The following is a 61,740-nucleotide window of genomic DNA, read 5'->3' on the forward strand; positions in this document are numbered from 1 at the left end:
CGGGCGGACGAACCCCTCCCTCCACCCGGGCCGGGCCGTGCTGCTCGCCGGCCCTTTATGGCAAAGGGAGAAAAAAAAATTTATTTGAATTAAGGAGCAAATTCGGAACAGGCGCACGGGCCCCAGCCGCACGTGTCTGCGCCCCCCGAGCACTTTGTGCCCCCGCGGCTCGGCTGCTTTCCCTCAAAACCACCCTAAAATACCCTCAAATAACCTTTTTTTCCCCCGTTGTCCCCGTTCCCCCGCACGCCTCACCCCGGTTCCCACCCCCAAGGGCTGCTGCGGTTCTCTCTCCCCGCGCCTCCGTGGCTGCGGAGAGAGAGTTTGCCATATTTGCATATATGGTAATGAGCTCCTAATTGCCAGGCTTGCTGCGCTTTGCTGATCGATTTCGAGCAATCCAGAGGTTAAGGAAGCTTGGAAATAGCGCGGCTCTCAGCTCCCCCCTACCCCCGGAGCCCCCCCGGCAGCCCCCCCGCGCGATGGAGCTGGCCCCGCATTTGCATCCCAACTTTTTTTAACTCTCACACGTACACTTTACGTATCGGCTACGTGGAGGCTCCTCGGCCGCTCCTATATATCCTTACGCCGGGCACGGCCCCCGCTCCTCCGGCGGCGGCTCCGGGCTCGGGGCCACCGCCGAGACCCGCGGGCGGCGGGGCCGGAGCGAGCCGGGCAGGTGAGGGCAGGGCAGGTGAGGGCAGGGCAGGTGAGGGCAGGCAGGGAGGGCAGGTGAGCAGAGCCGTGCGGACAGCTTGGCAGGAAGGCAGGGCAGCGAAGGGAGGGCAGCGGTCCGGGCTGGCGAGCAGCGAGGGAGGCCAGCGCGGGCAGGAGCCACCGGCCATCGGGCGCACCCCCGGCCGCCCCCAGGTGGGTGAAGAAGCCGGGAGAAGGAAGGGAGGCCCGGGGCTGCTCCCCCGGCCGAACCATCGCCCACCCACCCCCGCCCCGCGCTGGCGGCCGGGCCGGGGCGCGGAGCCCCCGCGGAGCCCCCCGCAGCCTCCTGAGCCGCGCGGGGCCGGCCCCGCACAGCCGGACAAACAATGTGAGACTTGGCGGAACAAAAGCGGCGGGGCTTGGGTTGCTGAACACGTCTGAGGCCAGACGAGCCGCGCGATTTATTGGACTCGGTGAGAAAACCATAATAAAAAAAAAAAAAAACAAAACTAGGGGGGGGGGGACGGGGGGTGGAGGGGGGAGAGGGCTCTCAAAGCGTCTCTATTATGGGCTGGGGGCCGCAGCGCTGCGGGGCCGGGGGGAAGATGCCCCGGGAGCGGGTCCAGCTCCTGCCTGGGGCCGGGGGTGCGGGTCCCACCAGGGCCGGCTGCGGGGTCGGAGTTTCTCGCAAAGCCCCGGGGGCAGGGGGAGCTTCCTTCCCTTTTCCCTTTCCTCCCGTCCCGCGGCATTCCGGCATCCGAGCTAAGAAAGTTTGGGGAGGGCCGAGCGCGTCCGCCCCACGCCCCCGCGCTTTTCTCTCGGGCCGCGGGTGACCCAGAGCCGCTTTGGGTGAGGGATTCGTTCCTTTCACCTTGTGCCGGCTCGGGAATCCAGATTTGGGGTGCGGACGTCTCCCTGCAGTCCCCCACTACGCCTCGGGCAGGGGTTGGGAGCGGCCTGGCCGTTCCAGGGTCTCGTTCCCGTTCCACGCGTGGCCTCCCCGCCGACCCACGGGGCTTTGTGCTCTGCTCCAGGGGATGCTCGCGGAGTCTCCCGTGGGGGAGGCACCCCCAAATCCTCGCTCCTGCAAGCGCCTTCCCCGCGGGGGTGGCCGGGGGTGCTCCGGGGGTCGGGCCGAGCCGCGGGGCGTGGGCGGGGGTGGGGGGTGGGACACGGACACCCGGGTGACCGGGAAGGGAAGCGCCCGGGTTCCCCCCTCCCCCCATCACTGGGCAGGATTTTGGGAGGGGTGGGATGCGCAGAGCTGGACCCCAAATTTGGAATAAGCAAACGGCAGCGGATGAAACGCGCGTGGAAATAGATCCAGAGCAAAGGTTCTGCACATGCACAGGACGCGGGCGGGTGCGGAGCGAACGGGGAGAGATTCCTCCCCACCTCGCCAACTTCTCCCCGTGCGGCATTCCTTAAATTTCTCCCCGCACCACAACAAGGTGGGAGCCGCTCCGTTAATACCCCCAAACCCCGAGAATTCCTGCCCCGCTGCAGTGGAGAGGCCCCGCTGAGGCTCCCCTTCATCAGGCCGCGCAGGGCACTCAAATTAAATGGATTTAGGGTTTTTTTTGGAAGTTATTTGAAGCCAAACGTGATGCCCCGGCCAAAATCCACCTCTCGGTTGCAGCGGGCCCGGGTGTTCCAATCCTGCCGCCGATGGAAAATCCCACATGGGTTTTTTTGGGGGCTTTTTTTGGTGGGTTTTTTTTTTCTTTTTTTCGGGCAAAGGAAGCTTTAATCTTCATTTTAATTTTAATTTTTATTTTAACTTATATATTAATTCTTATTGTCATTTTTTTGTTGTTGTTGCTGTTTTGGTTTTTGATCTTTAAAAGCCTCATCCCTGCAGTCTGTTCTTGATTCTTTCCTCAGCGAGGGGAAGAAGCTGCGCTCAAAGAGTGCGTGGGTAAAAATCAACCTGGGCTTATTTTGGGTTATTTTTCGGGTCGAACGTGGACTCCCGGCTCTGCAAAAAAACCACATGGTACCCACCGGGTCAGGTCCTGCCCAGCTCGGCTCCGTTTTAAGCCCTCGGAAATTAAGTTTTTCTATACGCACTGGTGTGCGTGGAAGTTTTTGGAAATCCTCAAATCTGCCGTTCAAAGGGAGATCCCGCGATCGCCGCGGCGGCTCCTTCTGCTTCCTTGCGGTTTGGATTTTTTTTTTTTCCCCCCAGAAAGACAGCGAAGCACGGAGCAGGTTTTTATTTGTCAAGACACTCAAAACACACCCGAGCATTTTCTGCAAATCGCTCGTGCCCTTCCCTAAATCCTCCCAGATCGGGCTGCTTCTAACGCGATGTTAAATAAAATTAGAAATAAAAATGCACTGTCATCGGGATAATCCCAGGGTGAATCCAAATTTGAAAGCGAAATCCCTGTCTTTGCAGCCTTTTTCAGGATAAATCGCAAAATTCGCCGTGTTTCTTCTTTGAGCAGGTTAAAAAAATACATATAATTTCTGGAGGGGCCTGAAATAGAAATTAAGAACAAAAAAAAAAAAAATGTACGCGAATTTAATAAAGAGGGGAATCAAAAGAGGGGCAGGCGTGCGGTTGTGTCCCTAAAATCCCATTTCAGTGGCGGTGGGGAATGGTTAAAGCCGGCCCTGCCGGGACCCCACAGAGCTGCTCCACGGGCGCGGGGGCTGCGTGGGCAGCTCGGGCGCTGCTGCCTCTTTAACCCACCCCTCTCGGCCTTCTCTTGCAGGAGAGCCCCGGCTCCGGCCCCGCTCTGCCCACAGAGGAGAAGCCGCTGGCCCAGGTGGGTGATGGGGAAGCACGGAGGGAGAAATCAGGGGCAGCGCCCACCGCGGGGTGCGAGCGGCCCCGGGAGGGGGTCGGGGCGGGCCCCTGTCCTGAAAGAAGTTGGAGGCTGTCATTTGGAAGGGGGTGCAGGTGGGAGGACCCCTGGGTGCCTCCAATGGGTGCTGCGGCCCCTCATTCCCCCCGTGAGCACCCACAGAGTCTACCCAAAATCTGCGTTTCCCCCCCCCCAGCCAAGCCTGGAAGTGGACGAAGGGAAAGGAGAAAGGTGCAGCACAGCACCCCCCAAACATTTTTGTGCAGGGGGGGGCTCGGAGAGAACCGCGCAGGAGGCCACGGGGAGGGGCTGTCGGCGGAACAGCGACAGTCCTGAGGAGAAGAGCCCCAGGGCTATTTTGGGGCTGTTTCCACATCCCCCTTTCCCCACACCAGTTCTAGGCCTGATGGGGGCCAGACCAGTGGGTTCCCCTTTTCCCAGTGGGGGCAGCTGGGAGAGGGGGCCCTGGCAGGTTGGACTTGCTGCACTGGCGGTGGCAGCGGGAGAATCCAGCTCCAGAAAGAGACAAAAGCCATGAGTAACTTCCCAGCCCAAACTCACAGACCCAAAAGCAGCTGGCTTTCCACTAGGAAAAAAAAAATAATTCCAAGGTAAAGAAACCTTTAAGAGAAAATGAAAAAAAAAAAAAAAAACCACCAAAAAAACAGAACCGCCCCCCCAGTCCTCTGTTCTTGTTCAAGGAAAAATCATGGTGGTTTTTATTTTTATTTTTTTAATGGGATCTGTATTATAGCAGGAAAATGAAAGGGCAATTAATGGTGGGGTTAAAACTACCGAAGTAAAGCAGCGTTTGATTCCATCCGGGATCTGCACAGCGCGGCCAGGCCCTGGCACTGGCACCGGGCGATGTTCCCCTTCCCCGAGAAGGGGAAGCCAAGGAGGCTGAGCCGGGGGGCACAGAGCTGGGGACAGCGGGGCTGGGAGGGTGGTCACGGCTGCTGGAGGAGACACTGCGTGCTGGCCAGGGCCGGTGGCCACGAGCGGTGGCCGGTGGCGCTGGGGGTGGTGGCGATGGCCACGGCAACGAGGAGCGCTGTGCTGAGCCCGGTGAAGTCCAGGCGATGAGGGTGGCGATGATGATGATGATGATGGTGATGAGGGTGATGGTGGAGGCGCTGATGGCGGTGGCGCCGGGGCGGCAGAGACCAGACCGGCGGCGGCGGTGGCGGCGATGGGGCAGGCGGGGGTGCCGGACGGAGCCGGGGGGCGATGGCGGGGCCGGGGGTGACAGGTGGGGGGGGGGGTGCCGGGGGGGCGGCGGCGGCGCGCGTGTGCGCGCGGCCCCTCCCCGGTCCCATTGATGAACCGCGAGCGCTGCAGAGGGGTGGGAACGGCCCGGGTGACGTCAGGCGGGCCCGGGCCAATGAGCGGCGGCGGCGAGGGCCGGGAGTGTGAAAGCATGAATGAAAAGTGCCGCGCGCCGCTCCCCCCGGCGCAGAGGCTGCGGGCAGCGGCTGCGGGCAGCAGGTACGAGCCGAGCCGAGCCGGGCCAAGCCGGGCCGAGCCGAGCCGAGCCGAGCCGAGCCGAGCCGAGCCGAGCCGCCGCGAGGGCCCCCGGCCCCGGCCCGCCGCGCTGCCGGCGCTCCGCTCCGCGGGAGAGGCGCGGGCGGCGGCGGAGGAGCCGCGGTGTCTCGGCGGAGCGAGGGCTCCGCGCCTCCCCGCAGCGCCAAGGGTGAAAGAGGGATGCAGGTGAAAGAGGGATGGAGCGGAGAGGGGAGGACGCGGCGGTGGAAGCGGGCGGGAGGGATGCGGGGTGCCACGGGGAAGGAGAGGGACGCGGGCTGCTTCCCTGAGGAATGGAGGGATGCGGGCTGCCCAGGAGCGGAGGAACGGCGGCGGGGATGGATGTGCGTTCCTCGCCAGAGGAAGGAAAGGGTGGAGGGACGCAGGTCACTCTGGAGAAGGAGAACGAGGGTTTCCCCCCGCCCCCGGAGAAAGGAAGGATGGAGGGAAGCAGAGCCCCCGAAGCAAGGACGGAGGGATGCGTGTTCCCCGCGAAAGAAGAAAGGACGGAGGGATACGGGGAGAGGGACGCGAGGGATGCGGTTCCCTCCCGGGGGGAAAGCTGCGCTCTCCCCCTGAACGAACGGAGGGATACGGGTCGCGGTCCCTGCCCGAGATGCGCGGTCCTTGCTCAGGGCCGGGGTCCTGAGCCGCGAGCAGGAGTCGCTCCCTTCCTTCTTTCCTCCCTTCCATCCCTTTCATCATTTCCTCTGTGTTTTCTGTGTTTATTCATCGCTATTCCCCCAGATCTTGGCTGAATCCAAAGCATCACAAGTTACTATTTATATTAACCGGCAGGTCTTTCTCGCAGTCATTTTGTTTAGAGAGCGTTAAACGCATTTGTGGGTGGGGAAATGTCCTTTTGGTCTTTTATGCATATTTTAAGTTGTGGGCGCAAATTATATTTGCTTTGATTATTACCAGTTTGAATGCATTAATTTGGTAGTTATTAAAAATAATGTGGGCTTAATTCTCGGCACCTGCAGAATATCATTTGGTTTGCAAATGAAACAAATTGAAACTCGGCAGAAAATAGGCAGCCCTTGCGTGGTTATCCTGTAATTCTGCTCCAAATTGTGTTTCCTAGGGGCCTGATCCCGCCTGTCCCAGCGATGCTCAGGACTCTGTGCCCTGCGCTGCTCGGGCTGCAGGAACAGGGCCAGGGCTGTAGCAATGTGGAGATATTATGGATCTGGCTGCTAATATTTGCATCTCTTTTTATTCGTTTTCCTCCCTCGTTCCTTCCTTAAAAGCCACGTGCCCCCGCGCCCCTGGAGAAGAGGAGGTTGGCTTTTTCCTGCTGATGCTGTAGACTCCAGGGGTTGGTTGTTATCTTTGGTTATCTAGCTGTATGAGTGGTGTCGATTCTTCATAAAGCTAGATAACCGAAAGTAAAAATAACCCCATTACACGCCTGAGGAGGATGTGGAGAAGAAAGGAAATTCATCAAAAGGAAGAGGAGGAAAAGAAAAATATTAAAAAAAAAAAAAAAAAAAAGAAAAAAAAAAAAAAAAAAAAAAAGAAGAGAAAGGAAATGAGAGGCGGAAAAAATGGGGGAAAAGAAAGACAACTTTCAGAGACTGGAATTAAAACCCGAGGTAGGATTTTTTTTTTTTTTTTTTTTTTTTTTTTTTTTTACGAACCTATTTGCCTCCTGTGATTTTAAGAGTTTACTGATTCTGGGCATGTGAAGAAACCGTCTGTGTTGAGAAAGACAAAGATGTTGCCGCTCTCTCCTCGGCCGTTAACTGTAATTGAATTAACAAAGTAAAACTTCCAATCAGATTATGAATTAGTTAAGTCCAGGACCCAGACTACAGATCAAGGATGAACTTTCATTGCATAACCAGTCGTAGAGCATCAGAGAATCCATAAATCAATACAGATTACTGTGTTGGATTATCTGTTTAATAAAGCAGCAACAGAGCAATGTTTATTAATGGTTGTTTTGCAAATACGAGTGCTGGATTCTTTTTCCTTTTTTCCTACCTTCCCTCCCCCCTCTTCCCTATCTGTTATACAGATACATAAATTTTCCTCCCTGACAGCTATAACTTGATATCAGTATTAGAAAGAAGGATATGGTGATTTGTAAAATGGTTTCTTGCAGTTTTCTTTGTTTTTCTTCCCTTGTGTCTCTATCCAAATGCTTTCTTTCTTCTTTTAACCCTTTGTTTATGAATGTTTCTTTGAATGGACTCAAGATTCTAATTCGGGGATTTACGAGGGAGATTTTATATATATATATATATATATATAAACTTGTGTGTGGAATCACATGAGACTAATTGGGGAACTTGATTTTGCTTAATTTATCTTCTCTGCAAATTGATGTTGGTTCTTATCCCTCTTTAATGGATTTTGCGTCAACCTCTTCCTTATGGGAACTGGGATTTTTAAAATCTGATCTACCGTAGATGGGAATTTTGAGTCAAAGAGGTGAACTGGGTGCTTCCCACTTGCTTTTTATAATCAGACAGGGTGCCTGAGATGCCACCTACAAAACACAGCAAGCTATTTGAAAAAGTGTCTTGATCTTGCTTAGAAGAACACAATGATCTCATGGTGGATTAAGATAAAATAATATCAGAACGGTGATTCCAAGGAGGGAAAAAAAAAAAAACCCAAGCCAAAAAAGACTTTATAATAATAAAGAGCTAATGTGGGTGATGGCACCTGAACTAATTTTGGAAAGGAGCAATTATAGCTTTGTGACTTTATGAAAACCCTCTTGTGAGAGATGTAGAAATGAGCTGACTTTTGACCTGTGCTGGACCCGCTCGTTTCGCTCCTGCGCTCATTGGGATCTTTAAAAAGCCAAAAGGGCAGAAGGAACTGTCCCTGGCACTTCCTTCAGGGAAGGGCTGTAGTGCTGGGTGTGACGTGAAAGATTTATCCTGCTTGAAGTTAATAAACAAGATATTATTGCCCCTCACCCATGGCCCTGTAATTGAGAATAATTTGGTACATGTGCTAACTGGGAGTTCTGTGCCGATCTGCTTGGGGAAAGCTTAGGGAGAACCTTCTCTCCTTCTTCCCTTGAGGTGCTGCCATTGTCCCTGGCGCTGTTCCTGCAGCCCGTGTTGACAGTGGCAGGGATGTAGGGAAGTTTTTTCAGGCTCTTCTTTGATTCCCTGCTCTCTGTTGCCATCCTGCTGCTCCTGCCCGGGGCGAGTGAAGTGCTGTTCTCCTGGCCAGGCGGTTTGTCCCCAGCCAGAGAGGGACGTTGCAGAGGAACTGGGCAACAGGGAACCAGCTCCAGGAGCTTTGCTCCATGGACAGGGAGAGCACCCTCCAAGGAAGGGGAGACACCCTCCATGGATGCTCACACCCTGAGCAGCTCAGGGTGAAGTTGGACGCCCTTGGCTTTGGTGACAAAGCGGTGACAAAGCTCTCCGCACGGAGCTCTCCTCATTTGTCCTTCCCAGGCAGACCGAGCCAGGAGAACTTCTGCTGGTCCAGCTGGCTGGTTGCCACTCCAGCCAGGCTGGTGGTCCAGGATGTGTCTGTGGGCCGATGTGGGCACCGAGCGGTGGCCCAAGGCCCGGGTGTGAAGGGGCGCGGTGGCTCCACGGGGGACGAGGTGAGCACGGGGAAGCTGCCATGTGCCATCCACCATTGGCCCGTGGCTTCCCTCAAGGAGGGGGAAAATGCCTTTTCTCCAATCAGGGGCTGGGAGCGGTGCTATGTGAGCATCTTTTGGTGTTCCTGGGTGACCAATCCTGGGCTCTGCGGCGCTGCCATAGGCTGCTTTTGATGGTGTCACTTCTTGGCTGTAACAAAGGCATGAGCAGGAGTGGGGGGATGCAAACTGGGACAAGGATGAAACTCCTCCAAGAATTTAGCAAACCATGTGTGGAGGGCCTGGAGCCAGGGGCAGGAGGTGCCTGTGCTGGTTGGTGATGGAGAGGGTGGGTTTAAAGCCCACCAGGCCCAAGCTGGCTCTCTGGAGCTTTTGCACCTCATTCCCAGCTGCAAAAAGCTCCCTTTAAAATGCTTGTGACCCCCACTGCCATGCAGGGCCGTGGTGACACCGTGGGGCTGAAGCACCTCCACGCTCATCACCCGTCCCTTTGTGCTCCCAGCCTGGGAGGGAAATGGGAACCAGTTCCAGCCCCCTCATTGTCCCTCAGCCCTTGGATGGGTCCCTGGGGGTTCCTGGTGCCACAAGCTTTGCTTGGGTCCCTGGGTGCTCTCGGAGCGTGTCACTTTTCGGCCGGGTAGAATTTCTTTTTCATTTGAGTTTTTGTTGTGGGGGATAACCATGTCCAGTGGCGGGAGTATCTGTGCGACTGTGAGCTGGGCTCTCTCCAAGGGCTTTGGAATAATCTTGCAAATAGCTGATTTTTAATTTTTTTTCCCCTCCTTTTCTCCCTGATTTACTCCTGGAGTGCACTAGCAGTAAGCCCCGTGTGTTTGCGTGACATTGATCCAAATTGCAGTTTACATGTGGCCGTTTAAGCTTGCTTGGACACTATGATTTGACTGGTTAACACTCAGCACTGTCTACTCTGCTCTCCCTTCTGGCCACATAACTGCTGGAGACATTAATAGGAGACACTCTCGTTCAGGAGCGAGGTATCAGCTCCCACCTCGTTCTCTTGCTTAGCAGCAGTTTAGAATCAGGGAGAAAAAAAAAGGGGAGAAAATGCAATACTAATTTTTCCGCGATCCAGCGAGCTGTTGAGGAGAATGAGCCTATACAAACATAATTGTTGGAAATTATTAATTTCTCTCAGTGGATCCCCTTTAGCTTCTGTCTTTAATGCTTATGTTGGCAGTGCAGAGATGCAGCAGAGCAGTTTGTTGCTGAGGCCGAAGCTCTTTTGCGCCGTTCTCGTCGTACGAGCGATGCGGGTTGGGGCACTGGCAAGAGGGCAGAAATACTTGTGCTAGTTGGTGCTGCCAGTGGAGATGAACTTTTACTTTGTGGTGGATAAAATATGTCTATTTTTTACATTTCGTGTTTGAAAATTCTCAGCCTGGAATGATGAAAAGTAGCTAAAAAAATTTTTTTTTTTTTAAATCATGGTTTTATAGTGTTCTAGGAAAACAGACATTTCCCCATGGAGGGAATTTTTTTGCTGGCCTTTTACAGTTTTAAACTGGAAACAAAAGGAGGCCCTGATGGCTCCAGCCCTTTGAGGTCTCCCTAGTACATGAAGTGTCCCTTGTCCTCCCAGCACAGTCCCAGGCACGCTGGCATGGGCAGGTGTGGAATAGCACTGCAGTGCCACCACAAAGAAATCACACCAGTACGACAGAAATTTGCATGTATGTGTTTCCTTTCGAAATGCACAGATATAATTCCTTCCCACAAGCAGTCGCAGCTGGATTTGGAGGGAGAGGGGATGGTTTTTAGAGATGCTCTCACAGCAGGGCTGGCAGCCAGCGGTGACTTGTCCCCAGCACCAATCCTCAAAGCTCTGCTCTTTTTGGGGTGCCGCGGGGCCCAGCTGGTCGAGCTGGGTTTGGGGGGCATCTCTGTGCCAAGGAAAGCGTGAGGGCTCCTGCCACGGGCACCTACAGGGTCAGAAATGCTGATGGGAAGCCTCCAGCTGCCGGTCCGGGGCTGAGAGGGGAGCACAGCTTTGTGCTGAGAACAGAGTCTTTCCTCTTCAAACAATCAGGGCTTCAAACCCCTGAGCGTTTTCAAGGGAGCGATTTTTATGTCGGGATTATGATAAACCGGCTGAGTGGGCGCGCTAAGCCGCCATAGGAATCAGATCAGGCCCTGCTTTAATTTCAGCAAGTGGCGGTGTGTGGGAACGGAGGCAGGGCCGATGCTCGGAATTAACCGTCTGGGCTCTGGGCCGCGCTGCCCCCGTCTCGGGGCACAGCCTGCAGGACGGTGGGGCAGGATCGTGCTGTCCTTGTCCCCGCCGTGGCTTTGCCGAGCGGCTCCGGCCGCTGATGCACGGCACTCGCTCTGCAGCGCCCTGGGCTGATTTTGGGGTGGCCGGTGCCGACCTCTGTATGGCAGGAAAGGGGATTTCTTGAATTACGCCGGGTTGCAAACGCGGTGCTGGATGCCCAGCGAACTGGGGGTGGCTCTCCCGCGCCCTGCCCGGGGGAAGCGGGTGACAGTGCCCCGAGGGGGGTACAGCTAGAAGGAAAATGATGAGCTCTGTGGTCCTCGGGCTGCTGGGAGGAGACGGGCGCCAGCGGGCAGGTCGCTCAGATGCCGCCGGTGTGATTGGATGTGAAAGCGGAGCCGCGGCTCTCGCCGCCCGCGCTGGCAGCTCCGCTCTCCCATCGCCGCGGCGGCGGGAGGTTCTGCTGGCCCAGGTTTTGTGGGAGGTTTTGTGCTGCCAGCATGCCGGGGGGGCGGGGGGGCCCTAAATATAGTGCTGGGGCCGCATTCCGGATCGCCCGGCGCGATTTTCAGGGACAGATATAGAAAGGGAAAGGCGTGTGAGTGCCGACCCCTCTCTCTGGCCGAGCTGGGGAAGGGGTGGCGGCCGCGGGCAGGACCCGCTGCGGGCGAGGCAGTGATGGCCCTGGCTGGTTTTGCAGGAAAAGAGACGGGAAAGTTTGTTTTAGGGGCCCGTGAGAGGGATGCCCCGAATCCTGGGATTGTGGCTGCGGGTGTCCGTGTGTCTGCGAGGTCTTGGACCGACACTCTGCTGAATCTGGTTATCAGTGGATCACAGTCTCCTGCTCACTGTGTAACTCCAGGATTTATCCTGCCACAGCCGAGAGCAGACTCGGGCCTGGCAGCTGTAACTGTACAGCTAAAGCTGTGTAATCCTCACCCAGCATCGACGGCCATGGCCTGAGCTTCGACTTTGACAGCCCAGGCTAGGTGTAAAAATAATTGTAATTCCACTTCCAGGGGTTTGAATATTGCTGGAGCAGGGACAAAAGGAGCAGTGCCAGGATGCTGGTGCAGGAGGAGGGAGCATCCATGTTGGGTGCATCTGCTGGCTTTAACTGCTCGCTCCCGTGTGATGCGTTTTTACAGGCAAGCAGAGGACATGAGGTGGAGCTTGCTCTGGGATAGGGAGAAAATGCAGAAAATCTCAGAAAGGGGAAAAAGTGCTGATTAATAAGTGTCAGGAATGAAAAAGACTGGATACTCATTGGTGGTGGACTGGCCTGGTTTCCAGCCCTGTGTGGCTCCAGGGGTGGTTGGCTCATCTTGTGGCCTTGCATTGTTTAGGTCACGGCAGGTAAATCAGGTTTAATTTGACCTTCAGCAGGTTCCTGCCTGCTGGAAGCTCATCTTTTATTGGAAAAAACAAAACAAAACAAAACAAAACAAAACCAGAAACCAAACCAAACAAAGCAACAGCAACAAACTCAAAAAAAAAAAAAAAAAAAAAAAAAAAAAAAAAAAAAAAAAAAAACACCAAAAAAAAAAAAAAAAATCCCAACGAAAGCTTTTCTGGATCACTGTGTGAGCTCTGGGAAAGGGGAAGGGAGTCCTTCAGATCATCTTCACCCTTTTGGAGGCACAGAATGCTCTTTGGGAAGGAGGAAGGGTTCTCCCTAAGGAATCTGCTTTGTTTCATCTACCTTTCCCCCTCCGTCTTTTGGTAAATTTCTGCTTGGTTGAGTGAAATTATTTTGGTTGAGTGAAATGTCCTGCTTTTACAGTATTTCACAGGAGTGGATTGTTTTTGGGATTCCCGGGCTGAACCAGGCAGGAATGTGTCTGAGCTGAACAACCTTCCTCTGGCATCAGCAGGCACCAGCTGCTTGGGAGGAAAGTGCTTGAAACCCTACAATTATGGGATAATGTATTCCAAGAGACTTTCTTGGCTTTCCATTCCTGGGCTGGAGAGTTTATATTCCTTCCCTGATCCTTGTCAAATGTTGCTGAACTTGGATGTTCTTGTCACCTGCTCCTCGATGGTGTGGGGACAATCCCACAGCAGCAATTGGCTCTGGGCAGGAGGGAAAAAAACCAAATTTCCTGGCATTTGCTTTGAACTTGCCAATGTGACTCTGCTTGTGGCAGAGGAATCTTATCCTTGAAAAGATCTGGAGGAGCAGAGCCACGCGTGGAGTCAATGGAAAAGCGATGGGAATTAGGAATATAACCTGGGTTGTTCAAGGGAATTGGGCACGGAATTCACTCAGGAGCTCTGGTTAATCCTGCAGGGCACTGTCAGTACCCAGAGGAGTTTTCTTCCCGCTGGGGCCTGGCCAGAAGGTGCAAAAATTGATCCCTCTGGCTGAGGGGAGGTTTGAGGGCTCGGGACTGGAGGGGGACCATGGAGGACGGGTGGCCCTGGGCCACTGCCCCACTCCACAATTTTGCAGACAAACTCCAGTCCTTGAAGATTTTTTTTTTTCTCTCTTGTTTTCCTTTGTTTTGCCTTAAAAAAAAAAAAAAAAAAAAAAAAAAAAAAAAACAAACACACACACATATTTTTCTTCTTTTTCATGGAAAAAAAAAAAGGTCTTTTCAACATTAAACCCACCCATGTGCAGGAGCAGGGCTGGCTGCTTCTGGAGGGAGAGCTTTCCCACGGATCTGGGCATCCCCTGGACGCTCTTTGCTGTAGAAAATCCTGATTTTTGGAGGCGAGCGAGCCTGTCCAGCCCCTCTGCCCAGCTCAGCTGAGGCTCTGACAGCATCGGGACAAGCTGGCAGAGATTCCGGAGTGAAAGCAAGCTGCCTCCCTCCTCTGGTGCGAGGGATGGCCACGGAGCAGGTTGCCATGGAGAACCGGGATTATTCTGCGCGTGTGTGTACAGGCTTGGGGAGGGGAGAGGAGGGGGGGGGGGGGGGGGAGAATATCGTAATTTTTTCTTTTTTTTTTTTTTTAAACATTTCTGCTGGAGTGTGATGCCGTCAGCGGCCGTGCTCACCCGACCTTGGGAGCTGCAACCTCCAACCCCATCCCCGTCCCCTCCTCCCGTCCTGCTGCAGCCCCAGCCCCTCCATCGGACTCTTATCTCCAATAATCCCCCCGTAAGAGGGGCTTTCTGCTTGTTATGACACCCAGTGAAAGCGTGGGAGAAAGATCCTTTCTTCGCCCTTGTCCTCCACAGCCAGCCACTAGCCTGAATGGGAGGCTTTTTTGTGTCTCTGTGTGCCTGACTAATTGAGCTGAAGGACTTGCGTCTGGAAGGGCTTGAAAGGGACTTTTGTTGCCACTGCGGAGTTTGTGGAAGGCGAATGAGCCCTGCTTTCTTAGGGAACGCGGGTCCTGGGCAAATTTGACTCTCGAGTGCTCACGCCTCCCAGTTCTTTGGGAAAATAAGGGAAAAAAAAAAAAAAAGTGGTGGGATTGGATTTTTTGTGTGGTGTGTGGGTTTTTTTTGGGTGATTTTTTTTTTTTTTTTTTTTTTTTTTTAGCACTATTGGCAGCCCCAGGCGCTGGAGAATTGAATCTGGCAAAAAAAAAAAAAAAAAAAAAAAAAAAAAAAAAAAAAAAAAAACCAAAACCAAAACCAAAACAAAAAAAAAAACCCAACCCCCCCCCCAAAAAAAAAAAAAAAAAAAAAAAAAAAAAAAAAAAAAAAACCAACCACCCTGGCCCAGGAAGGTTGATGAGCTGGCTGTGAGAAAAAAAGGCCTTTTTGGTGAGATGAGTTAAAACTGGCTAAAAATAACAGTATCAGAAGCCCTCCAAAAATAACAGTATCGAGAGCCTGCGCCTTTTAAGGCCTGATAATCCAAACCCAAATCTTCTCCATGGGAAATTCCTTTGTGGTCCAAGGATGCTCGCACATCCCACTGCACCCTGAGAGGAGATGGGCACCAGCCAGCACAAGCCAGTTCAAGTGGCTGCTGCAAAAATTTCTCTTTTCCTCTCGGCCTTAACAGGAGCGCTGAAAAGTTGGGATTCTCCTTTAAAATGTTTTAATTGGCGTCAGGAGATTCCCCGGGTGGCTCCTGGCAGCACCAGTGGCAGCGTGGGCATGCAGGAAGGAATTTTCCTTCCACCTGTGACAGCCCCAACCCCACATCTTCCCTAAAGCACCCAACATCCTGCTTTGGAGGAAAATCAAGAGGTTTTGCCGTAGCAAAGTGAGAATTTAAAGGCTCTTTTCCATTGGGAAGTTTGGTTTGGGTCATCCCTGTTGGTATCTTCTGCTGCACTTTTGTTCCCACCACGAGAATGTGGCTTTTCCATGCGTCCAGGATGTTTTCTTTGCTGTCTTTGCTAATTTTTAATTAATTCAAAGACCTCCTCCAGCTTGTCTTTTTCCCCACGGTGTGGCTGTGCAAAACCTACGAGGTGTCTCTCCTGGAAAACACCCTCTGGCAAGGAGGGAACGTGGGCTTTGGGGGGAAAGCAGGGCTTTTGAGGCAGAAAATGTCTTGGCAATCTGGCAAAGACGGTGGGAGAAACGGGGAAGAAAGTGCCTGTATGGGGTCACTTTGTTCCCGTTGCTTATTTCCCATGGGATTTATTTTCCCTGCACCTCGTTGAGAAGCCACTTGAAATTATTGTCCAAAATATATTTCCAATAAATATATTTATATTTTTTTTTTCAATAAATATATTTATATATTTTTTTTTTCAATAAATATATTCCCTCCTCCCACCTCTTCTTCCTTCATCCCAGAGATCTTGCAGGTACTTCCACACAAGAAATTACTGTGGAAGCTGCCAGGGTCCATTCCTGTGTGTGTGGCTAAACCCTCACAGGCTGTGCTATTGATTTCTAATGGCAAGGGATTCAAATGTATTGAAAGTTGTTTTTTTTTAAGGGGGTGATGTAGAGGCTGCAAATGCCCACGCCACCTCTTTTCCCACCCTGCACCCAAAGGCTGCAGTTGGGTGCCTTCAGGAGTTTCCCAGGGCCAAAGAGGATGGGGGGAAAAACCAGAACAAATGGGTTTGGAACAGATGTAGACATGAGTGGTGAAATTTGATAGAGAGGGAAGGTGAAGGCAAAGAGAGCTGAATGAACAGGAGGCCTTCTGAATAATAATAATTTTTTAAAAATCTCAAAAATTTAAAAATCACTTTTTTTTTTTTTCACACGACTCCGCTTGGAGTTTTTAAATCCAGCACTTTCTGCCACCGCTGTGCTAAACTCAACCTTGGTTTTGTGTCCTGCAGCCCGAGGCCTGGCCCGCCGCAGCTCCGGGGATGCCCACGGCACCAGGTAATTGTCCAAGCATCCTGCTCCTTTCTGTGCCAGGAAATGACAATTTCGGGGTGTTTGCCTGAGGAATCTGAGGAGTTTGTCCTGTCAGCCCCATGCCAGGACAATGCACTTGTGTATTGTTTGTGATGAGCAGCTCCTGGCCTATATATATATATATTTTTTTTTTTTTTGTGTGTGTGTCTTTGTTTGTTTGTTATTTTTTTTTTAATATTTGCTTCCCAATAACCAATTAAAAAAGAGAAAAAATCACCAAATTCCAGTTTTGGAATTATGTGTGAACTTGGAAATTGGGGCTTGGAGTCAAAATAAGATGAGGGGAGCAGAGCAAGGCTCCTGCTCCAATGGGCTGGAGGCCAGAAGATGTAAAGAAACCCAAATTACTGGAGCCTTCTTTTTTTTTTTAATCTTTTTCTCTTTTTTCTTTTCCTTTTCATTTCTCTTTTTTCTTTTTCTTTTTCTTTTTCTTTTTCTTTTTCTTTTTCTTTTTCTTTTTCTTTTTCCTTTTTCTTTTTTTTTTAAGTAGAGAAAGGGGCTTGCCAAAGTGCAGACCTCAAGTATATTTTACCCTCTGCAGAGGCCTTATTATGCTGGAACTAGCTTAATTAAATAAAAGGGTTTATTTTTTTTATAACTGACCAGTAGTTCTGGGCTCGTGCATTTCAGAGCACAGCAGAGTGACTCTAAACCAATAATTTTTGTGGTATCTCAAACCAAACCCCTAAAATTTGGGAAATTCTTGTCCTTGCACAGATTATTGCTGCTGCACTTAACACCTTACAGCTCAAATAACAAGAGATTTTGAGCAGATTGGGAGAAAAAGATCAAATGTAAAAGGAGGCATAGAAAATAACAGAAAATCAGGAGGGTTTGGAGCAGATAAGGAATAATTCTCGGGCAAAACACAGCAATAATCCTAAATTGCTTTATTATTTTGAATCAACACAATGTTGCTATAAAATATTTAGAATTCTGCCGTGCATCTATTTCTCTGTAACATTCGTAATTCCTGTAATCCCAACATTCAGTGGGCACGAGGTCACTGCCTGGAATTTCCAGTTCCCAGCACTGGGGCCTTCCCGTCTCTGGGGCAGGGATGAGGATTCAGGATTTTTCCAAAGGTCTGGAGGAGCGGGGCACTGATGCCACGCACGTTTTGAAGGCACTCTGGACGTGCCAGGATGCCAGGCAGGGCACGGGGATGTGGATTGGGACCCCAGTGCCACCACTGCCACCCTCTGCTCCTCCCTCCCTCTCTCCCCGGAGGACCACGGGCTCACCCAGCACTGGGGGAAAATGTAATTTAATTTTTTTTTTCCTCAATGAAAACACTGGCGGGAAAAAAAAAAAAAAAAAGAAAAGAAAAAAGAAGAAGAATGGAATCGTGGTGCGTTTTGTGACTTTGTTCCCAGCAGAAGAAGAGCCAGGGCCAGCCCAGTGAGCGGGCTCGAGCGAGCAGCCAAACCCTTGTGGCTGCCAGGACCCTTCACTGCTGCACCACCGGAGGCTTTCACCTTCTGCCAAGAGCGGCCTGCTCCTCTTCCTTCTCTTCCCTTCCCTTCCCTTCCCTTCCTTTTCTTTTCTATCCTTTCCTTTATCTTCTTACCTAATCTTTATTTAATCTTATTTTTTTGCTCTAATTTTTGAATTTTCCTTTTTCTTTATTTCCCTTTTTATTTCCCTTTTTATTTCCCTTTTTATTTTCCCTTTTATTTCCCTTTTTAGTGTTGCATTTCCTTTTCATTTCATTTCCCCCCCCTTTTTTTTTTTGTTGTTGTTGTCCTTGTTGTTGCTTTCCTATTTTTTTTTCCCCCCCTTTGTTTTCTTTTCCCATTTTAATTTCCATCTTTCCCCCCAGTTTCACGCTTAAGCCTGCTTTGTCTTGTCTCCTGCCGGAACGTTTAACGAAGGGGCAGCCGCTCCCACGCCAGTGGGGTTTTTATTGTTGTTGTTGGTATTTTCCTGATGCTTTGTTCCACCCTCCCCACCTCGGTGCCCATCGAGGGGTGCGGGTCGGGGTGCCCGCCACGGATGGGGAAGCACAAAGCCCCAAGGAAGACACGAGGGCTCTTGTTATCCGGGCCGCGCAGGAAAGAGTTAACCCATTAGAAATTCCGAGCCCTTCTTCCGATAGTTAAACCTGATTTGCATGCATTTGCATAATGAATGTCATTTGCATTCTTGGAGGTTGGCTACTTCTGTGGGAAAAGTCAAAGCGGGATTGCGGGGAGGGTGAAGGGGGGTCGGTGAAGAAAGAAGGGAAGATTTTTTTTTTCCCCCCGCGCCCCCGCGCATCCCTGCCCCTCGCCGTCCTCACCCAAACGCTCTTCTCCTTCCCCTCTTTCCCCCCATTTTTTCCCCCCTCGAGGCCTTCTCCCTTCCGCAGGACGCACAAAGCCGGCCATCGCCCGGCTAGGCCGTGCCGAGGCCCGGCGCATCCTCTCCCCCTTCCCCTCCTTTAATTTCTGCCTCTAATTCCATCTTGGCTCCCGTTCCCGGCGCCCTCGCGAGCGGGGGGCCGCGGCCCCGGCCCTCCCCTCCCGGCGGGTGCATGCGTGCTGAGGGGAAGGCAAGGTGGGAGCCACCATTTTAGGCAGCTGCAGTGTAAAATGGCCGATTCCCCTTGGCCGGGCCCAGCCACGCGGGCGGGAGCGTTCCGGCGCCTTCCGCCGCGTTCCGGCGCCTTCCGCGGGCCGCGACGGAGCCGCTGGCGGCGCTTGGGGCGCCTCGAGGCCTCGCCGCGGGGCCTTCGGCCTCGAGGGGCTCATGCCGGCCTCGCCGGGATTTGGGATTTCCCTTTTCCCGCCCTCGCCGGGGCGTCGCGGCCGCCAAACCCCCCCCAGCCAACCCACACCCCAAAATCAGCCTCTTTTCGCCTCATCCCCAGCTTTTGCACCACCAAAGGCAGCTTTATCATCTTTTTGTGCCGTATTTTTTTTTTAATTATTGTTCAAAGTACCCTGCGTGCCTCCTGTGGGGCTTGAGGCTCGGCTGCAGAATTTTTTCCTAGATGCACTAGATGACGTTCCATTCTTTGTGTACTGCGATAACATTAGCGAAACAGCTGTTTAATTCTTTTTTTTTTTACCCCTCCTCCTTCTTTTGGACTAGAAAAATTCAGCAGCCTCATTTTTTTCTGTTGCTGGAACCATTTCATGGCAGTTTAAGAAAGGGGGGAAGAAGCAATGCGAAACAAGAGCGACTCCATCCCCTCCTGTGAGCGATGGGCTGAGGCATGGTCCAAGTGATCTGTGGGCACAAAGTTATTGTGCTCAGGTTAATCTGAGAGAGGGGGAAAAAAAAATCTCTTCACACAACCAGTGGGGTGGGAAGTGATTAATTTTGCTACAGCACCTGAACTATATCGGGGTGTTTTATCTGAAGACCCGTTGCAAGAGGTTTGTGGTTTAGGTGAAAATCTTGGTGTTCCATGAGGCCGCGTTTGTTGTTCTTTTTAATTTCTCCCCATCCCTCTGTTGCCATGAGACCTGGGAACTTAAAAGCCTAAATATGCTAAGTGAGTTTAACCCTGGTGTGACGGGAATTTTGAGAGCAGATTAAAACCAACTCTAAATTTATCCCTAGAAGAAATATAAATCACATTTTTTGCTCGCGGGCCGATGCCAGAGGCCCAGACACACCTGGCTGGGGGCAGCCCCGTGGGGAACGCGGCCGGGCTTGGCCCTAGCCTGGTCCCTGGTGGGGTCTGGGAGGTGGGAAGGGGCTGGGGAAGGGGTGGCTGTCACTGCTGGAGCTGGGAAGGGCGTGCGGCCACGCGCTGCGCTCTGCCTGCCAAACGTGCTTAGTCAGGAATGGCAAATACTTCCCTAAAACTGGCAAAAATGCGCTAAGGCTCTTAGCTCTTGGGCTAAGCTGCACCTACTTAGTCCATTTCTCACTGCTTTTATTTATAAACTTCAGGCTGTGCTGGGGGATTTTTTTTTTTTTTTTACCCTTCTTTTTTTTTCTGGTTCTTTCCCCGGGATGGGGCACAGGAATGTGTCGGGAGCGGAGGTGGAAGGAGAGGATGGGTCTGGGCAGTGCTGCTCTGCTCCCACCACTGCCACTCACTGGCTTGGCACCCGTCAAGAAAAGCCTCAAACGTCTGAATTTTCACAGGATCAGACTGTCTCTGATTTCTGTAGTGTTAGAGGTGATTTATGGGACTAATGGCCAGCAGAACAAATTCTTTCTCTGCCCTTCCTCAGTTAAGCCCCGTTCTGCCCTGGGTATCTAAATCCAGGAGTAGCCTGTGAGTAGCCACAGCTGGAGACAGAGAAATCTTAAATTAGCAAACCAAAACCACTACACCGAGTTTATACACATGGAAAGTACATAAGGTGAATATTAATGTACTATTAAAATATGGAACAATTCTGTAAGGATACTCCAAAGCATCCAGAGGGTCAGGGCTGCTCACTTGTGGCATTTTCAAGCAGGGGTGAGCAGCGTTGGAGCTTTGCCACTTGGTTCCTGCTGCACTGAGGGTGGCATCCTCCTTTGAGAGGCTCCTCCTTTGATCCAGGACTCTCCCCTCAGTGAGGCTTTGGCTGGGGATGGCTCTCCCTGTGCTTGGCCACACCAAAGTGCTCAGGACAGCCAGGATAAACCCCCCCAGCCTCGGGGGGCTCTGGGCTTGGCTTTGGGCCTTGGTGGAGCACTCAGTGCCCTGGGCAGGGAGGGAGACCTGGAGAGCACAGCTCCCCAGAAGACAAAGAAAGAATAAAGGTGGTTTTTTTTTTTTGACTTAGATTTAGAGGTTTTGGTCCTGCTTGTAGCTTTTGAGCACTCGGAGTTGGTTTTGCTACACAACTGCAGTTAGATGCTGGCTGGCACCACAGCTGGCAGGGACAGGGAATGGGGCAACGAGAAATTTCAAATTTCATGTAATTTCAAATTTCATTTCATTTCAAACAGCCATTTCAAATTGTCCCAGAGCAGACCCCAGCTCCTTTTGCTCCCTACAAGGCTAAGGCCCCACAGAGGCATCTCAAGTCAGGAAACCAGCCCAGTTTCAAAGATGTTGAGAGTTCTCCAGACGAATTCTCTCTTCCTCATTCCCCTTTCGTGTCAAAAGTGTGGCTGTAATCTCCCTATCCTGGTGTAATCCAGCCAAAGAACACGGGTCTGACATTTAACATCCTCTTTTCTCTCTCTTGCCAGGCTGGACATGGGTTCACTCTACCTGCTGCTCATTTTCTGGCTGATGAATTGCAGCTCTCTGGCCCTGAGAGTTCACTGGGAATATCCTGGTAAGGGAATTTTTTTTAATTTTGGATTTTTTAAAAAGAGTTTCCCTAAACTTACACTGGGTCTGGCACCAGCAGGCTGCCAGGATGGGCTGAGTGTCTCCATGTGTAGGGACTGGTGAGAGCTCATGGTGACCACGTGGGGGGGAAACAGAGAAGCCAAAATCTCCATGGTCACCAGCACCTTCCTTGCTGACCACTTGGCCCAAAGTCTCAAACATCTGGATTTTTTTCTGTGTTTAGCATCTTTTTTTGTGGGTTTGTTAACTCATAATGCCCAAGCCCTGGGAGAGGTGTCTGCCTCATCCACTGGAACAAACAAAAACGGGGGAGAGGGGGTTCCCTGCTAAATGGGAAGGAGATAATAAAGGTGTTTCTGTTGTGTTTGGTTTTAGCTCAGATTGGCTCATCGTGATGTGAATCAGGAGTGGGTTTATATGGAAAACCCCACCCTCCAAAAGCCATGAGCAGCTGCCAGCAGGACCTTGAGGGACCCTCAGCAGAAGCCCCTCACCACGGCTGATCCCACCTCATCTTCCTCACCTCTCCCTGCCCTGCTGGCAGACCCTGGCCTGGAGCATGACGTGGATCCTGATTTACACCAGTGCCTGTCCAGGCTGCCCAGGGCTGCTGAGCAGCACCGGGGGACACAGCACAGGCACAGTCAGGGTGCAGAGGACACCAGGACATGCCCATCCTGCCCACTGCGCCGTGGGCCACTCGCTGGTGAGCCTGGGGATGTGGTGCCGCTGTGCTGGGTCCCACTGGGGCGTGGGGCAGCTCTGTCCCTCGAGGGATGGGGATGGGTGGCAGGTAGAGCCCACACCGGTGGGCAGCTGGCCCCAGGAGGAGGTGATGGGCAGGGGAGAGGTGCTGGGAAGGGACAGTGCATTTATTATCGAGGCGCAGCTGAAGCGGGTGCTTTGCCAGTGGTCAAGTCTGAATCACAAACTCTGCATTGTTTCCGAGTGTGCTCAGCACATTTCCCTTCTCCCCCTCCCTTTCCCTTTCCTCTCCTCTCGCCCTTGCACAAAGCTGTCATTGTGCAGGGGACTTGGTGATGGCAGCGTTGTTATTTGGTCAGAAAAAAAAAAAAAAAAAAGGAAAAAAAAAAAAGAAAAAAAAAAAAAGAAAAGAAAGAAGTGGGGAGGGGGGACCCAACAAGGTGAAGAGGTTTAAATCAGCTTAGCCCAAATGCCAATTAAAAACCAAAGAGGATTAGGCTTGTGATCAGCAGAATAGACAGTCATTGTACCCGGGAGGAGGTTCCCCCTCCCCAGGCCCGACGCGGCGGTGCCGCAGGTTTGGCTGGGATCGGCACCGCTCCCTCGGAGCAGGGCAGGGGCTGCCCTGAGCCCGGGGCTGGGCTGGGCACGCACCAAAGCAGGGCAGGCACAGGTTCCCGGTGCAAAGACCTTTTCTCGCATTTTTTAAGGACTCTTGTCCCGCCTTGAGTTCAGCTGAGCAAGGAGAGGTTTCAGCCTCTCTGCCAAGGGGGGGGTCTGCCCTGAAATCGGCTCTTGGGCTGGAGCATCCTTTGGCCGGGGGTTGGTGCAGCCTCCCCGGGGTGAGCTCCTGTCTGGGGGTCTGAGCAGACACTGTCCCCATGTTTCCAGACCCCCACGTGCCTCTCAGGTGCTTGTGCTGGCCGAGGGCTCTCTGCAGCTGTAGGACCCTTGGCCAGACCTTCACTCCCAAGCAGCTGGTGCATCACCCTCGGCCCCAGGCTGCGGTGACCATCACACGAGTTCTCCTCCAGTGACCATGCAGAGGAGACAAGTTCTCTGTTGCATGGCTTGGAGGTGTGATGTCAGTGCTTTCTGCCTGGTTTAGTCCTCTGCACTGCCCACTAACTTGCTGCTTCCATGGTTTGAAGTGTAAGGTAGCCAGAGTCGTGGTCCTTGTGGCCCCCTCACCTGTGAGAGGAACCCAGGCTGGGTGAGGTGTGTCTGGGTGACTGCTGGGACTCAGAGTCACGTGGCTCACCCAGTTCTCTCCCAGTATGCTGGCAAACTGGTAAAACTCCAGGAACAGGAAGATGCTCTGCACCATCACAGTAACCTGGATCAGTCTGTGGATGTGGTCCTGGCTCTGCTGACAGGGCAGTGAAGGCAAATCCCCCGCAGCCAGAACGGCTACACTGGTGTGAAAAGGGTGTTGCCAGAGCAGGAGTGTCCTGATGCCACCCTGGCTGCTTAAAATGTGTCCTCACTTAGGTCGAAAATGTAATTCCAGACTAACTTTGAGGTTTTGGAAAGGAAAGGTACCAAGTGTGGGTGGGAGCTGGGCCAAGCAGGGAGAGGTTTAAGGGACATCAGCACCAAGCTCAGGTGGAGCTTGAGCCCCTCCAGGTCTGAGTGGGGCTGAGCAGCCTGAGCCCCCCCTCTTTTACCCTGGGGGGTGCAAAGAGACCCCCTGCACTCCTGTGCTGCCTCTTCTCAGTGTCCCTGCTAGGTGGATCCTTTCTGCTGGTGGGGGCCATCTCCTGGCTGAGGTGGCCTTGAAGCCTGGTGGTTCCCAGAGTCCTGCTTTGCACGGGAGCCCAGGGATGGTCCAGCTCCAGCCATCTCCTGGAAGACGCTGAGCTGAGACCTTGCTGCTGTCGCCTCTAGATGCAAAACGCTCCCAGCCTTGAGACAGGGAGAATCAAAAGGGAGTGAAAGGGCCTTTTCCCTCGAGAGCAGAAGAAGGAGAAACCCTCCTGCTTCTGGACCAGGAGCTGCTTCTCCCCAGTCCTGGGCACGGCCAGCACTGGCTCAAGGACCAGAGCCGTGGTGCAACAGGCAGAGAGAGGCGGGGGAGGCAGAAAGCAGAAAAGCTGTGGAGCAAAGGGAATGTGCTTTGAGGGGACAGGGAAGGGGTGAAGGGGATGCTGTGGGCTGGGAGGAGGTGCAATGCCTCCACCTCCCCTCCGGAAAGCCCTCGCGCTGTCCCCACGCCCGGGGCTGCCCAGCGGCGTGCAGCGAGCGCCCGGGCTGTGGGAGCGGGGGAAGAGGGCAGGATCCGCTGCTTTTTTTTTGTTGCTGCCGTGTAATTTATGATATGAGAGAGAGCCATTGTCTGGACCCATCCTGTATTTTTCCGAGGGCTTTGCCTCTCTTCCCAGACCCCCGCTGTGCTCCCGCTACTGTACGGTTGCTATGGGGCTGCTCCCCGTGCCGCGGCTATGCGGGGCAGTGCCGGGGAGGGCTGCCCGCCGCGGCCGGACCCATCTGGAGCCCCGAGCCCGCTGCCGCAGCCCAGCCGCCCGGCGGCCCCGCTGACGTGCCGAGGGCCTGGGAATGGGGCTTTCGGCCCATCCAAGTTCACGGCCACCGGAGGCATTCAGCTGCCGGAGGGGCGGGAGGGGGTGGGGGGGGCGGGCAGCGGGATCTGGGGCGTTTGGCTCCATTCTCCCTTCCCTTTCAGCGCCGGCAATGTCCTCGGTGCATACAGATCCCCCGTCCCTTTCTCCTCCTGACAAGTGCGCACATAAATAAATTACCCCACCGGGCGAGTGTGGAACAATCTGTCCCCTAAATTCTATTCATCGCCAGACAGGACTCATTATTCCCCCGATTAAAGCCGCTGGAGTAGCTTGCAAGGGTTACAGTTACTCTGTCAAACTGTAAATAAGACACTAAAAATAAAGGGCGCTGGCGAGAGAAGGGGGAAAGGGAAGCCAGACTAATGCCTGCTGCTAGGGAAACCGAATGAATCCCTAATGACGCCTGTGTACAAACTGCAAATAATGAAGGAAAAGTGACAAACAGACCTCAGCCAGGCTGTGGCGAGGTCTTCGCTCTGTGATGGCAGTGGGGACCAGCTCACCCCTTCCTCCAGGGACAGGCAGGAGAGCCGGACCCCCTTGCACACCTCTCTGAGCAGAGCATTTGAGCCCTTGTGCAGGAAGCTTTTGCTCTTTTGGGTGTGTTTATTTTTCAGGCCCTGAGCCCACGATTTGAGGTTGTAGAGAAAGAAGTCCATTGCCTGTGCTGCCAGAGCAGCAGCCCCCAAAGTTTGGTTTGTGCTCTGCTCCTAGAACAGCTCGGAGCTCTGTCCTAGGACAGGGCTAGGACCAGGGGGGTTAAATCCATCCTTCTGCCCAGAGCCCTGGGGGATGCAGCCCAGGCTCCTTCCCACCTGCAGCAGGTCATCACTGTCGTGGCTGAGATGGAGATGCAGGGCTGAGTCCCAGGTCTGAGCAGTGTGTGTCTGCTCCTCCCTGCTGCCTGTGCCGTGATAGATCACAGGGGAGGCTGTGTCCAGCCCTAGAAAGCCTCTTTGGATAAAATACAGCTCCTTCCTGGCTGGTCTCTTGCCAGCCAGCAAAGATATTTGCCTTGCAGCAGATCCTTTTTCTCCTTTGATATCTTAGAGCTGAAGAAATGAGGCAAAAAAAAAAAAAAAAAAAAAAAAAAAAAACCCAAATCAGCTATAGGCTTGTTGTGGGTGTTTCTCAGTTCCAGAGGGACTGGAATGTGAGAGTTTTATTTCAGGTCCTGCTTGAACTATTCCCACCACCTGCAGTGGGTGAAATGCTGGAATTCTCCGTGTTGCTTGGGGAAATATTTTGATTCACGCCCCCCAAGCATGTAAAAGACAGAGAAAAGACAGCTCTGAGCTACGTCCCTCCAGGTGGATTCTTGCTCTCCAAAGGAGAGCACCGAGCAGGGAAGGTCCTGGTAGGGCCGTGCAGTCCTTGGGACGCAGAGCAGACCAGGCTGGCCACTGAGCCCTCATCCCCCAGCTCTGTGTGGGTGCCTCAGTGCACTCCCACCCTCCCACAGAGCCCAGCAGTGCTGGGGCCTCTCTGGAGCCTGATCTCCACCAAGGAAGGGCACAGCCAAGAGCAGGGGGAGCAGCAGGTGCTGATGCCCCCTGCCCTGTGGGTGCTGTTCAGCACGGCACCCACCTGTTCTCCCAGCAGCAGCAGAATTGCAAGGGGCCTCATGCAGGCAGAGGGTTTTTTAGAGACACTTTATGCTTCTACAAGGCTCAGACATCTTAAAAGGGATTTTTCAGGCCAGCCGAGCTAGTCTGGAGCCCAGTTGCATTTCCCAGTCAGGTCAAGCCAAGGCTTAGCAGATTTCTTTCCCTTCTGTCTTAGGGGAAACAAACCCTTTTCACCCACAATTCCTGGCTGTGAGGCCTCATGGCTCCAAAGCAGCATTCCTGGGTCATTCCTGATGCCATGGTATGTGCAGAATTTCAAATGGAGGCTCATGGCTCCACATCTCCATGTGCTTTCCCTGCTGGACTCAGTGACTTGGAAGAAGCTCCAGGATGGAGCAGGAGATTCGTTATTGCCATTGGTAATAATTGGTGTTGCCATTGCCAGTGGTGGTGCCTGTGCAGCTCCTACAGCCTCAGGTGGGGGTGTGCAGGTGCTGATGAAGGAAGAGCTGTCCTCCTCTCCCTCCCCTGCCACATTTACCAGCTTAGCTGGAAAAAGAGCAATTTGGAAAAAGTCTCATAACCAGCCAGACCTGAGCAAGTCAAACCCATACCTGGGTTTTCCTGGTGCTCCTCAGCCACGGAAATTGGGCAGCTCTTCACCTTAACTGCTCCCTGGAGTTTGCCTTTAGAAGAGTTTTGGGCTTAGGGAACCTCATGGTTTCCTGGGAGAGAGCTTTGGGGTTTTGCTCCCTTATCAGGGAAGTCTTTGCTTGCAGACTCAGGTGCTGGGAGCAGCATCGGGGCCAGGGATGCAATTGGGAGTACTCAGATCTGCTTGAGACCACACCAGGAATGGCAAAGAGGAGCTTACTTGCCTTTTGCTGCCTGAACCTCTTGGGTCACATTTCCCAAGGTTTCTCTCGACCTGTAAAAATAGGATTATCACTACTTTTTAATGGAATCTGTGATTCCCTTCCATGTGAATCACCCAGTGCCAGAAACTCAAGCTTTACCATGGTGTTTGAGGAGACTGGGGGTTGCTGGCCCTTGGGCAAAGCCCACCCAGCCAGATTTGTCCTGGCAGTCCTCCATTTCAGATATCTTCATAGCAGTTCTGAGAAGATCTCGTGCCTCCTTTCGTTTCCTCAAGACACCTGACTGTGCTTTTTCGCCCTTCCATGGGTGTCATCTGGATGTGTCCACGAAGCAGAAGCTGGCAGCTCGCTCTTGGGCCTTCAAAGCTGGCTCAGCAAGGTCCGAAGGGCCGTGTTTCAGTCACACCCCGTCAGTTCCCTTTCCTTTTCAAGGATTAGGATGAGGCAAATGCCTTCAGTCTGGTTTAATCCTCAGTACCAGATTCTGCAGGAGTCTGCGTAGCACACTCACATCTCAGTAGCAGCCAGGTGACTCGCAGGGCTAAACCACTCCGGGTTTTTTTTTTCATTACAACCTCCTTTTAAAGCACATTTAAATGCTTCCCCGCAGGCTCATGTGAGGGCTGTTAAGGGCTTCATTTGAATAAATAAGGGCATAGGTAGAGGAGGAACATCACCACAGCCCCCTGGAAACCCAGCGCCAGCCATGGCAGCAGTGGGCTGGCGATGGCGAAGGGCCTCGATGTTATATATTCCATAAAGTAGAGTAATTAAGTATTACTAGTTTTGATGACTTCAAACAGAGTGACTCCAGGAAATAAGCCCCTTCTTTATAATTAGTGGGATTTCCTCTGCATCAAACGGAGAGATTGATTCTTTAATCTGCTCACATGCTTTTGATTTGGTCTTTCAGCTGCTTGTACCAACTGCTTCTACTCCCTGCTCTTGCCGATAAAACCTTGCAAAGGAGATTTTAGGAAGGCATGACCTGAGTTGAGGTCCAGGATTTTCTTTGTGTGTGGCTGTTTTGTGAATTCCTAATTTGCCGGAGATGATGATCACGATGATAACAATAATAAAAAAATAACACAAATAATGGCTTTTAAGCATCCACCTATGTTTAGGTCAAATAAGTGTGGTTTGAGGTTTTGTTTATTGTCTTCTCAGCACACCTCTTAGCTCTGGCTCACCTGAAAAGGTAATTTTGGCTTCCTGTCCAGGTTGGGCTCGCTGCACAATGTTGCTCTTGTAAGAGCACACACCTAACACCAGGTCTGTTGGCGTTCCAAGGGCTCCACTGAAGTTAGGGCTGGACCTGTGCAGAGGTCTTTGGAGGTGTTGGACCTGATTTAGTACTAAACACAGGGGCTTGGGAAGCTCTGCCTGAAATGAGACAGATTGTGGCTGCCCCATCCCTGGAAGTGTCCGTGGCCAGGCTGGACATGGCAGAGGGTAGAATGAGATGAGCTTTAAGGTCCCTTCCAATCCAAACCATTCCACAGTTCTCTGAAAACCCTTGCAAATGTTGCTGTTTTCCAAATGAAGAGTTGAGGAGGGAGTGGGAACTTGGCCCCTGCAAGTGCAGGAAGCTGCTGGTGAGCAAGAAGCTCCTTCTGGGCATCTCCATGGGGTCAGTGGCGCCACATCAGTCATGTTGGAAATGTGGGCTGGGGTCTGTGCTGGTTCCAGGCGTGGCCTAAACCTCCCATGTGCTTCTCCCACCTCCAAAGCAGCTCAGACCTTGAATCATCTCAGCCCCTGGCTGGGTTTTCTTCCAGCATGTGAGGTTCTTCTGAGACTGCTGAGGTGATAAAAAAGGGGGGAAACCGGGACTATGCTGCTTTCCATCCACCTTTTCATGCTGTTGGAAATGCGCAGGATGAGCAAGAGGAGGCTTGTGGGGCCTCATGCGCATCCCAGAGGATGAAAATGAGAGGATGAAAGTGAGAGGACAAAGTTGTGGCAGCTGTAGGGCAGGGACTGGCACCGCTCTCCGTGTGCCACCCACAAGCAAGGCGGGAAGGGCAAACGGGGCCGTGGCCAGCCCTGGCCGGTGGCTCCAGCCTGCAGGGAGGACCGTGGGGAGGGGATGGATCCTCCTGGGCTCACCTGGAGCCGGAGCAGGAGCAGGAATGCTGCGAGCAGTGCTTGGTATGCCCTGCACAAGCCTCCCCGCGTCTGGAGCGGTGTCGAACACAGATCGGATAATTAGGGAGCCAGTGAATACGTAACTGTACATTATGCAAATAGTGATCAAAATCACTGTTTTCAGCAGAAATGCCTGAAGATCAAGACAGAAGCTTCATGCAACCTTAATTTAATCTGGTCCTGCAGGAGTGGGGAGGTCTGATGGATGACCCAACCTTGTGCCTGCCCGTGTTTAGCAAGGCTGGGATGGGAGAGGGGGGAGGAGTGCTGGAGCATGCTAAGCGAGGGGGAAATGGCACTGAAATCATGTTAGCAAACAGGGGAAAAGGGCAGAATGGGCTGATGTTTACAGTAATTTTCTTCTGCTTTTAATTTCAGGTGAAGAACATAAGGCTGGAAGAATAGGAAAAAAATTTTAAAAAAAGAAGAAAAGAAAGAAAAAGTGTCTCCAACCCCACGAAATCTGTGTTAATTGCTTATGAATGTCTCTGTCTAAAAAATTATCAAATTGATGTTGTCGTGCTTTTTTTTGACAGCCTGTCTGTTACATTTTTTTAAAATATTCATGCACCGAAATCTAATTACTAGGCAAATTTAATGATAATGAAATGAAGGCACTTTAGCAGAAAGCATAGGGCCTTGTTAATGTTTTCTCAGCCTCTGTCTTGTTCATATTTTTAAAATTATTTTTTTTACAACTGTCTTTCTTGCACATGAAAAAAAAAAAAAAAAAAGATTGCTGAAAATAAAGCTCAGATTGCCGATAATGTTTGTGGTGGTTCTGTTTGCAATGATGGGGAATTTGCAAGGTGATTAAAGGTGTTTTGCAAAAATCAAATGAGCCTAACCTAATCAGATAAGGCAGATGAAATATTATTATTAGAGGGGTAACATTAAGAGCATGCCTGGAGGCATTAGCAAAGATGAAGTGTCTCGTGCAGGACCAGCAACAGCCTTGCCATCCTCTGGGCCCCTCCAGCTGCTTTGCAGGGCACAGGACTTGTCTGTGCTCTCCCTAGGCCAGGCCTGGATGGTTGGGGGATGGATGTGATGGTTGGGGGATGGATGTGATGGTTGGAGGATGGATGTGATGGTTGGAGGATGCACACGATGGTTGGAGGATTGTTGTGATGGCTGGAGGATGCCCATGATGATTTGAGGTTGGTTGTGATGGTTGGAGGATGGATGTGATGGCTGGGGGATGGATGTGATGGTTGGAGGATGCACACGATGGTTGGGGGATGGATGTGATGGTTGGAGGATACCAATGATGGTTGGAAGATGGATGTGATGGTTGGAGGTTGGTTGTGATGGTTGGAGGATGCACATGATGATTTGAAGATGGATGTGATGGTTGGGGGATGGATGTGATGGCTGGGGGATGGATGTGATGGTTGCAGGATGCACACGATGGTTGGGGGATGGATGTGATGGTTGGAGGATGCACACGATGGTTGGAGGATGCCCATGATGATTTGAGGATGGATGTGATGGTTGGAGGAGGATGCACACGATGGTTGGAGGATGCACACGATGGTTGGAGGATGCCCATGATGGTTGAAGGATGCCCATGATGGTTGGAGGATGCCCATGATGGTTGAAGGATGCACATGATGATTTGAGGATGGATGTGATGGTTGGAGGAGGATGCACACGATGGTTGGAGGATGCCCATGATGGTTGGAGGATGGATGTGATGGTTGGAGGAGGATGCACACGATGGTTGGAGGATGCCCATGATGGTTGCAGGATGCCCATGATGGTTGGAGGAGGATGCCCATGATGGTTGGAGGAGGATGCCCATGATGGTTGGAGGAGGATGCCCATGATGGTTGGAGGAGGATGCCCATGATGGTTGGAGGATGCCCATGATGGTTGGAGGATGCCCATGATGGTTGCAGGATGCCCATGATGGTTGGAACGTGCCTCGACACAGCTGGATTTTCCTCCCCAGAAATGCTGCTCTGCGTCCTGGGCTCACCAGGGGCAGCTCAGTGGGTTTGAACACCTGTGGCAGCTCTTAAGGGAGGACCAGTCCAGGGCAGGACGTATTTTGGACCTCTTCTGATTCTCAAACTCCCTGCTCCCTCAGCAAGGGCAAGGGTTCCTGCTCAGCCCTCCTGCACCGCAGCCCAGATTTCTCCAGTGTGGCAGATCTCTTGGAAGTAGCTCCCGGACCACGTTAATCCCCTTAATCCTTCCTGCAGCCCTTCCCTGCTGCTGCTCAGGCACTGAAAGGCTTCCTGACACATCCCTGAACTGCTGCAGCTGGCTGAAGAGGGATCCCAGCTCCTCAGAGCCAGGGACCAGCACTGCCTCCCTCTGTGCCTCCCTTTCCACACCTCCTGCTGCCAGGACTTGGGCACGTGTAGGCCTGAGTAGGACAGGGAGAGATTCCTGAGTGCTCCCGAACCTGCCACACAGATCTGGGGTCTGGATTTGCAGGCTTGCAGCGAGGAATTCTCCCTCTGCACTCAAGCCCTTTGCAGAAGATTTGGCTGTGCTTCCACCCGCCCCGAGGAGATGGCAGGAGGAGTTCAGTGACATGGGAAGGGGTTGCAGACTCTGCCGCAGGGATCTCCAGCCCCAGGACCCCACAAGTGCTTTTGCATCCCTTTGCTGTGCTTCTCCACCTTGTGTCTCCTAAAGTGCTTCATGTGGTTTTTCTCTGGCCTTCAGCTCATCCCGTGGGGGAGAGGAGCAATCCCTGAGTTGACTACATGGAATCATGGAACGGTGTGGGTTGGAAGGTGCCTTAAAACCCATCTCATTCTTCCACTATCCCAAGCTGCTCCAAGCCCCGTCCAAGCAAGCCTTGGACACTTCCAGAGGTGGGACAGCCTTCTCTGGGCGACCTGTGCCAGGGCCTCCCCACCCTCATTGTAAAAACCTCCTTCCTTATATCAAATATAAAGTTCTTCTGGCACAGGGGAGGCTGTTTCATGCTCAGCTGTCCTGAAAAAAAAAGCCCCGTTCTGAGTGGACTCAGGAGTGCTCCCAGGCTTTTACACACACACACACACAAACACACACACACACACACACACACAGAGCTCCTGAGCTGTATTTATCCTCCAAAGTGACAGTTTTCTATTAGAGAGCTGCAGCCCAGCACGATGATTATAATTGTCACTAATTTCTTTCTTTAGCAATCAGGTTTGTACCTTGACACCGTGGCATAAAATGAGGCAGATTCCCCCCATTCGAGGCGAGGTTGGCTCTCGAAATGTTTGCAGTCCCCTGATTTCTTTCAGGGAAGCTGCTGCTGATGCCAAGTTTTGGTTGATGGTGGGAGAGGGACAATGTTAATAACACTGTGGGAATGCCTCATGCAAACCCCTCCTGCAGGGGCAGTCACCCTCATGAGCAGACAAATCCCAAACCCACCTAGAGAAGGCTGGATTCAGGAATGGAAGGCTCTTCCCTGCCTTTGGTTTGGGCTGGAGCATCCCAGGAGCAGCAAGGCTCTGTGCAGGTGCTGGGGCAGACCCTCACGCTGGAGCCCTTGGCAAGAGGAGCCTTCAGGCTTTTCCCACTAAAGTCACTAAAAGAGAGCAAATGGGATGGGATGGGATGGGATGGGATGGGATGGGATGGGATGGGATGGGATGGGATGGGATGGCAGGAGGGCAAGGTGGGATGAGTGAAAAGTGGCTGTGAAGCTCGTGAGGGTTCAGAGAGGGGGGGTGAGATGTGCTCCTGCATTGCTCCTGCGTTTCTGTCGGGGTCACGAGAGGAGAATTTGGCCCTCTTAATTATTTATTTTTTAGCTTAAGCCTCTGAAGACAGTGCTGCAGAGATTCCCAGGGGGTATTGGCTGGCAGAGGTCCCATGATACCCTCAAAAATATCCCCCCCAAACAGAAATAACTCAGTAAAACAAAGCAACGGATTGTTCAGCCAACTAAAATTACCAGCATGTCAAATAAAATATGTACAGCATTAAAATAAAATTTGCATTGCAATAATGCTTTATTAAGCACATTAGGAGATTAAAAGAATCAACCCATTTGTTCCCATTCATGTTGCGTCAGGATTTGCATTTCTTTTTTTCCCCACCTCCAGCTCGCCCCTCTCCCCTTGCTTGTTTGGCGAGTGATTTTCTCAACGAACCTTGCAAAGCTCTGCCCCGAAAGAAGGTGTGTGTGGATATGCCGAGGGGTTTTTAAATCAAAGCACTTGACTTGGTGCTGTTTGTCTGCATGAGTGTGCAGCAGAGGAGGGGTGGGATGGAGAAGAAAAGGTTTGTCTGCTTCCATTGCTGCTAAAATGGTTAATTAAGACAATAGAGGCTCTATAACAATCGGGGCCGGGGCTGTGAATGCTTGTCTAGACTCTATAGTTCAGCTGCAACTTCTCTGTCGGAATTTTAACTTGGCCCGGCTCATTTCCCCTCCCCTCTTTCCCCGCCTCTCAGCTCATGTCCATAAGTTCTCTTTTCTCTTTTGTTTGTTTTTTTTTTTTTTTTTTCCCTTTTTTTTTTTTTCCTTTTTTTTTTTTTTTTTTTTTTGTCCTTAATCAATCTTTTGAGAGATCGGGGCCGGATTGACAGCTCTGCCTGTCTGAGGGCTTGTGTTTGCCACGGCGCTGCCTTCCCAGGATGGGAGGAGTCATTGTTAGCCCGGTGCTCTGTGCCCGCACGGCCGGGGCTGGGCTGAGCCCGGCTCCCGGGGCTCCCTGGAGCGCCCCAAAGTGGGAGCGATTTTATCTCTATTGCTGGAAGCCTTGGAAAGGGCTGGCGAGGGACTGGGGAGACGCCGGGGCTCGGAGTTCCGGGGTGCTGGCACGGAGGGTGCTCCAGGGGTGGCGTTTCTCTGGCTCTCGCAGCCCAGGGTGCTCTGAGCTGGGGCTGATCCTTCCTTTGGGGCGGGTGGGTGAGGCTGGGGGAGGCCCGAGAGCTGCCACCGGTTCTGCTGGGCCAGGTGTGCCCTGCCAAAGTCACCTGGCTGCCCCTCACCTGGAGGGTTTGTGGACATTGCAAGGAGCTGCTTTGGCCCCAGTAAACATCAGGTGCCCCCGGCCAGGGTCAGAGCTTCCCCCTGGGCTGCCAAAGCAGCTCTGAGAGGCCTCAGGCTTCGAGGAGGAGCAACGTGAGGAGGGAGAGGTGAGGAGGGACCTCAAGTGACACCCGGATTTTCTACTTCCAACCTGGGAATTGCACCAAAATGATCCTCAAAGCACCAAACAAAGGGCATGCCAGGACTTCAGCTTGCAGCTGAGGGATCTGAGCCCATAAAGCTGAGATCAGCCGAAAGCCTCCAGAGGAGGAGAGGGGTGGCTGTTGGTGGGAGCAGCTCCCCCAAAAGCCCAGGGATGCTCCCCAGAGCTGAGCTGTGGGCACAGCTCTTGGGGTCTCGCAGCTCGGGGTCTCCCCCCAGCCACGCCACATCGGGGCTTCTCCATTTTGCCACATATGGGGCCTCAAACCTGTCTTTCTCCACCACAGGGAGAGGCTCCTGTGGGGCTGGAGAAGGCTGCCTGGCGTCTAGGTGGCTTTAAAGGCAGCCTGAAGTGGCTGCACTCAGATAATGGCATGCACAGCGGGAGGGAACCTCTCTGGAGGAGGACGCAGGGATGCAGCCACACGCTTGAAATATGGACGAGATTATTCCAACTGCATACATGCAAATGAGGCCCGTCTGCAGACAGGAGAGACAAAAGGTCATTAGCTTCCCATGTAGAACCCTTCGTGCAGGGCCTAATTTACTGTCTTCCTCACCCTTTTCTACAGATCTTGCATTTTTAGACTTAAAAAAATGGTGCTATTTTGGCAGGTTTGATGGGTGTTGAGCGACTCGGGGTTTATTAGACACCGTGGCGCGTGCACCGCGTGGGAGGGACACGCAGGAGTTCAGCTTTTCCTCAAAAGCAGGCTGCTTACACACTGCAGCCTGGCTCCTCCGCTGAGGTGCGCTTCTCCTGGGTGACGAGATTCCCCAGGTTTTCCCCCAGAAGCACAAATGTCTGCCTGGCACAGAATTCTGTGGGGAATTTCTGATCCCCCACACGGCGTTTGATTTTTCAGTCGAAGCTGGCGGAGGGGGGACTGTGTGGCCGTTCCTGGGGAGCTGGGCACGGCTGCTGGATCTGGAGGGGCTGGAAGCATCCTTGGGGCGCCCCGCTGTCCCCACAGCACCCAGCCCTCCTCTGGGTGAGCAGCACGGGCCGCCTGTTGTCCCAGAAACGTGGCTGAGCCTCGCCCAGACGCAGAGCACAGTGATCCTGCCCTGGCACGGGCACAGGTGGATGCCCTTGCCGCCCTCTCCCTGTGCAATTTGGGAAGAGTCCCATGTTGCAGAGGCTCCTTTGCAACCCCCTCCAGGTGCTGATGGGACATTTGGGTGGATCCAGTGCTCGCACAGGGAGCTTCCCTCGCTGCTTTTGGAGCTGCTGCCTGAGTTTTGAGCACTGAGCTACTGAGGAAGGCTCACAGCATTTCCCAGCGCGCCCTTATCCATTTAATTCTGCCCCCTCCGCTGGCCGGGAAGGGGCTGTGGGCAGCTGCCAGCGGTGGGAGAGGCTGGGGTGAGGCGGGGATGCCGCAGGCAGGGCAGGGCGGGGTGGTTTAGCCGGCACAGGGACGAAGGTGCTGCGGGTGCGGGACCCCCGGGGCCACCCCGGGGTGCGGGTGCCGCGAGCAGAGCGGCTGCTGGCAGCCCTGCCTCCCCCAGCCCGGGATTGAGAGTTTATTCACGCACTAATCAAAGTGACATGATGGTCGTGGCAGACTAAAGCCATTCACTCCCCGAGCTGGCGAGGTCGGGAGGTCGCCCAAGTTCACAAGAATGGGGCTTTTGTGATGCAGATCGGCAGAGAGCGGCCAGACGAGCGTGGCAGGGTCCCCCCACGGTGACGTCGAGCCGGGCGATGTGCCGGCATGGCCCCGAGCGGGGCTCCTGTGCCCCCCTGGCACACGGGGGGACCCCGGGCTCTGCCCCGTGCGGGTTCATGGGGTGGGGGCTGCAGGTGTGGGCGCCCCTGCGGCACAAGGGAGGGGCGAGTTAACAAAACAATTGGGGCACAAGTGTCCTGGCAGCCAGTCTGGCCATGGCATGGGCCCTCGGGGAGCCACCCAGCACCCCCTGCCCACGTGTGGGTCTGAAGCCTTCGAGTCTCTCTTTCCAGCACCCGTGTCAGCCCAGACCATTCCTGGTGCTGCTGCTGGGCTGTGTGGGGGGACCTGGGGCCTCTTTCCACCTTGAGACCCCCGGGGTGTCTGCGGGGATCAGCTGAGCTGTCAGAGGCCAGAAACCCTGTGCTGTGGTCCTGGGGAGCCAGCCCTGGGAGGGGAGATGCTGCTGTGCAGGAGGGATGAGGAGAAACTGCCTTCCTGCAGCGGCCTTTGAGCATCCCCTCCATCCACACCCTCCCCTCCCTCTGCCTCCTGCACCGCCTGGGCAGGGCCATTTGATAGCTTTACAGATGTGATGACAATTTTGCACCTCTAAAGCTAAGCAAACCCCCAACCCAATTTTTATAATTGGCTCTTGACCAAAATGAGAGTTTCTTTGAGGGTGTTTCGAACAAAGCGCGCTGATGGAAGGGGCACCCCGAGCCACAAAAGGGCTTGGCTTTGATCCTTTCTGCTTTTATTGTCAGTGGAGGTAAAATAAATGGTTTAAAAATTAAATTGGTGCAAGGGGTTTTTTTAAATTTAAGCAATGCTTTCACGGCAGATTTGAGGCAGCGACCGTGCTCAGGCACCTCTGTGGGCGCTGGCGTAAGCAATGAGGAGTGAGGTCAGTTTAGGGTTGAGGACTGCTCTGGCTAAAAACAAAAGCTAATCAATTTGAGCAAAACTGATTCCTTTTTGCTGGAATGGAAAGCCTTGGGAGGAATTATCCAACAAAATTAAATCCTCGGGGTGGGGGTGGAATGGGACATGACGACACCGGAGGAGAATTTGTTAAAAAACACGAGCAAACTCTGCAAGAAACAGGGAGGTTTTCCCTTTCTGCAAGTGAGAGCTGAGGTTATAACCCCAAAGTGCTGGGTTTGGACCGACACAGTCGGGCTCTTCCGACTTGGTGTGAACGTGGAACGTCCTGGGGCTCAGCGGGCCTTGGCTGCGGTGGAACAAGGGCTCGGTCGTGCAGGGCAGGCTGAAGGTCTGCCATGGATTGCAGGGTCTCTGTGGCCTCCCTGATAGAGAGATACGGGCAGTGGCAGGGCATGAAATCTGCTTGAATTGCTGACTCCCAGCTCGCGCCGGGCTGATGTGCCTGAAATGACTAAATTACCTCTGGGCTGCCCCAAGGCTCCCCTGGGCTGCAGAGGGTGGGCAGAGCTGCTCTGCCCAGCTCCGAGAGGCTTTGGAGCCAGGGCCTTACCCGTGCTGAGGGGGTGAATTGCTCAGCAGTTGGGGAAAATCGAGTTTCCTCCTCTTCAAATCCTGCCTCACGGATAATTTCATCTATATTTGAGGTGTGCTCCGCGGCGGCTTTGCTGCTGTTCAAGCTGGGAATTTCCTGTTCAGCCTGGTGCTGTAAGGACAGGGATGTGCGTGCCCAAATGTGTCTCTGCTGCCCAAAAACCCCTGCTGGGACCCATTGGCTGCAGCTCCCTCTCCATCCTGCAGCACCGGGGAGCAACGACGGAGGAGAGCAGGCCGGGGGAGCAGGGAGGGATTTACTCCCACGTTTCCTCATAGCTGCTTTTTTCAGTTATCCCCAGGAACCTTTTTGGTGCTTCCTTGGTGCCGTGTGGGGAGATGGAGCGCGAGGAGGCCTGATGGTGAGCACTGGCGGGGTGAAGTGCTCCTTGGGGAGAGGGGCAGGCAAGGCAAGCACAAAATGAACCCGAGAGGGACCATGTCCCTCGGACAGAGAAAGCGAGGGCAGAGGCACAAAGGGGTGGGCTTTCTTCTCTTTTTTCCCCTGGTGGAACACAATGTGATGAATTCAGCGCGAGGGCCAGCGCCACCCTTTAATGCACTTCCAGCTGAACGGGGGTTTCTATGGCAGCCGGGAGAGCCAGGCGAGCCCTGAAAAGCTGTTTGTGCGGAGCCGTGCCAATGGCATTTGTGGTGGGGGGCACCGGTGCCAGACGGGCAACGCCGCCCAGCCGCTCATCAGGCGCTGACAGCCCCCGGTCCCCCAGCGCCACCCCAACCTTCCTGGGCTTTTGATGCCCTCAGACAAAAGGGGTGGCAGCTCCAGCCCGGGATGTGCCTGGCATCGGCCCGGCACCGCTGCCCGAGCCATTGTGGCGGTGAAAAATCCGCCGGGGTAGCGGGAGGCAGAGCTACCCCCAGGCAGGTGCTGGAGAGGAGGAGCAGGGCACTGTGTCTGCCAGGGCTTGGCCATCCCTCCAGTTCTACCCTGCTTTACTCCCCGTGGCTGGAAGTGTTCTCCCAAAAGAGGATCAGCTGAAAGGTGTTGGTGTTGGTGGATTGTTTCTCCGCTTGCAGGGCTCCTCCTGGGGCTGCCTGGTGCTGAGTGCGTGCAGAGTGCTCGGTAGGAAGGAGCAAGCACCTCCTTGTGCCCGCTGCTGGCTCCTGGCAGGATCTGAGCAGGTGTGACAGTGGCACTTGGGGTGGAAGGGAGCCCCAGCTCTGTCCTCAGGGGTGCAGCAGCCCGAGCACAGCTCCTGATCACCCATCTGGGCACAATTTTGCCACAGATCTCCAACATCTCGTGGCATCCTCCTTCAAGGCAGCAGCTGGAGCAGGCCCTGCTCAGCTGCTGCCTCTCCAGCAGCTGCAGGTTGAGCTCCACCTCATCCAGGAGCACTTTGCTTTTCTCCAACGCTTCCAATTTCATCAGCAGCTCCCTGGGCTGGAGGTTTGGAGCTGGTGCTCCCCGGGGCAGCCAGAGCCAGAAGTGCTGCCCTGGGGGTGAGCCCTGGGCTGGTTTTGGTGGGTGATTTAGGGCTGGTCCCACTGAACCGAGGGGGTTTGGTGGGTGATTCAGGGCTGGTCCCACTGAAGGGAGGGTTTGGGTGAACCCTGGGCTGGTTTTGGTGGGTGATTCAAGGCTGGTCCTGCTGAAGGGAGGGGGTTTGGGTGAGCCCTGGGCTGGTTTTGGTGGGTGATTTAGGGCTGGTCCCACTGAAGGGAGGGTTTGGGTGAGCCCTGGGCTGGTTTTGGTGGGTGATTTAGGGCTGGTCCCACTGAAGGGAGGGTTTGTTTGAGCCCTGGGCTGGTTTTGGTGGGTGATTTAGGGCTGGTCCTGCTGAAGGGAGGGTTTGTTTGAGCCCTGGGCTGGTTTTGGTGGGTGATTCAAGGCTGGTCCTGCTGAAGGGAGGGGGTTTGGGTGAGCCCTGGGCTGGTTTTGGTGGGTGATTTAGGGCTGGTCCCACTGAAGGGAGGGTTTGGGTGAGCCCTGGGTTGGTTTTGGTGGGTGATTTAGGGCTGGTCCCATCAAAGAGAAGGATCTGGGTGAGCCCTGGGCTGGTTTGGGTGGGTGATTTAGGGCTGGTCCTGCTGAAGGGAGGGGGTTTGGTGCAGCCCCCACACACTTCACCTGCTGCTGCTCCCCACGATGTTGGATCGACCACAAGTGGTTCCAGATGGGCCCTTCCCCCATCCCAGGGGACCTCATCCTCACCAAAAAAATGGTCACCAGCTTGCTCCTTTTCCTGGGCATTTCCATCCCTAATCTTTTGCTGTTGTTGAGAAAACATTTTGAATGAGATTTTTCCTGAACGGGGTTCCTGATCTCATTAAGACAGCCGGAAGGGGAAGAGGATGTTTTAAATTCATTGGCAATACTGGAAGTTTTTCTCCCCTTCTCCTTCCCCCTTTCTTGCACTTCTGAGGAAGAACAAGAGATGAAACTTCAATGTTTTTCTCAGAGTGAAATTGCAAAGTAAATTACTTTAGACTCTATAATGTGAAATATTAAAATGAAAAGTGATTTTTTTTTTTCCAACAAGCTCAGTGTTCCTTCTTGAAAAGCCCAAAGCAAAATGTGTTGATCTCGTTTCAGTGCTTCTCCCCTCACAGTTTCTCTTTCAAAACAAGCTCTTTGTAGGAACGGACTGTGTTTAGGCATGACATCTTGCTTTTGATGAATTGTCATTTTCCATCAGAAAAATGCCCAGCCAGCTCCAGCCACTGAGCCGTTCCTTGGTGCTCTCCCCAACAGCTGCAGAGGGGAGCTCGTCACTCCCCTGGGAAGGATTAAAAGATTGCTGCCATCCCTGCACCAGTCCAGAGCTGGATCCCCCAGTGGACACCAGCAAAATCCAGGATAGTGCTGGGGGATTTTCTGGCTGCTGAGGCTTGGCTAGCTTTGGGGGGTCTGTATCCAAACTCAGATATTTTCACCTCTGCACTCCAGGCTGTCCCTGAGCACTTCCCCAGCCCACTGGAGCAGCCTGGAAGGCTCAGCTGCCCCAGGGGTGCAGGAAATGGTGCTTCCCCCATCTCAGGCTCTGGGGAAGAACTGAGCAGCTCCAGGCTCAGGGAAGGTGATTCCTGAAGGTTTTTATGCTCATTCTCTAACGGGCAACTGAAGTTACCCAGGTCACCAAAAGAGCCACTTTTGGTGTCCCCAAAAGTGACCCCAGAACCCAGCAGTGCTCCAGGGTTTGGGGTGAAAGGGATGGGAGGAGGCTGCACCCATTTCCTGCCTGTCTGGGCACCTTTGAGCACCTGAGAGTGCAGAGAAGGCTCCTTTTCTGCCCCAGCAGGAGATGGCCTGGTGAGGGGTGTCCTCTGAAAGAGCCCAAATCAAAACTGGGCATGGAGAAGGGAAAAGCTGTAAATAACTCACCTCCAGAAAGGAAGGAGCAGCTCTCAGGAGGAAGGCCCAGCACTCTTTCAGTCCTTCTTGCCAAATGCTTGACTCAGTGCAGAGACAGGTTTATTTTTTAAAGGCATAAGTGTCTGGTTTTCCCCTGAAAATCCACATGGGAAACAGATGGGGCTGCGCCTTCCTATTCCCCAATATTTGAGCCCTTTGGCTGACAACAAAAGATTTAAAAAGTGGGGAGCAGAGCATCGGGCAGGGCAGGAGGTGGCTCTGGGAGCCTCTGCTGGCCCTGGCCCTGGAACTGCAGCACAGCCCCACATCCTCCCAGAGAGGAAAACGAGGGGAAACCCCAAATTCCAGGGGAAAAGCACCCCCAAATGCCAGGGGAAAGGAAATCTTAAATTCCAGAGGAAAAGAAACCTCAAATACCAGGGGAAAAGAAACCCCAAAAGCCAGAGGAAAAGGAGCCCCAAATGCCAGGGAAAGCAAACTCCAAATGCTGGGGAAAAGAAACCTCAAATACCAGGGGAAAAGAAACCCAAATGCCAGGGGAAAGGAACCCCAATGCCAGAATAAAAGAAACCCCCAATGCCAGGGGAAAAGGAAACCCTAAATGCCAGGGGAAAGAGACCCCAAATTCCAGGGGAGAGGAACCCCCAATGCCAGGGGAAAGGAACCCCAAATGCCAGGGGAAAGGAACCCCCAATGCCAGGGGAGAGGAACCCCCAATGCCAGGGTAAAGGAACCCCAATGCCAGGGGAAAAGCACCCCAAATTCCAGGGGAAAGGAACCCCCAATGCCAGAATAAAAGAAACCCCCAATGCCAGGGGAGAGGAACCCCCAATGCCAGGGGAAAGGAACCCCCAGTGCCAGGGGAAAGGAACCCCCAGTGCCAGGGGAAAGGAACCCCCAATGCCAGGGGAAAGGAACCCCCAATGCCAGAATAAAAGGAACCCCCAGTGCCAGGGGAGAGGAACCCCCAAATTCCAGAATAAAGAAACCCCAAATGCCAGGGGAAAGGAACCCCCGTGCCAGGGGAAAGGAAACCCCAAATGCCAGAATAAAGAAACCCCAAATGCCAGGGGAAAGGAACCCCCAGTGCCAGAATAAAAGAAACCCCCAGTGCCAGGGGAAAGGAACCCCCAAATTCCAGAATAAAGGAACCCCCAGTGCCAGGGGAAAGGAACCCCCGTGCCAGGCCAGCGCCAGGCTGGCAGCGATGAGCAGTGCCACGGGGCAGCATGGGCAGAGATGATCTGGGCGCAGGGCTGGGCTGGGAGCAGCTCCTGCCTTTGCCAGCTCTGCTGCTCTCGGCAGCTCTCGGGCTGTGAGAGGACTGAGAGGCTCCCGGTCAGCCCCGGTTTAAAGCTCCGGATCTCGGAGCCCAAAGCAGGGTTTGCCCGCAGTGTCTGGGTGGGCACTGGGACATTCGGGCCCTGTGAGAGGCACTGCTGGGGCGGGGGCTGCAGATCCTGCAGGGACAGCGTCCTGTCCCTGTCCCCGTGCTTCTGGAGCGAACAGAAGAGCAGCAAACCCCCCCCGAGCTGCTCATCCCGGGGCTCATGGAGAGCCAGCGTCACCCGGCTCTCACCTGCCGCAGGGACTGTCACCGAGCACTCAAATACTTCTACATTTTTAATGGTTGGGTTCATTTTAAAGGTCTTTTCCAACCTAAACTCTTCAATAAAATGCATTTATTTCCCTTGTTCTGGAGGAGGGAGGGCTCTGCTGCACAGAGAGCAGCTACAGCTGTGGGAAGGCAGGTTTGGGAATATTGCTGGAATTGCTGAAATAACTTTTTCCAAGTGAGGCAGTAGATCCCTGCCTTCACCTGCAAAAAAAAATTCATGAAAAAAGCGGCATGGAGGAGAAAGGGGGATGTCAGTTACATTTTTTTAATGGAACACAGGAATTCTGTCAAAGTTTTGTTAGGAAAAAATCAATAGTTTCTTGTATTTAAACTAGAAAAAAAAATCTCCTTGAGTAAACCAGATATTTTTTTGTCATGTAATAGCCACATAGTCCCAGTTAGCATTTGGCACAAATATAGGAAAAACACCACCAAAAAAAAAAAAAAAAGCTGAAAATATTTTGACCAGATCTAAATATATTATATTAGATCTGCTGTGCAATTCCCTGTGCTCCCTTGGTAGGATAATTTTTTTAAAATTAATTTTTAGATATGATGAAGTATTAATAAATCTTTGAGTTAAGCATCAGAGAGTTCAGCTGGTTTTGAGGCTTAATATTGTGGCACAGAGCACGATAGCCCTGCCACCGTTTTTGCAGCCTGTGCTGCTGCTGCCACGGCTCTGATGCCGAGTGACCCCTCATAAATATCCTATTCCAGTGCAAACGAGGAAAAACATTTATTAAAGCAAAAATTACCCATCTCCCCTAAATGAAAACAAATCCCTTTCCAAGTGTGCTGGCATTTTTAAAGGGAATATTTGTCAGCGGCTCAGCGTTGTATTAACGGGGTGGGGGGGTGGCGGTGGGATGTGGTGATTCAGCTGTGAAGAGAGTGTTTCTTTTCCATTTATTTCCCGGACATTAATGGCACTAAAACGCCGGCCACTGCCGCCACTGGGCTGCGAGACAAAAGGCTGTGGCAGGTACAGCAAGTCGGGCTAGGAAAGGGATCCGGGGCTGGCACCACCGCGGGCATCGCTCTGCCAATGAGCTGGGCACCTCCCGGAGGTGAAATCCTAAATCCCGCCCCGCAGCCTCCATGCCGGGCTCGTGGATCAGCTCGGGCGAGAGACAGACACGCAAAAATAGATTTGGGCTCCTGTTTTTTTAGAATCTTCGTGTGTGGGGGCTGTCGTGTCCCGCGCCTGCTCCTCTCCTCCCAAACCTGTTCTGGCCGAGCGCTTTGTTAATTGGAACAATCTTATTTAAAGGAAGATGAATTAAAAAAAAAAAAGACCAAAAAAAAAAAAAAAAAAAAACCAGCAGCCAGCTGCCCCCACCGACCCCCCCAGTAATTGTCATCGCTTCGGCACTGCCTGGCAGCTGCTGCCCTCTTTTCCCTGCGCTGCGTGCCAGGGCGCTGGCACTGGGAAACGCTGCTGGCTTCACTGGGGAGACAATGGTTCCACTGGGCTTTCAGGGTGGTGCCTGTGCCCGTTCCCCTCCGCGGGGCTTTTGGGGTTTGCCAAGGGGCGTTGGTGAAAGCTGCGCCGTTGTTTGGAGGGATTTTAGGGCCGTGGTGCTGCTCCCCAGAGCTCCCTGCAGGGCTCCAGGGCTCAGGGCTGTGCTCAGGGGTGACCCCCTGTCCCTGCCCGCTGGTGCCAGAGCTGAGGGAGGAGGGATGTGGGATTTGGGGGTCACCACGCAATCCCCCATCCCACAAAGTGACCCCACGCTCAGCTGAGCGCTGGGACCTTCACAGGAATCCACACTGGGCAGAGCTGAGGGAGGAGGGATGTGGATAAACCCTGGGATTTGGGGGTCACCACACGATCCTCCACCCCACTAAGTGACCCCACGCTCAGATGAGCGCTGGGACCTTCACAGGAATCCTGGGCAGAGCTGAGGGAGGAGGGATGTGGGATTTGGGGGTCACCACACAATCCCACCAAGTGACCCCACGCTCAGCTGAGCGCTGGGACCCTCGCCGGAGTTCACACTGGGCAGAGCTGAGGGAGGAGGGATGTGGATAAACCCTGGGATTTGGGGGTCACCACACAATCCCCCATCCCACTAAGTGACCCCTCTCTCAGCTGAGCGCTGGGACCTTCACAGGAATCCACACCTGTGCAGAGCTGAGGGAGGAGGGATGTGGATAAACCCTGGGATCTGGGGGTCACCACACAATCCCCCATCCCACCAAGTGACCCCACTCTCAGCTGAGCGCTGGGACCTTTGCAGGAATCCTGTGCAGAGCTGAGGGAGGAGGGATGTGGACAGACCCTGGGATCTGGGGGTGACCACACAATCCCACCAAGTGACCCCACGCTCAGCTGAGCGCTGGGACCTTCGCAGGAGTTCACGCCTGTGCCCAGCGCACGGGCAGCGCCCTGTGAAGCAGCCGTGGGGCAGGTCGGTGGCGTGAGCATGGAGAAAGAGGCTCCTCCGACCTCCCTGCCCGTGTGTGCCACCTTGCCCGGGGCTCTGGGGTCACGGCTCCTGTGCTGCCCCCGCTCCCCGGCCCCTGCCGGTTTGCAGACGTTCAATGGGATCGGCGATCTTCGCGGCCCTTGTGTGCTAAATCCCAAACTGCTGCTGGGGCAGGAGCGCTGCGGGGACGGGGGAAGCCTCTAGAGAATGCTCAGCTGACCCTACGAGATGTCCAGTTAAGCAGCACCCTGCTCAGAACTGCCTTTATTTGTAAATTATCGTTTTGGCTTTATTCGTCCCCCAGACAGGTTTTGGTGCTGCCTCCCAGCAGAGAAAACAGAACCTCTCCTGTTCAGGGACACCTCCCTGCGATGCCACGCCAGAGCCAGGACGGGCTCATTCATCCCAAAAGCCTCATTGCTTAACACCTCTGGCTCTAAAAAATGCTAAAATGCTGCTTTTGTTCGTGTCACCTGCACGGAGGGAAGGATCAGGCCTGGGCTGCTCCTACAGCTGAAGGCGATGCCAGAGGGAAAGGCTGAATCAAAGTTAAAGTTAGAAAGAAATGAAAATCTCAATTTGTTTCTATATGATAAAGGACATGTATGTGTGACTTCACCCTCTTCCAAACGAGAACGGATTTTTATTTCCCTCCTAATTAGGAAAAAAAGGGGTCCAGTGCACAGAAAAGGAGGAGCAGCCCAAGGAGAACAGAAGGGTGGGAGCGGGTGTTAGTGTGGGGTCAGAGGGAGCAGATCTTACCCTGGGATTTTCCTCACTGTCCTGGGGGGGCTGCAGAGCCCGGCAGCCTCCTCCCAAATCCCTGTCTGACACCGGGTGAAACGTCTGCCTTGGGATGCAGCACTTCCAGAGAGGGAAGAGAGGGTTCAGGCTGAGGCAGGGAGTATGTGAGCTTGAGTCTGGGCTTTTCTAAAAATTCATTTTAGGGGAAAATGTGGGGCTGGCTTTGTGGGGGCACCAGTGACCCCTCAGCTGAGCTCTGCTAAGAGCAATGCTTGGTTTCAAAGTCACCTCTGGCTTTTTTTTTTCAGCTTAAAAAAAAAAAAAGTTTAAACTTTCCGAAGGAAGCATTAAAATCCACATTTAAATTCCTAGACCTTTTGGAGATGTTGCCTTTCCAGCGCTTCCCTAAATGACACTTGCTGAATTTTCAGTTTTCCTCACTTCCAAAGCGAATATTCAGTGTCATTTATATGGGTGGAAGACTGTGGTAAAACAGCCCTGAGTGTGCTCTCCCCATCCCAGAGCAGGGAATCCCTGCAGGACCCAGAATACCTAATTTTATTTTTTCCCCCCTCCTCTCTAAAATCTGCGCATTGGTGCCAGATTTTAGTAGAAGATGGGTTTGTACAGAAGCAGGGAGAGGGAAGAGAGGGCAAAAAAAAAAGGCTGGCAAAGGTTCCTGGAGAGCCACGGGGCTGGAAAAATCCTCGGAGCTGGGGGATGCAGAGGGACCGCGGGCAGGGCGGGGACACCTCTGCAGGGGGAGGGTTCTGCCACAAAACTTTTATTTTTGTGGAGAGGAGAGTGAAAACAGGACGCTCCTGGCTCTTCCAGCAAAAACCCGCAGCAATTTCTGTGTTTGTGAAGGGATTTCCTACCCCGGAACACGCTGGGTTTTTGGTTGGAGGTGAAAAATCGTTCGTTCGATGGAATAAGTCAGGGAGAAATGTGGAATCCTCCGCCGGGAGTGTGGAGGCACAGCCCTCACTCTTGCTTCAGTGATGGGTTATGTGGTGGAGAAGCAACTTTTCGTCAAATTTAGCAATTATTGATATGATATAAAACGACCTACTTGGTGCCACGTTTACAGTCAGTCTAAATAAATAGCGACTGAATATACCAGCAAGCAAAATGGACAGATGGGAAGTTTGTTTTTTTTTTTTTTGTGAAAATAAAATTTAAAAAAAAAAATCTAGGTGCAGTGTTTTCTAACAGACCTGTGCTGTTAAAAATAGTAATAATAATAATAATAATAATAATAATAGTAATAATAATAATAGTAATAATAAAAAAGTAGTAGTAGTGGTAATAATAATAATAATAATGTAGTGGTAATAATAATAATAATAATAATAATATCCTCAGATTTAATCCCTATGAGTATAAATATAGGAGCTGTGTTTAGGTATGTTAAAAAAAAAAACAAGACCAAAATGAAAATAAATTCAATTTATATTAGAGGATCAAATGGAAAGCTAAAACTCCCCAAATCATTCACTATTTCCCAGGATTTCCAGCTGTAACTTGCCAAACTGCTGGTTCACAAGATGAATGCATTTTATTTTGTTATTTTATTCTTTTGGGGCGTGTTTGGGGGTTTGTGCTCGGACACGGCCTCGGGGGTGATGGATGGAGCGGGGACAGGAGGGACCTGCCGGGACCCGCCGGGGTCGCAGCTTTTGGGACAATTTCGGAGCTGCTGCTGCTCCCGCGCTGCGCTCCCTGCTCTGGTCTGGTTTGTGTAATCGGCTAAAATCCCCGTGTTTGTGCGGCTTATTTAAAAAAAAAAAAAAAAAACAAAACAACAAAAAACCCCAAAAAACCAAAAAACAAACGAACAAAAAAACCCCAAAAAACCCCAAAACCCAAAAAAAAAAAAAAAACCGGACCAAAAGAGAAACCCGTTTTCCGTCTCCCAGCCCTTCAAACTTTTTTTGTTGTTGTTGTTTCGTGGTGTTTTTTCTTGCCGTTCCCCCCAGAAGGGATGGGGAGGCAGCCCGGGGGGGACCTGAGGGATTTCCCGAAGAGTTGCTGCAAACCCGCCCCGTCCCCGGCTTTGCTCGGTCCAAACCAAACCAAAAAAAACCACCCTCCATCCCCGCGGTGGAAATTTGCAATTTATTTACGATTAGCCCCAAATTTGCCAGAGACGACAGACTGAAGGGGTGGCCGGGGAGGGGGGGGGGGGGGGAAGCAATTAAATTAATTTGTAATCTTGCTTTTCATTAGAAAATGCAAGAATAATGATAGCGTCCAGCAGGCGGGGGAGGGGGAAAAAATCATAAATGGAGATTTCCCCCTCCCAAATCAGATTATAAAATAAGCTTTTTTAAATTAAATTAGTTGATAGGCAGTTGATCAGAGTAACCCCAGACGATGAGCGAGGCGAACACGACAAATAAAAATAACAAAGGACACAAAAGTTGTCTGCTCTTCCCTCTTTCGGTGCCACCTCCGGGGCTGGTGGGGGGGGTCGCGAAGGGGAGCAGAGCCGGGAATGGGGGGGACCAGCCGGGAATGGGGGGGACCAGCCGGGAATGGGGGGGGACGAGCCGGGAATGGGGGGGACGAGCCGGGAATGGGGGGGACTAGCCGGGAATGGGGGGGACGAGCCGGGAATGGGGGGGACCAGCCGGGAATGGGGGGGACCAGCCGGGAATGGGGGGGGACGAGCCGGGAATGGGGGGGACCAGCCGGGAATGGGGGGGACCAGCCGGGAATGGGGGTGCGGGGGTTGCAGCCGGCTCGCAAATAAATTCATTTTCAAACAAGGTTCTGCCGGCAGCGAAAAGATCCGCGTTGAACTCGCAGGAGCGGAGTTGTTTTATCCCGGGTTAAACCCAAAATCTGCAGAAAAGAGGTTTTTTTTGGGGGGGGGGAGGGCGCAAAGAGCCGAGCCCGATCGCCCCGGCCCGACCCGCGGTCCCTCCTTTTAAAATATTCATTGGCATTTCTTTTCTCTCTCTCTCTCTCCCTCTTTCTCTCTTTATTTCTTTTTCTTTTTTTTTTTTTTTTTTTTTAAGATTTATTTCCCACGGAGGAGCCTCCCCGCACCGTCCCGGGTGGGATTTGCTCCCCCCGGCGCTGGGAAGGATTGGGGAGAATTTGGGGGGTTTCGGGAACTTTCCCACGCCCCCACCCTTCCCAGCCTAACTTCAGCTTCGTTTTCTGCCTTTTCTCCTCTCAGTTTTTTCCATCCCGTCAAATAGAGCAAAAAAACTCTTTAAATTGATCCGTATTTTAAATTTTTTTTTTTTTTTTAAACTCTAAAAATCGTTGAGGTGGAATTATGTCCCCTAAAACCCAAGAGGGGAAGTTTGGGGGAATATCGTGTGGTTTTGGGGCTGCTCCCAGCTCTGTGCCGGAGGAAATGTAAAATTTCTCCTGCCACACGCTCAGACAAAGCCGTCCTGTTACCCGGGATTTGTCGGGTCAAGCAGGATCCCGTTTTAAGCCAGTTACTAAATGTAATTCTCCCACTTTGCCTCTTAATGTAGCAAACGAAAAAACCCCAACTTTTCGCTGGGGGCATAAATGGCAGTGATCATTTGCCCCCAGAAGTTAAAAAAAAAAAAAAAAAAAAAAGAAATAGGGATTTTAGCCACTTTGTTATTCCTGCCACTAATGTTTGCTCATTTACAGAATGAACAGTATTCGAGAAATGTTTGAATGTGCTAAAATTTCTGCATTTAATTAGAAATTCTTTTGATAGAATACCGTATTTGAAATTACAGTTTTAAATATCCACATTAAAAAAAAATTCTTAACAGGGCTTTTACAGGGTCCTGAGCTGGTGGGAACCAATTTAGCTCCTTTGTGTAGCATCATCCCAGGGTATTTCCTATTATTCTTAGGAATTTGGATTGATTCTTTATTGTGAACTAAACATTTTCTTAGTGTTCACATTTTCTTCTCTTGAAAAAAAAAAAAAAAGTTAAAAAAAAAAATGGACTCAAAAATTGAGTTTGTGTTTTGGAACTTATTCCGTGCATACACAGAAACAGGAGATCTCAGGTGTGTGGTTGAACAAAAGTTTTTAAATGCTCAGAACCAGTTTTAATTGCAAAACAATCCTTGAAACCATCTGTTAATCCGTTCTGAAGCTGGCTGAAATTTTCATACTGCAATTAGAGCAAAAGAATAAAAAGTGTGGGAAGTTTTTACTTTTTAAAGATATATGGTGTCTTTCACTGTCCTTGCTCAGCAGCTCGTGCAGCAAAGCCATTCCAGCAGTGGAAGTCTCAGATACTTTTGTCTCTCTTTAAGAAAAGGGGGCAAAAAATTAAAAGAAAGAAACAACTTTAAAAAGTTTTGAGAATTTTTCTTAGAAAAACGCGATTATTTCCAGGGGTTCAGCTGGGTCCTTGCTCCAGGTGCAAGCTGCCAAGAACAACAACAACAACAAAAAAAAAAAAAAATCAATGTTTTTTTCTCTCCCACCCAGTGCACTGGAGGCCTTGGGAAGGGACAGATGATTTTGGGGGGACGGGTGGGCACGGCAGGGCTGGAGGCTGCAGCCCCTCCAGAGAGGAGCTTGGCTGCTTCAGACCCAGAGGCACTTCAACCACCTTCAGGCCACTCTCCTGATGCTCCACAGTTTGTTGGATTTTGCCCTGCGGAAGAGCTGGAAAAGCAGCTTTGGGCAGAGGGTGCTGCCCTGCGGCTGGCTCTGGGTGTGTGTTTCACCTGGCACAGCGGGCTCCCTCCGTCCCTGGCACCGCTGAGGCCGGTGTGACAAACCTCCCTGGCTAAATGTAAGCGTCCCCACTCCGCACATCAGCGAAGCCAGAAGATTCTTCATGCAATTATTTCATTTTTCAACGCGGAAGGCGGGGGTGCCCTCAAGAGCCGCCCTCTGCCCGCCGGGATCCCCCAGCCTTGCGCGTGGTCCCGGCGCCCAGTATTGTGCAGGGCTCTCTCGCCCCGCTCGGCCTTTTGTCAGCCCCCTTTTCTGTGTCAATCAGCTGCCTTTTGTCAGCTCCCAGACATGTTGTGTCCACAGGCACACAAATATCCCCGCGCAGAGCGTGGGGAGCGCGGGGCTCACGCTCACGCGCGCCGGGGGCACCAAGAGCTGCTGCCCACCCCGAGGGGCTGCCAGGGACCCTCAGGGTGGCTGGGCTGGGAAAGGTGCAGGTGCCCGTTGCCCAGCGTGTCCGTGTGTCTCTGGGTGCTGTCTGTCCTGCAGGAGGGAGCCCGGGGGGGGGGGGGCTGCTGGAGCTTCCCTCCCCTGCTGCTTTTACCCGTCCTTCTGGTTGTTTTTTCCAGTTTTACGCCCGTGGTTCTCAGGAATGGCTGATGCTTGATTGGCTCCTCGAGCCGTCCCTAGGAAATGTCTGTTTTGCTGTTTTATCCGCTGGTTTGGTGAGATCTGCTGCAATCAGTGACGCCAGGTGCCACGACTCGGGTTTGGGCTGGGGACATCCCGACCACCCACGTCTCTTCCCCCCAACTCCTGCCCATCCTCAGCTGCCCGAGCCCCGGGGGTTCTTTGCTGCAGCTCAGAGGGCAACTTTGGGCTAAACCCCACTGCTTTGGGCACTGGCAGCGCAGGGCTGGGCATCCACACCGAGGGCTGGCAGCTGCTCCAGCGCTGGGACGGGGCCGGTGCCCACCTGTCCGGGCTGACAAGAGCTCTGTCCGTCCCCACAGCGCTGCCACAAGCCCAGGCCGGAGCAGGCCCGGCCGGGTCGCTCCGAACCCCCGAGCACCGCGCCCTCGGCGGTGCCCACAGCTGCACGGGCCCGGCAGCGAGCGATGGAGGGGGGCAGGAGCACCCCCAAAGGAGGGCTGGAGGGAGGCAGGAGCACCCCCAAGGAGGGATGGAGGGAGGCAGGAACATCCCCAAGGAGCGATGGAGGGGGGCAGGAGCACCCCCAAGGAGGGATGGAGGGAGGCAGGAGCACCCCCAAGGAGGGATGGAGGGGGGCAGGAGCACCCCCAAGGAGCGATGGAGGGGGGCAGGAACATCCCCAAGGAGCGATGGAGGGGGGCAGGAGCACCCCCAAGGAGGGATGGAGGGAGGCAGGTGTGATAAGTTAGAAAGGACTCTTTGTTCATCAAGACAGAAAGGAGAAGCCTTGTGTAGATAACAGGAAACCAAAGGAGAAGCCTTGTGTACATAACAGAAAACCAAAGGAGAAGCCTTGTGCAGATAACAGAAAACCCCCAGACAGAAACTAGCTGGTATGTTGATTATTTAAGCTGATTGTGTAACTAGAACTTAGGCACATATAACACATAACCTCATATGGAAAGGATCATTACAGGGCCGTGGACTTTCACCGAGGAAGAAGAGAGGAGCCTTCCTCAAGCGACCACCAGAGAGTAGAAGAAGACCCCCTAGCAACAGAGGGTGCAGGTGCAGAGTACACCCAGAAATACCACGGACACAGAAGAAAAAGAGTATAAAAGACAGTGGGAAGGGGGAATCGGCGTGAGCCCTTGGCGGAGCAGAGACTCCCCGGCTGCGCCCAGCGCTGTTTGCTTGCCATCGCTTGCTGTAACCAATAAATTCCTGACTGACCCTCCAAAGGCTGAACAAACGATTCGCCTCGATTTATGACAGCAGGAGCACCCCCAAGGAGGGACGGAGGGAGGCCGGGGCCTCCCGAGTGTGGAAAACCCACGGCGGCGGCGGCCGCGCTCCCTGGGCATCGACAAAATGGCGTCGGGGGCTCCCAAATGGCGGCCGGGGCTGGCGGGGAAGGGCCCGGCGCGGTGCCAGGGCCGCGCCGAGGGCACAATGACTGGCACATAACGGCCCTGGCCACCGCCGCCCCTCGCCACGGCCGTGCCAGCTGTGCCCCCCCTCCCTGCGCCTTGGCACAGGCAGGCGGCCCCGCCATGGCCGCCTCCGAGGAGGATTAAGGCCGCAGTTGTGTCTCCCTCTTTCTTTCCCCCTCAGTGGCTGAGAACAGGAAACGTGAACCTATCTGAGACTAATTGACTTGCAAATTAATCGTTTGTCCCTGTGCCTGATAATTAGTGCTAACGATTTTTACACACACCCCCCCTTTTTTTTTTTTTTTTTGCTCTCTCCTCCTCCTCTTTATTTTAAAGGGGGCTGTTTTCCCTTTCTTTTCCTTCTCCCCACCCCGCTCCTCTTTTTATCCACCCTCGCTCCGGTTCTTCCCTGAGGATCCCCAGCTGCCCCTGGGGTGGGGATGGCAGCGGCTTTGGGGTGCAGGGCCTGGCAGGGCACACAGCTGCTGCTTTGCTTCCCACGCCTCGGTGCCAACCTCCACGCCAAGGACAACGAGCGGGGCTGGGAGAAGGGGTCGGGAATTTTGGGGGGCTGCAGAGGGGCTGGGAAGAGGGGGAGCGCTGCTCAGGGACGTGTGGCTGAACCCGCAGTTCCAGATTTCCCAAATAGCCAGGAAATGAGTGTTTAAAAAAAAAAAAATTTTAAAAAATCACTTCAAAAAGAAGCAAAGGTCTGGGGTTGTTTTCTCCAGCCTTCCCTCTTCCTCTGTTTTTCTTCCATGGATATATCTTGTTGTCACAAGTCAAATAAGGCTTTTTTTTTTTTTTTTTTTGGAGGAGGAGGAAGGGATGGAAAACATTTGAGGCTGGGGATTGGAATCGCTGGTGTTGTGGCTTTGTCCAAAATGTGTCACCTGGAGCAAGGGTGCTGCAGGGCATGGACAGGGCTGGAGCATGAAGAGATGTGAGAGACGGGGGGGAAAAGTGGGTTTGTGGTCATTTTTGGGGTCTGAGGCCTCCTGGTGCAGCCCAGTGGAGCTCATTTGTGCCAGAGCCTGGGAGCAGCTCAGGGCTGACAGGAGAGGACGTGTTCATTCTGTTGGTGATAGGTCAGCAGGAAAACGTAGTTTTGTTGAAATTGAGGTATTTTACGGGAATATTTCCCTGTCAGCAGCAGAAAAACCCCAGTAATGTGATATTCCAGTGTGTTTATTGAGGACTGGTAACATAACATACCATAAAGTACCTTAGTACTTTACTTTCAGTAAACTTCTGCTGTCTGTTGCCTCTCCAGTGACAATGTACTGCACAAATAATTGAAAATTCTGCACGTAATTGTCATGTTTCAGTGCAATTCAAACCCAAATACTTTGTTGCTCCTGCACGGGAACTCTTGAGGAATTCCACTCAGCAATTTTAATTTTTAATTTTAAAAAATTTAATTTTTTTTTTTAATTCCACTCAGCAATTTTAATTTTTAATTTAAAAAAAAACTTTATTTTTTTTTTTAAATTCCACTCAGCAATTTTAATTTTTTTTTTTTGTCTTCTTTTTCTTTTTGTTAGGAGGAAAAGATGCCATTTGAGGGAGACGTGTTGGGGAGGAAGGGCACTTTTGGTGATGTTCAGCTCCTCTTTTTTCCCTGGCTGGATGGGATTTGGATCCTCCCAGTGCCGGGCAGGCTGAGAGGTGAAACAGCTCCTGGGTTTTTCCACCCTTCCCATTCCTCACCCTGAGTCAGGCCCCAGTGTCCAGCCGACCTCCAGTGGCCCTCCAGCCTTGTCCAGAGAGGAGGGGAAGTTCCAGTGACCATCTCATCCCCTTCAGCCACGAGACGCTTCCTCCTCGGATGCCCAACACCTGATAATTAAAGGGATCCTTTTCTTCCAGCTCTTCCCCCCCCCCAAATGCTCCTGGTGCCTGACCCTGCTGTAATCCTGGTTTTGCTCCCCTTTCCTAGCCTGCTTTGTGCCCAGGGCTGGCTGTGCAGCTCAGGGGCTGCCGGTCGCCCGTCCCTGGGAGCCGGGAGTCCACAAGCCCTGAGGGGCTCCCGGGAGTCCACAAGCCCTGAGGGGCTCCGCGCTCATCACCTCGCTCTGTTTGGTTTGTCCGGAGTTAATTGCGCACAAACTCCGGCCTGTTGGCACACAGGGGCTCTTTGTCCCTGCAAGAATCACTCGCCCTCCGAGGTCACTGCGGCCAAGCCCTGCCGTCCCCCGCGGGTCACCCACGCACTCCGGGCCGCATCCCCGCGGCCGTGGCCACGCTGGGACGGGGCAGGTGCCTGCAGGGAGAAAGCTGCAGCAGGGAGCTGGGGCGCCGCCGCTGCCGCTTGGGTCAAGCTCATTGAAGTAATGGGATGATTAGCAAGGATTGCTGAGCTTTATGGCTGGGGAGGAGGAGAGAGGGTGAAAGAGACGTTAGGGGTGGATTAACCCCTGTCAGACCTGTACAAGAGGTTTCCCAGATTAAACACAAGCTCAGTGGTCTGTAAACGCTCCCCTTTCGCCGGCTGCTTCCCCAGAGCAGCTCGGGAATGAAAGCTCTGCAGTTTGTGTTCGGGACCCGACTTCCACGGCATCCCGACCGCTGCTTGTGCTCCTCCTCAGTCACCCCGGCTGTGTTCTTAGGGACTTGAGAGGCGCATCAACCCGAGTGCTTGGTTCTGATTAGCTTCCCAAAGTGCTCAGGAGCAACCAGCGAACCTTTACCGGGTTTATGGTCCCTTCCAGAGGTTTTGGGTGACGTTCCCAGCACTGGCACTGTGGAGGGAGAGGCTGGAGCGGACACGGCTGTGATGGGTCTGGCATTCCAGAGCAGCAGAGACCCTGAGACCCTCTGTGGGAGTGGGTGCTGCTCAGAGCCACTGGGGCAGGGGTTACTTTGGTCTCCTGCTGGCTCAGCTTTGCAGGGGGACAGGGGCGGCTGCTGGCGGGCGCAGGCAAGAGCACCGAGGGCTGAGATGGCACTCAGGGCTCAGTGGCCCCTTGGCAGGACCGTGACCATCCTGAAAACCCTTTGTGACCTCCTTCCAAGCCAGGCATAACCTCTGTGCTGCTGCTGGGGAAGTCAGTGCCTTCCCTCTTCAGCATCCTTCGGGCTCCCTTTGGGTGAGACCAAGGGACGAGTTACCGCTGGTTTCAGAGGGTAAAGGGGCTGAGAGCCGGCAGCAGCAGCGGGAACGATGCCCTTCAGTGCCCTCCAGAGCGGCAGAGGGCCCTGGGAGCTCATCAGTTCTGCAGGGGGAGTTCCCACTGACCATATCCTCGGGCAGGTGGGCGCTGTCCCGGAGGTGGGCAGCCCCGTGCAGACCCTCAGTGCTGGGCGGGCTGGCGAGACGCTGCCTCGAGGCGGTTTCTCAATCCTGCGCACCTGGTACTCTGTCAATGCAGCCACTTGGCTAAATGTGGGTCATTGTAGGAGGATGCAGCCACTCGAGCAAACAAGCCTCAATTGCCCACTGATTGGGGTGGCTGAGAGCACCATCACTGAAATTTCTGAGGGGGGAGGCATTAATAATCCCCATTCTGTCTCTGCAGCCCTTGCCCCCTTGTTATTTCCCTCTTTGTGTCTTAATTTGGCCCATTATTATTATTTTATAAAAGGGCCTTTTCTCCACCCCCTCCCTCTTGAAGACACTCCTTAGACCGATGGGAAAATGGCAAGGAATAATTATGAAAAACATCAGTGAAGAGAGGGCCATCTGAGAGGGATTAAAGGATTACAATTAAAACTCATTTTAGGGAGGTGATGTGACATTAGCGTTTTCATTCTTCCCCCCTACCCCCCTTCCCCAAACACCCTCCAGGATATCTGGGTCTAAGTTGATTAAATGACAAACTCCAGCTCAGAGGGAAACAACAACAAATTAAAAACTGAGTAAAATGAAAAACAACAACCCAAAAATGATTTACAAAATGGAGTGAAAACGAGGTCACTGAGAATTACTGGAAGTCTGGCGGCAGCTGGAAATGGGGTGGACAGAGCACCTGCCACTAATAGCAGGTTTCTGATGGTGGGAGCATCTCCCTGCTCCTGCTCCAGCGGCAGGTGAAGCTGTCTGAGGTCCCTCCTCCAGGACACAAGGGGACTCTTGGGCTGTGGCAATGGTTGTTTTGGCAGGGCTGGTGCTGTGCCGTGCTTTTGGCAGCTCTGTGTTGCACTGAGGCCGTGCTGGGCTTTGCTCTGGGAGCCGGGTGCTGGCCCTGCTCTCCCTGCAGCAGCGAGCCTGGGAGGTGCCCCAGTGCCAGGGCGGTGCCCTTGTGCCAGCCTCGCTGTGTCCCTTCCTGGCGTGGCTCCATGGCCCGTTTTCTCATCTCTTTGCAGCTCTTACTGGTGGCTGGAGCCAAGCAGCCCCTGCCCCACTCAGCTTCGAGCAGCCCCGGCACCGTTCCCGGTGTCCCTGCGAAGCCAAGCAGAGCCTGTGCTGCAAACACCTTCCCTCTTGTCCATCGGGATGCACCAAGGGTCCTGCCCATCCTGCCTCCCTTGTGGAGAATCCTGACGGGGCTCCTGAGGGGGGGAGCTGCTCACAGTGGGATGGAAATTCAGCGTTGTCATAAATGAGGGGAGCTGGGAACGGCAGCGTGCTCGGAGTGGGAGCTGACACTTCCAAACGGGAACACACGCTGAGCTGGGGTTTTATTGGCTGTGGAAAGCAAATTCTAGGATGATTGCTGGCCATTTCAGTGAATGAATATGAAGCCTGGGATGAGGGATTTCCCTTTGTTTGTAAATATCTGTGGATCAAACTGTTCAGACGATGTGCACACCTAAAGCCATGCTGCCAGCCCTATTGGGAGGGGGGTTACCTGAAGATGCGGAGGCAGATGAGTGACTCAGGCTCTGCAGTTCACAGTGCTTGGGAAGTTTTGGCTGCCAGAATCTGATCTGTAGGGCCCCAGTAACCACAGTGGGGCTGAGCCAACATTCTGCCCTGAAAGCACAGCTCTTACTGCTTAAACTCAGCCACAAAACCTGTAAGTGTGTGGCCTGGGAACACTTTCCCTCCAGCCTGTGCGTTTCGGCCGTGCACTTTTGGGCTGCAAAGAGCAAGAGAGAGAAGAGAGGAGCTTCTCCTACATCCTCCTGCTTCTCCTGCCAAAGGAGGCTGGGCTCAAACCCAGCCTCTTCGCTTTCGCCTCCATTCAGCAGCTTGGCATAACTGGGCATCTCGTCACGTGGCCACGCACGTGGGCGCGAGCGCTCGTCGTGTGAGGTGCCATGTAGTGTCTCATATTGGGAGGCAGGGAGAGCTGGAAAAGCTTAACGGAAGGGAAACTCCCCCTCCTCCCCCCCCCCCCCCCCCCCCCAGATCCAGCCTATTTTCTTTCCTCTTCTTTTGTTTCTGATTTCCGGAATTATGCGGCAAAGCAAAGCGTGGGGAGAAGAAAGAGGCTGAAGAGAGCTGGCATCTGGCAGGGAAAAGAACAAAATAGCAGAGCAGGGCTTTCCTAGGCAGGAGCAGTGGCTGCTCGGGAGATGGGCAAGCCCTGGGGAAATTCAGGGTCTAAACATGGAGCTGGCCCAGGCAGGTGGGCACAGAGCCTCCGGTAAAGGCAGCAGAGGGGTCAGCCCAGCAGCTTGAGCTGTGCATCCTCCTTGCTCCCCTCCTTCACAGGATCTGTTCCTTGGTGTCCCTCCTGCTCCATCCCCCTGAGCAGTGAATTCCCCGAGGACATGCACTGCACCTCCTGCCCAGGGTCATTCTGGTGTGCCTTGGCCCCAAACAGAGGGGAGGTGGAGGTGGAGGCCGCTCTCCTGCAGACTCTTTCTCTGAGGCTTAAATGATCAGCGTGGCACAGTTCATCCTGCGATGTCCCTTTTACAGTCGGGGCTGAGAGTTGCCTGAATATATTTTTATTCCTGTTATTTCCTCTGTCCCGGCCAGTACAGAAAGAGGTCTTTGCATACAGACCCAATGTTAATTAGGTAAATTAATTAGGACCAAGATGCAGTGTTTTCCCCCTAAGGAGGAAATACAGTAAACTCCATTTTTGTGAGTTTTTTATTCAGCCAGGGGGGTCGAAGGAGAATAGCCGTGTCAAAGAAGCTGCCGTTTTCAAGGTCCTTGTGTCCCTTCTGCGCCGCCCCAGAAAGGGAACAAAACTCTGTTGACAGCAAAATCTCAGCAGGAGCCGCTGGGCTGAGGGGCACAGGGAAGCGAAGTGGAAAGGGTGCCAGGTTTCCGAGCGCCTGGAGGGAACAGGCTTTGGTCTCCGGCGTTTCAATGGACCGGGGAAAGCAAATCAGCCCTTTCAAGGCCAATCATGCTGCTCTGGAAGGCACACACTGCAGACAATGCCCCGCTGGCAGCGGGGCAGCGGGAAAGGGACTGGGTGGCCATGGCAAGGCCGAGGGCAGGAGAGCTGCCGAGGGCCAAGAGCCAGTGGCCAGGTCCTGCTCCGTCCAGCTCACTCCTCAGAGCCCTGGGAAAGGTGCTGGGATGTGCTGGAGCATCAGGAACAGCCCAAGGAAGCTGGTGGAGCAGCCATGTGTGCTTCTATCCTGTGTTGTCTCTTCCTTCTCCTCCAGCAGAGTCATGGTTTGTGTGGTACAGGAGCATGGAAGCATTGAGCAGCTCCCTGACCTTCTCCCCACCCCCGGCTTTTATTCACAGCTTTTAATTCATGCCACCCTGAAAGCCTGTGACCCGGGAGAGCCTGATCCCAGCCCACGAGCCTGCTCCATGTCTCTCCTGGACGTGGCATGAGTGGATGGATGGACTCCCCGGGATGTGCCGTGGGATGGGCAGGTTTGTGGCTGCAGCTGGGGTGTTTTCATGCCCCGTGTGTCCTGGAGAGGAGCAAAGCTGGGTTTGCCTTGGCAGCCTCTCCCAGCCCAGGGCTCTGCCCACAGCACCATCTCCTGTCGGCATCGCTCCGGCTTGCAGGGCCAGTGCATCCTGGGAATTTCCTTCCCCGGTGCCACAACACCTTCACCCCAAGTCCGATAGTGCAGATGATCTTCTGTCATCATATTTAACGCCCCCTCCCCGTCCCTGACCAAAGCCAGGATGAAAGCGGCAGGGTTTTTTTCCTCTTTCTTTCTTTTTTTAATGGCGTTTTATTAGCCTCCAAATCAGACAGGCGAAACAATGGGGTTCTGTCAGCGATGGGCTTTCGTGCTGATTTCATCTCCTCTCTCATCCGTATGCAAACCAGCTTCCAGCAGGCTTTGGCCACGCCATGGAAACCGAGGTGCAGGCCCGGAATGGGGGTTCTCGGAGTGAGAAATCTCCTGTTCGCTCTTTCCCATTTGCATAATGCAACTTTTCTTCCCGCAGACACTGAGGCGCTTTGTTTATAGAGAGCCGAGAGAAAGGGGGATGCCGGGGACAGAGGAGGGACCGCGGGGAGGAGGGAAGCGCCCGGTGGGAGTGGGGAAGAGGAGGGCAGCGCTCGCAAAAGAAGAACGCGCAGAGAAAAGTGCGGGGCGACTGGAAGGGAATATATATGAGGATGGGGACTGGGAAACGGGGATGGGCCAGCTCCCCGTGATCCTGGGACCCGGGCGCTCCTTTGGCCTCTCTGAGCCAGCCGAAGGGTGTCGGGGGGACTTGGCGTGGCTGAGGATCCAGCTGGGAGCCTGGAGCTGCGCTGAACTAAAGCCGGTTGTCATGATAATGCCCCCCAGAGGAAGCAGGAGCCTTTTCAAGCCTCGCATGAAATACCTCAAAGGGTTTTGTGCAAGAAGCCTCTAAGATCTTCAGCTGGTGGAAACCGAAGTTTGTGTGGGGGAATAAGTGACCCACGGGGCACAGGGGAAGGTGGCTAAGTGACAGCCAGCAGAGCGTGAGGCTGTCCTGGGAGGTGGGGGCAGAAACAGTGGGGGGATAAAATCATCCCCCATTTATTCCCAGGGGTGTGCGAGGCTGGGAGAGAAGGAGGTTAACAAAACCAAGTTACAACAGATTTGTCTCCCTTGAAACGTGACAAACTGCAAGGTGGCCTGGGGAGGTGGGAGGGTGAAGGCATCAAATTGTCCAGTCCCCACCAGTACCCCCAGTTTGCTGGAGGCACTGGGGCCGATTTACGCCCTGCCCTGTGCATCTTCTGCAAAGTGCTGATCTACTGCTCTTTGCAAAGCAGCTTGAGATCCACGAGGGCAAGGGGCTGCTCTTATGGGTCTCATCACCTCTGATGGCTGCACCTCCTGGAAGCAAACCTGATCCTCGTGGCTCCATCCTGGGCAACAGACTTGGATTTGTGAATTGGATGGATGCGCGGTTAATAGTAATAATAACAATAATAGCAACGAAATGTATTAATCAGTGACGGATGACAGACACGAAACCTGCAATTAGAAGTATTTTAGGATATGTAAAAATCCCTGTAAATGATTTGCAAATGAGGTGCAGACAGTAAAGCAGGCGGCAATGGAGATATTTTTGGGTTTTGCCTCCATGTGGGACTGCTCTGTTTTTAAGGTGCTTCAATGTGAATTGGATGCACAGACACGCTCCTGAGGGGAAGTCTTGTGTTGGTGCTGCAAAACGTGTGGCTGTTGCTCCAAAGTGTGGGATGTTCCTCCAGGACCAGTGGAATCCTGCAGGGCAGGGCCAGCAGAACCACAGGCAGGAAGCTCAGTGATTCACAGGCCCCTGCCTGCACGTGGAAATCGCACGGATTTAGTGGGAATTGTTCGAGCCTCTTGTGCCATTTGCACTTCAGGGGTGTGGTTGCACACGATACCAACCCTGTTAAAGGGCAGCTGGGATTCATACAGCACGATCTACACAGTGTGAAATATTAAATCTTTACCTGTGGGCAGGAAAATTCAGCAGCCTAGTCGCAGAATCTGGTATTCTGGGACAGGAAGAAAAGTGGAAGGGAAATATTTGTGCTTTGGAGGATTCTGCTGTAACTCTGTGGAGTCCCTTTAGGCGGCAGGGATACCCACCTGGACATCCCTCTCAGGTGCACTGGTACCTCCACGTAGCACAGCTCTGCACCACCAATGTGCTGCGTGGAGCAGCTGGGATGCTGCAAATGCTCTGTAAAAGGGATGGGGATTGAGAGGAGACTGGTTTGGGTTTTTTTTTCTTTGTTTTTAGTCTGGTTTCTGCAGAAAATGAGATTTCTGCCATCTCAGGGAGTTCTGTCATTTCTCTCTCCCAGGAACATCCGAGATAGGACGACTTCAGTTCCACTTGGCTCAGTGTCAGTTTTTGATCCCCAGTCAGTGGGAACTGCTTTGGGACTTCAGTTACATTTGTTTCTTCAGAAGTTCACTTCTACTATTGGCTCTAAAAAGCCATTTTAACCTCAAGACAAGGCTGGAGAAGAGCTGTGACCTTTCCCTTTGGACCGCGAGGG

At 53.1% G+C, this 61,740-nt stretch overlaps 1 long non-coding RNA gene across 2 annotated transcripts; it reads left to right on the forward strand.

Moving 5' to 3' along the window:
• The first annotated feature begins 590 nt into the window (after positions 1–590).
• Positions 591–29,984, forward strand: LOC128801296 (uncharacterized). Of its 2 annotated transcripts, none has more exons than XR_008435164.1 (6): positions 591–679; positions 3,378–3,431; positions 16,022–16,067; positions 21,231–21,319; positions 21,712–22,042; positions 29,596–29,984. It is a non-coding gene; the product is annotated as an uncharacterized LOC128801296 (long non-coding RNA). The 2 variants fall into 2 exon arrangements; XR_008435163.1 differs by lacking the exon at positions 591–679 and adding an exon at positions 698–1,130.
• Positions 29,985–61,740: the final 31,756 nt, after the last annotated feature.

The sequence above is a fragment of the Vidua chalybeata genome, chromosome 29 (genome assembly GCF_026979565.1).
Source record: "Vidua chalybeata isolate OUT-0048 chromosome 29, bVidCha1 merged haplotype, whole genome shotgun sequence".
Lineage (NCBI taxonomy): Eukaryota > Metazoa > Chordata > Aves > Passeriformes > Viduidae > Vidua > Vidua chalybeata.